The 72,089-nt window shown below is 36.8% G+C and overlaps 1 protein-coding gene across 1 annotated transcript; it reads right to left on the reverse strand.

Moving 5' to 3' along the window:
• Nucleotides 1–15,741: 15,741 nt before the first annotated feature.
• SLC5A7 (solute carrier family 5 member 7) lies at nt 15,742–42,805 on the reverse strand. The gene is made up of 9 exons (XM_017665169.3): nt 42,258–42,805; nt 40,845–41,072; nt 36,575–36,688; nt 35,726–35,881; nt 31,719–31,867; nt 23,849–23,992; nt 23,011–23,164; nt 20,615–20,832; nt 15,742–19,663 (listed from the first exon to the last, which is right to left on the reverse strand). Exons 2-9 carry the CDS (start codon nt 41,020–41,022, stop codon nt 19,037–19,039), a joined length of 1,740 nt encoding a protein of 579 aa, XP_017520658.3. The 5' UTR covers nt 41,023–41,072; nt 42,258–42,805; the 3' UTR covers nt 15,742–19,036.
• Nucleotides 42,806–72,089: the final 29,284 nt, after the last annotated feature.

Raw genomic sequence — 72,089 nt, forward strand, 5'->3', positions numbered from 1 at the left:
TGAAAATGCTGAAGATCAGTGAATTCTAATGCCTGAGCTCCAGGGAGGAGGCTCTAATTTAACATGGTCTGGATGGATGCCTGGGCTTTGGATTTTTAAAAGTCTCTGCAGAAATTTTAATGGGCAGCCAAGGTAAGAACCAAGATATGAAACCCTTCAGATTAAATAACTAGAATATTCCTATATGAAACCAGAATTCTAGACAGAAGACAAGAAAAATTTATGTGTATGCACACAGTTCCAAGTTTCCAGTTTGTTCGTAGCCATATTATTACAGTCTTCCATTTTGAAAATCATTTTTATTGAGGAAAAAAATAGAAAATGAATTAAAGATCCTTGTCATATGTGTTTGTTTCTTTACAGTTCACAAAGCCCCTGAATTTAATACTACCCTAACTGATATTCACAGCATTCCATATTACAGATAGTAAAACTAAGAAGCCAGGATTTGATATTATTGAGGCAAAACTGAAAAAATAGAAATTTGGGAAGTTTTATTAAAAATTAAAAATTTAAACTCATAAGAAAATTTATTGATATTTTGATTTTATTTTTCATTTGTTTACCACATTCTATTTCATGTGGAAGAACAATATTTATCAATGAATAATTATGATCCATCACCCATATTAAGAAGCAAAGCATTATATGATTTCATTTATATGAAATGTACAGTAAGGAGACTGCACCTCTGAAAGTACATAAGTATCCGGGCCTGGAGATGGCCACGGGGAACTGCAGACAGGCAGCAAATGTCTGTGGAGTGTGGGAAATGTCTCACAATTAGATTATGATGTTGGCTGGACAATTCTGTAAGTATACCAAAAATCATTTGGTATATACATTGGAATTATACACTTTAAAGAAATGAATGAATTTTATAGTTTGTAAATTATATTTCAATGGCACTGTTATATAAAGAAATAAAGTTAATATCTTTAAGCCCCTTGTATGTCCCTCTTCAATGACATTGTGTTTCCCCCATCAGTTGTAACCACTATTCTGAAATTTGTGTTTAACATTCACTTGATTTTCTTCATATGTACTGTGTGCATGTACACACACATATATACATATATTCCTTCACATATAACATTTAAATTTAGATGTTTCTTTATCAATATTCATTTCATACCTTTATCTGCTGCCCTATCTCCATAATCTATCTATCTCTATATCTATCATCATCTGTCATCTCCCTAAATAACCTGTTGTTTAAATTTATATACCTGATATAAATTACATAAGTCTAAATAAATTCCTCTGCAAGATAATATATGCATGCAACACTATGTTTGTCTTCTCACTTCATAATGCTTGAAGCTTTTCATATTTTATTGCTGTGTATTATTTTGTTACCTGAAATGTCACAGTACATATATCATTTGCTTTCTTTGAGTATGTTTGGATTCTTTGTGTGTGATTATGCACACTTCCTTCATCATTCTTGTGCCATTGGCTTCTTGAGATAGCTCTTCCTCTTTTTTTCAACAAGGATTATTTCTGAGGAAAAATTTTTTGAACACTTAATGTATGCCAGGCTCTATACTGTAAACCCCAGTTTACAGGAAATATTTGGGTATTCTGACTATCTGCCCCATGCTAGTCAGTGGAGTTGTGATTCATACACTGCCTGATTTCAGGCGGATGTTCTTTATCATTATACTTAGAGATTCCAATTCTTTGCACTATGTATGCATCTCTTAATCATCATCGCTCTCCTTCTCCCCTCCTCTCGGCTTCCTTTCTCTTTTACATAGACAATGGGACAAACTATATTTTCACTTCCCAAACACTTTGGGATTTTAGCCCTTAACAGGTAGTCAATCATTACCCAGCAGAATTAAACACTTCCTAATAAATAGAGAATGCAACAATGTCCTTTCCTCCTTCCCTTGGCTTCAGTTATATTATAAGGGGAAAAACCTGTTTTCTGAGTTCACAAATAGTTTATATGAACTTGCAATGACCCAAGAGAGACACAAAGTGAGGACAAGGTAAGCACGTTCCCACTCTGATGAAGTGAGTTGCTGACAGCCTGTGAGTTCAGCTTTTCCTTCAAAACTGAACTTGATTCAGATTCAGAAGAAGACTGAATTATATAAATTACATGATTCTAAATAAATTCCTCTGCAACATGATATATGCATGCAACACTATGTTTGCTTACTTCATGATGTATGAACCTTTTCATTTTTTTATTGCTGTTTTTTATTTTGTTACCTGAAATGTCACAGTATATATATATCTTTTGCTTTCTTCGAGTATTTGTTTCCAAGAAACACAATGACTGAGGGACCCTACTGTAACCTTTCTCCTCACATTGCTTCCCTGATTAGCCAACCACTTAGACTGGAAACGATGACAAGGAAGGGATGAGAAAACTAGGGCACCCCAGAGTTCCTTTTCCTCTGGATCCTCCCTTCCTCAGCAGAGGACAAAAGTAGAGAGAATTGGTACAATTTGCACACATCAAGAAATGCAATGAAAGGACTTTTTTGTGAGCAGAATTTCCACTTTTCAGGTGAGAACACATTATACATGTAGGTACAACCTACAAAACATGAATTTAATTCCACATACAAGTTAAAGCTCTTATATTCACATTTAAAACTGGCATTGTACGGTACAAAGATAAACATTAAAAAATCCCACATTTCTTATATATGCCCCCAAATAAATCGTTACTTCAAAAGCGTTAGCACACAGACAAATGTCTGTTAAGATTACTTACCTATACAAGTTTAAAATCATTGGTGTTATTACAGCAAGAGAAATCATTTGAAAATATAAATTTAATATTCTTTGAGTAAGTGACAGATTAAACAACTTAAAGTTTCAAGAACGGATATTTATAAAACTTCCAACTCATATCTTCAAATGATGTTAGATACTAGTTATATAAGCAATAATTGTTTATAATTATTAACAAGTGTGTGTGTAAGAGTTGTAATCAAAATTGCAATCTTTTTCTTAATAGTTTCAGGCCTTTCTGTGCATCACAAAAATATTTAAAGAAAATAAACTAATCTCCTCAAAGTCTTATTTTAGTATAATATCTTGCTAAAACGTTTTTTCCTTTTTAAGGATGCAAACTGATTTGTTGGTGAAATGATACCTATCATTGTTTCTGAATGAATTAAGCTTAAGAAAAAATAACTATTTTTTTATTATAAATATGTATATGTATATGAAAAATCACCTAGAAGGAAACAAATTAGTTATAATATAATAGTAGAAGATATATAAAACCCATGAGGTGAGAACATAGAGAAACTATAGTCATTTTTTTGGAGGGTTTAAAAAATATTTTTTAAGTGTGTTCAGATTTTTTTTCTAGTTTTATGGAGATATAACTGACAGGTAGCATTGGATAAATTTAAGATGTACTATATGATGATATGATACAAGTTTATATTGCAAAATGTTTACCGCAATAAGGTGTTAGCACAATCCTTCACCTAACGTAATTGCCATTTTGTTGTGAATACTTGTTGTGGTGAGAACAGTAATGCTGTACTTCAAGTTTAGGATTTAGTATTGTTAACTATGGTCACCATGCTGTACCTTAGATCTCTGGAACTCTTCATCTTATAACTGAAAGCTGGTGTGCCATGACCAGCATCTCCCCATTTCCCCCACCTCTCAGCCCCTGACAACTGCCATTCCACTCTGTTTCTATAATTTCTATGTTTTTAGGCTTCACTTGGGCAAAATGCCCTGAAAGTCCGTCCATGTTTTGGCAAATAGCAGGATTTTCTTCTTCTCAAGGCTGAATGAAATTCCATTGTATGGAATTTTCTTTTTCATTCCTCATTCGTCATCACACCCCATTCATCCGTCAGTGGGCACTGGTTGTCTCAGTGCCTTGGCTGTTGTGAACAATGCTGAATATCTCCAATGAAAATGGGAGTCCGTTTATCCTTTCGAGTTATGTTTTGTTTTCTTTAGATAATTACCAGAAGTGGAATCGCTTGATCATATGGTAGTTCTATTTTTCATTTTTTTGGGGGAAACTTCAAACTGTTTCCCATACTAGCTGCAGTTTACACTCCCACCAAGAGTGCACAGGGGCTCCCCTTCCTCCACACTTGTTATTTCTTACTTTTTGAATCGGTAGATTGCTTTGGGTAGTAAGGACGTTCTGACAATATTAATTCTTTCAAACCATGAGCATGGAATATCTTTCCATTTATTTGTGTCATCTTTAAATTTTTTCATCAGTGTCTTACAGTTTTCAGTGTACAGGTCTTTTACCTCCATGGCTAAATTAATTCTTAGGTATTTTATTCTTTCTCATGCAATTTAAATGGGATTGTTTTCTTAATTTCTCTGATATTCTTTTGTGTGTGCATAAGATTTTTTACATTGATTTTGTATCCTGAAACTTTACTGAATTCATTGATTAGCTCTACTTGAGTGTGTGCACACACAGTTCTCAGGGTTCTGTATATATATCATATTGTCTGCAAATACTGGCAGTTTTAATTCTTCCTGTCTGATTTGGGTGCCTTTCATTTATTTTTTCTTGCCTAATCACTGGCTGTGACTTCTAATACTCAGGTTGAATAAAAATGGGCATCCTTGTCTTGTTCCTGATATTTGATGAGAATCATGTTACTTGTGGGCTTTTCATTTGTGGTCTTTATTATGCTGAGATGAATTTCCTTTACACCCATTTTGCTATGTTGAATTTTGCCACATGCCTTTTCTGCATCAACTGAGGTGATATGATTTTTACCCTTCATTTTTGTTAATGTGTATTAGTATGGTTGATTTTCAGATGTTGAATCATTTTTGTACCCTTGGAATAAATCCCATGTGATCACGGTATGCAATTCTTTTAATGTAATGTTGAATCCAGTTTGCTAACATTTTGTTGAGAAGTTTTGCATCTATATTAATCAGGGATATTGGCCTATAAGCTTCTTTTCTTGTGTTATCCTTGTATGCTTTTGATACCAAGGTAATGGTGGCTTTGTTTAATGTGTTTGGAAGTATTGCCATCTCTTCTATTTTCTGGAAGAGTTTGAGAAGGATTGGTATTAATTCTTCTTTAAATTTTTGGTTTAATTCACCACTACTCAGTCTGTTCCTGGACTTTTGTATTTAGGGAGGTTTTTGATTACTGATTTCATTTTCTTACTAATTATCAGTCAGTTTAGATTTTTCTCTTTTCTCATGATTTAGTCTTGGTAGGTTGTGTGTCTCTAGGATTTTACCCATTCCTTGGAGGTTGTCCAATTTGTTGGTATATAATTGTTCATAGTTGTCATTGTGGTCTTTCGTATTTCTTTGATAACAGTCATAATGTATCCACTTCCATTTCTGATTTGATTTACCAGAACAGAAGATATGTACAATTTTGTTTCTTCTGTACCTTCAGTTGGCTGAATAAATAGTATGGGAATTACAAAAGGAACAGGCAGAGAATCTTGTGCTTTGTTCCAACTCCCCATTCAGATCAATTTTTGATGTATTTATGAAGATCATAAATTAGGATACTTTCCCTGAATTATTTGAAGTCTTTTGTAAGATGCATCTGAAACCAACCACCTTTATCTGTAGGCAAGAAGCCAGACACATTAAATGGCCCCCATATAGATGAGGGATAAGTTTATGCTCTCATGAAAGCTGCTCCTTTAGTGGAGAGGGAGGGATTGGTACACAGAGTAGAGTATATTATAACCATGCATACGATGATAGTAGTATTGGATAAGTAATGCCTTTGCCTGTAAAATTAAAAACATTCTCATTTTTCCTGTTGTTTAAGTTTATTTTAGCTTTATATTTTTGTAAACACACCTAAATATGGTTTTAGAAATCATGAGAAAGTTGTGTTTTTAGAATATTGGCAGAGTTGGTATGATCAAATATTGGGAAATACATTTTTATAAAAATGGAAATGCACGTAGTGTCTCCTCTTCTCATGCTCTGAAAAGGGCTTTTGTCAGTTTTCCACCTTTTTTCAGCTGTTCCAGGTACAGAGTGGATATACAGGCCTGAGGAAGGCAGGAATGGCTGAATCTCTTTCTACATGAGGAAGAAAAAGCAACAGAGGGTCACAGAGAGATGCTGGCCAGAAATTTGGGGAGAGAAAGACAGATAAGGGAGATTGGGTAAGACCAGGCACTGGGTGGTTTTGTGAGCAGAAACTTATATGGATAAAGTCTTACTATGTGTTCAGTTGAATTTTTCCTTTGTCATTTCCTCAATATGGAAAATTATATAATTTTTAAAGTATTTTAAACTTGAATTTGTATTTCTACTGAATGGAACATTATTCAGTACTTGGAATATTCAACCTAAATAGAATATGACAAAGACTTTTCATTCTGAATTGGTATCTTATCGGTTAGCCACCTCTCTACCACATTAGCTACATTTTTTTTTAAATGAGGACAAAAGATGACTGAAATTACTATACTAGTCAGGTTTTTTGTTACTATCCATATAGTATCACACGTGGATATCATGGGACTCTTCTGTTACAAGTTTCAATCAAAATTATGGGAAAGGAAGGATAATTTTGCAGTTTGTTACATACATAAATTTTTTGTTTTAGGTTTAAGGAAATGCAGATTTTGCTCTGTAAAATGGATATGCGTTGAATAGTAAGACCTTTCGAATATTTCAGTGGGCTGACCGAGGAGTTGGTGAGTTTTCTTCACTGGTATGTTCCAGTGTGGACTGAGGGACCACTTGGAAGGGGGGAGTAGGACCAGTTAATTTTAAATCAGTCTATCATCTAATCCAATTTATGAGGGCTCCACCTGAGGGACAGGATTTAACACCCTGGCAGAGACTCCTGGACGTGGTGTGAACTCACCAGTGGGTGGCTCCTGGGAGCATGGAGAGCTATGGCCTAGCCCAGTGTGGTGGAAACACCAGAACCGCCTTGAGGACAGTGGACTATGGGGTTGGGGCATTCTGGGAAGTGGGCCAACTGGAGTGGACAACGAAATAGTGCTGAGAATTCAGTGGTGCCTTCCTCTGCAGGCCAAGGTGGGTGGCAGGCGGGGTTCACACATAGCAGCTGGCATGATAGGAGATAGGAACCCAGCACAGCAGAGTCCACATGGAGGTGCTCAACTGTCAGAATGCAGGAGACACATCTGTCATAAGTAACAAGATTGGGGGTCCCTGTGGGTGCTGGACTACAGAAAAGTATGGAGCTGGTTTATGGCACACAGTGCTCCTGGGCACCAGACACTCACTCCATCGATGAGAGGTGAGGGAAAATGATTTTTCTTTGCTGGTAGAGGTGAAGGAGAAAGATGTCCCCCTTACCTCCTGGATCTTCTTGGAAGGATAATGGGTATGCATCATAATTCCAACCCTCTCGGTATTTGAATAAAATCTCTCCAAAATTCAGATAGCACCATGTGCTTTGGCTTTTATGACCTAGAGACTCCTCCCTGTTCAGGGCTTCATTCCTGAAAAGTAAATGTGTAGTAAGAAAACACTCCAGTCTTCCTGACACCCTAGAGTGTAATCAGAGCTTACCCTGAGCTATAGTCATTTGGTATAAGACATTTTATTACCCTTTGGGATTAGCTAAATTAACTAGAAAAAATGGCTCCAGAGCTAATTCTCACAGTATTTAGAGTTTCAGAAAGCTTGGGCTCTCACAGGAATCCAGGGAAGTTTTGTTTCCATCGTTTTATGCAATTATATCAGATGTGTGGATTTGTATAGCCACTGCCAGTCAAGACCCAGAACAGAAAAGGAAAATTTTCTTGCCATTTCCAAAATGCTTCAGTTCACAGCAAACACTGATTATGAGACCTCAGAAACAGTAATTTGAATAGCTCTAGAATGAACAATGAACTTTGTTTGACTGATATGGCAGAGATGTAGACTCATGTAATTGCTGAATTCCAAGTCAGAGATATTCCCTAATGATCATCATTTACTGAAAATGACTTGGGACCAGGAAAGGTCAATTAGTTCACCCAAGGTCAAACAGGAGCAAACCAGGAATGAAGGGTAACATCTCCTAACTTCTGGCTCAGGCAGTGATGAAGATAAGACCATAGAATCCTTAATGGAGTGTTGAAAACTTGCTTTTACTGCAGACTTCACTGTCTAAAAGTCTAAATTTTTTCTTTAATTAGAAGGTAGAGTAAACTAAAGTTAATTTTAAAGTTTTTATTTTAGCCATCTTTCTAAATAACAGTGATCTCAGAATTTTTTTGTAGGTAATAGGTGTGAAAAGGATAGACAATTGTATCCAACATACATGTTCTCCTTTTATACTATGTTTTAAAAACTCTGGCATAAACTGGATTACTGGTGTTTTAGAGTTTTCTTTGAAAAATGAAATGTGGCAAATATTTACTAAACATAATATAGAAATTTTACTCTAAAAACTAAAATAAAATGACAAAGGAAGTTGTTATAAAATGGAAGCCTATGTAGGTTAGATTTTTTCCTGAAGGCTAAATTTTGACTTTGTGTTGATTAACAAAAAACAGATCCTGCGGCATTCATTGTACCAATTCAAGTTCTGTGAACACAAACAAATGTGGTTAGGACTGCTGGTCCTCTGCATGGGTTCACCCAGATTGCTCCCTGCACTTAAGTCATGGGGTATCTTTTATGCCCCTGGACATCTATGCTGGGGGCATCTTAACCTATATGAAGTAATGTGCTTTGCAATTCTTTCTTGACTGTGATGTTTTAAAATCTCATGTTGACTTTCACTCATCTCCATCAACATTTGTTTCCCAGCCCCATCCAACATGAACATCTAGGGGCTTTGAAGGCTGGCTTCAGGTGGTTTTCAAATAACATTTGCTTTTTTAATCTCCTATCATTTTCATTACCTTTTAAAGAATTGTTTGAATCATGTAATGCATTCTAATGGAATGATCAGAAATACACAAAGAACTGAAAAACATTTCCCCTACAAAGCTCCCACTTTCTTGTCCTTCCTCTCAGCACAAAGTGCTCTTGATAGGTGGTGTGGCCTGGACTCCAGTATGAGCGATGAGGCAAGCTTTTCCATAGACTCGGCTACTTCCAGGTGAGCCGTTTTCGCACTGGGCCACAATTTGGTTGCATGCAGAGCTGCACTACAATTCTGCTAGATTCAGTCCTTGAAAAGCCGGGTACAGCAAGGATGACCTGTAACTAACTGTACTGCAAAACACGACTCTTCTTCCTTCAGCCCTAATTTGGAATCCATGCTTGAAATTAGCTGACTACGACAAGATTCAAAGTCAAAATGATTTCCCAACTCCAGATATGTTTGCCACAGGGTTCCCAGTTGGAGAGCTCTATTTATAGTTCTATACCTTTACACTTTCTAAGTGTGTTCTACTATGTACACTTATATGTGTCATATTATTTCACCTTAACAGCAGGCAAATACAATCCCCATTTGGAAAACTGAGGTCCCAGAGGTTCAGTGATTTGCTAAGATGGCTATTGAGACCTTCAGTGTGAGGCAGAGTTGCCCTTTGAAGTCACATTAATCTTACTCTACATTCCACTCCACTGACTGTCTGTCCCTAAATAGGTTTCTGGTACCAGCAAAATTTAGAGATAAGACACCTTGAAAGTGATCTAAACCAGAAGTCTTACACAGATAAAACAGATCTAGAGAGTTTCAGTAATTCTCTCTGCCCCCTGCACTTTCAGGCTGGAAGCCAGTGAGGCTTGGTCCCCACAACCATGCTCATGCTAATGCCCACTGGGGCTGCCCTTTGTAGCACTATTGGGAGCTATTTTCAATTACTCCTCTAATTAGTACCCACTACTCCAAGTCTCTCTCTAAGTCTTTAATCCTATCTGGTTAAAGTTTCTAACTGCTTCTAGATAAAAAATTAATAAACCTACAACATTTTGGATTCAAAATGCATGATGCAGTACTTATTCTAAATAGGTAACTGTAGTTTTCCAACTAAAAGTCAAAACAGAACTACCATGTAGTCTTTGATTTTAGAGAATTTAAATCATTTGAGATGGATGTTTTCAGTGTTGGGGCTCTTTAGGTGATTACATAAAAAATGAAGACATAGTCACTTATCATCATCCCATAGCCCCTTGGATCTCTCAGAATATCTGTTTTAGGAGAATACTAGTGATGAGGTTAAAGTCTCCAAACACAGTGGATAAAAGGAAGACACAGCCTCTGATGTCATATTCTATACATACTCTCTTCTAGCTCCTGGTCCTTTCCCCCCTAGCATAGACTTGTGGGGAAGCAAAATGCATGCTCTCCCGAAGCATGTCCATAATAGACAAGCTGGTGTGGTACTTCCTGCTGTAGCTACTTACTCTTTCCTTCCTTCGTCTGTGACCTCATTCTAGCCTCCCTCCCTTGTGTACATCTAAAGGCACAAATACTTATGATGAAGGTGTTAAGAGGCCAAATTATTCTGGGTGTATATCCAGTTACACTTTTAAAGACACCTTGAAAGAGTTTGATATGAGATATGAAGTACATTTTTAGGGCATAATGACAACCAACTTGTGGCTTAGTAATTGCTTATACACCCTAAAGCAACAGCTATCAGATAGCTATTTGATCTTTAAGAGGCAGATCGCTTTGATATTACCGGAATAGATGTTACATCTTGATTTCTTTGATTCAAAGAAAGTCCTGTGTACAGTGGTAGAAGTTCTTTTTTTTAATTTTGGTATCATTAATATACAATCACATGAGCAACACTGTGGTTACTAGATTCCCCCCATTATCAAGTCCCCACCACATAACCCCATTACAGTCACTGTCCATCAGCATAGTAAGATGCTGTAGAATCACTACTTTTCTTCTCTGTGCTATACTGCCTTCCCCATGACCACCCTATGTTTGTGTACTTATTGTAATTCCCCTTATTACCATTCTCCTTCCCTTCCCATCCACCCCAGTCACTTTCCCTTTGGTAACTGTTAGTCCATTCTTGGATTGTGTCAGTCTGCTGCTGTTTTGTTCTTTCAGTTTTTGCTTTGTTCTTATACTCCACAGATGAGTGAAATCATTTGATACTTGTCTTTCTCTGCCTGGCTCATTTCACTGAGCATAATACTCTCTAGCTCCATACCTGTTGTTGCAAATGGAAGGATTTCTTTTCTTTTTACGGCTGAATAATATTCCATTGTGTATATGTACCACCTCTTCTTTATCCCTTCATCTACTGATGGACACATAGGTTGCTTCCATTTCTTGGCTATTGTAAATAGGGTTGTGATAAACATAGGGGTGCATATGTCTTTTTGAAACTGGGCTGCTGCATTCTTAGGGTAAATTCCTAGGAGTGGAATTCCTGGGTTAAGTGGTATTTCTATTTTTTGTTTTTTGAGGAACCTCCATACTGCTTTACACAATGGTTGAACATTCCCACCAGCAGTGTAGGAGGGTTTCCCTTTCTCTGCATCCTTTCCAGCATTTATTGTTTCTTGTCTTTTGGATGCTGGCCATCCTAACTGGTGTGAGGTGATATCTCACTGTGGTTTTAATTTGCATTTCTCAATGATTAGCAATGTGGAGCATCTTTCCATGTGCCTGTTGGTCATCTGAAATTCTTCTTTGGAGAAGTGTCTGTTTATATCCTCCACCTATTTCTTAATGGGGTTATTTGCTTTTTGGGTGTTGAGGCATGTGAGTTCATTATATATTTTGAATGTTAACCTCTTGTTGGATATGCCATTTACAAATACATTCTCCCATACTGTGGGATGCCTTATTGTTCTGCTGATGGTGTCCTTTGCTACACAGAAGCCTTTTAGCTTGATGTAGTCTCAGTTGTTCATTTTTTATTTTGTTTCCCTTACCTGAGGAGATACCTTCAGGAAAAAGTTGCTCATGTTTATATTCAAGAGAATTTGCTTACATTTTCTTCTAAGAGTTTATGGTTTCATGACTTACATTCAGGTCTTTGATCCATTGCAAGTTTTCTTTTGTGTACAGGGTTACACAATAATGCATGTAGCTGTCCAGTTTTGTCGACACCAGTTGTTGAAGAGGCTGTCATTTCTGCATTGTATATCCATGGCTCCTTTATCATATATTAATTGACTGTATATGCTTGGTTTATATCTGGGCTCTCTAGTCTGTTCTTTTGGTTTGTGGGTCTGTTCTTGCCCCAGTACCAAATAGTCTTGAACTGTGGCTTTGTAGCAGAGCTTGAAGACAGGGAGCATAATACCCCCCACTTTACTCTTCCTTCCCAGGATTTCTTTGGCTATTCGGGGTCCTCTGTGGTTCCACATGAATTTAGAACTACTTGCTCTAGTTTGCTGAAGAATGCTATTGGTACTTTGGTAGGGATTGCACTGAATCTGTAGATTGCTTTAGGCAGGATGGCCATTTTGACAATATTAATGCTTCCTATCCATGAGCACGGGATGTGTTTCCATTTACTGGTGTCTTCTTTAATTATCAGAGTGTCTTGTAATTATCAGAGTATAGGTCTTTCACTTCCTTGGTTAGGTTTGTTCCTAGGTATTTTATTCCTTTTGATGCATTTGTGAATGGAATTGCTTTCCTGATTTCTCTTTCTGCTAGTTCATTGTTAGTGTATAGGAATGCCTCAGATTTCTGTGTATTAATTTTGTATCCATCAGCTTTGCTGAATTCAGGTATTAGATCCATTACTTTTGGAGTAGATTCTTTAGGGTTGTTTATGTACAATATCATGTCATCTCCAAACAGGGACAGTTTAACTTCTTCCTTGCCAATCTGGATGCCTTTTATTTCTTTGTGTTGTCTGATTCCCATGGCTAGAACTTCCAGAACTGGGTTGAATAAAAGTGGGGAGAGTGGGTATCTCTGTCTTGTTCCCAATCTTAAAGGAAAAGGCTTTCAGCTTTTTGCTGTTAAGTATAATGTTGGCTGTGGGTTTGTCATATATGGCCTTTATCATGTTGAGGTACTTGCCCTCTATGCCCATTTTGTTGAGAATTTTTATCATGAATGGAGGTTGAACTTTGTTGAATGCTTTTTCAGCATCTATGGAGATAATCATGTGGTTTTTGTCCTTCTTTTTGTTGATGTGGTGGATGATGTCGATGGATTTCTGAATTCTGTACCATTCTTACATCCCTGTAATAAATCCTACTTGACCATAATGGATGATCTTTTTGACGTATTTTTAATTTAGTTTGCTAATATTCTGTTGAGTATTTTTGCATCTATGTTCATCAGGGATATTGGTCTGTAATTTTCTTTTTTTGTGGTATCTTTGCCTGGTTTTGGTATTAGAGTGATGCTGGCCTCATAGAATGAGTTTGGGAGTACTCTCTCCTCTTCTACTCTTTGGAAACCTTTAAGACAGGTGGGTATTAGGTCTTCACTAAATGTTTAATAAAATTCAGCAGTGAAACCATCTGATCCGGGGTTTTGGTTCTTGGGTAGTTTTTTGATTACTAATTCAATTTCCTTGCTGGTAATTGGTCTCTTCAGATTTTCTATTTCTTCCAGGGTCAGCCTTGAAAGGTTGTATTTTTCTAGAAAGTTGTCCATATCTTCAAGGTTATCTAGTTTGTTAGCATATAGTTTTTCATAGTATTCTCTCATAATTCTTTGTATTTCTGTGGTGTCTGTAGTGATTTTTCCTGTCTCATTTCTGAGTCTGTTTATGTGTATAGACTCTCTTTTTTTCTTGATAAGTCTGGCTAGGGGTTTACCTATTTTGTTTATTTTCTCAAAGACCACTTTCATTGATTCTTTCTATTTTTTATTCTTCTTGATTTAATTTTTTTCTGCTCTAATTGTGTGTCCCTTCTTCTACTGACTTAGGGCCTAATTTGTTTTTCTTTTTCTAGTTTCATTAATTGTGAATTTAGACTGTTCATTTGGGATTTTTCTTCTTTCCTGAGGTAGGCCTGTATTGTAATATACTTCCTTCATAGCATGTCCTTTGCTGCATCCCACAGATTTTTGTGGTGTTGAATTATTACTGTCATTTATCTCCATATATTGATTTTTCTGTTTTTGTTTGTTCATTTATCCATTGATTATTTAGGAGCATGTTATTAAGCCTCCATGTGTTTATGGTCTTTCTCATTTTCTCTGTGTAATTTATTTCTAGTTTTATACCTTTGTTTTCTGAGAAGCTGGTTTGTACAATTTCAATATTTTTGAATTTACTAAGGCTCTTTTTATGGCCTAGTATATGATCTATTCTGGAAAATGTTCCATGTGCACTTGAGACCAATGTGTATCCTGTTGCTTTTGGATGGGGTGTTCTGTAGATGTCTGTTAGGTCCATCTTTTCTAATACGTTGTTCAGTACCTCTATCTCCTTACTTATTTTCTGTCTAGTTGATCTGTCCTTTGGAGTGAGTGGTGTGTTGACGTTTCCTAAAATGAATGCTTAGCATTCTATTTTCCCTTGAATTCTGTTAGTATTTGTTTCACATATGTAGGTGATTCTGTCTTGGGTGCATAGATATTTATAATAGTTATATCCTCTTGTTGGACTGACCCCTTTATCATTATGAGATATCCTTTATCTCGTTACTTTCTTTGTTTTGAAGTCTATTTTGTCTTATACAAGTACTGCAACTCCTGCTTTTTTCTCTCTATTATTTGCATGAAATATCTTTTTCCATCCCTTTACTTTTAGTCTGTGTATGTCTTTGGGTTTGAGGTGAGGCTCTTGTAGGCAGCATATAAATGGGTCTTGTGTTTTTATCCATTCATTGACTCTATGTCTTTTGATTGGTGCATTCAGACCATTTATATTTGAGGTGGTTATCAATAGGTATGTGCTTATTGCCATTGCAGGCTTTAGATTCATGGTTACCAAATGTTCAAGGGTAATTCCATTACTATATCACAGTCTAATTTAACTCACTTACTATGCTATTACAAACATAACCTAAAGGTTCTTTTTTACCCTCCTTTTTCTTCCTCCTCCATTCTTTATATATTAGGTAACATATTCTGTACTCTTTGTCTGTCCCTTGATTGACTTTGGAGGTAGTTGATTTGATTTTTCATATGCTTAGTCACTAATTGTTCTACTTTCTTTACTGTGGTTTTATTACCCCTGATGACAGCTATTTAGCCTTAGGAACACTTCCATCTATTGCAGTCCCTCCAAAATACACTGTAGAGATGGTCTGTGGGAGGTAATTTCTCTCAGCTTTTGCTTATCTGGAAATTGTTTAATCCCTCCTCCAAATTTAAATGATAATCTTGCTAGGTAGAGTATTCTTGGTTCAAGGCCCTTCTGTTTCATTGCATTGAATGTATCATGCCATTCCTTTCTGGCCTGTAAGGTTTCTGCTGAGAAGTCTGATGATAGTCTTATGGGTTTTCCTTTGTATGTGATCTTTTTTCTCTAACTACTTTTAAAAGTCTGTCCTTATCCTTGATCTTTGCCATTTTAATTATATGTCTTGGTGGTGTCTTCCTTAGGTCACTTCTGTTGGGAAATCTGTGTACCTCCATGGTCTGAGAGACTATCTCCTTCCCCAGATGTGGGAAATTTTCAGCAATTACCTCCTCAAAGACAGTTTCTATACCTTTTTCTCTCTCTTCTTCTAGTAGCCCTATAATGAGAATATTGTTCCATTTGGATTGGTCAAACTATTTGCTCAATATTTTTTCATTCTTAGAGATCTTTTTTCTTCTCTGTGCCTCAGCTTCTTTGTATTGCTCTTCTCTAATCTCTTATCCTTAGTGGTTGAAGTTCTTATCCAAGACAAATAACACATATTTATCATGTATTGCCCCAAGGTTAATGCAAGGTGCAACATTTCCATTTGGCACTTTTGTGTGTTCCAGTAATGCAACTGTTTATTTCAATTCCATTGCATAATCATCTTAAGCACCATTTATATTTGTTTTACTAGAGGGCCCCAAAAAGCCAACCCTAGACAATGATATCCTGAATTGCACCAGCATCATTTAATACAACACCATTACACTTGAAGCATTGACATGTATAATTGCAAATCTACTTATTTTGAGCATAATTTATAGAATATTTTGACAGGCAAAAATATATGTTTAGGACCATTATACATATCTCTCTGTTTAGTAACAAACTTACAATTAATTTTACATTATACCAGAGTACATTTTCTTGAAGACTAAAAAGTCACAATTTATGTTTAAATACAATGTTAATTCATTGTTTCCACAAAAAAAGCTAACTGCCATTACAAGCTACATTCACGTAATATTCACATAAAATTCACTACTTAGAAGTATAGCAATGAAATTGGGATTTTAGTGCTGAGTGCAAGCTTGTCATTGACATTTCAGTGTAGTTACAAGCTTGATGTTTTGAAAAATATGGGTGAAAAAAGAAATATTAAAATTACCCAAAAGACATGTTATGTTATTGTAAAAGTAGGAAAATAAAGTGTTTTATTCTGATGCTTTATCCACAAGTATTCCCTCTAAAGGTTAATACAGCTAAAATGTTTCTATTGTTTTATTTTCATTAAGAATAGCTTTTTAAAATTTCACTGAGTGCAGCTGGAAGAACACGAAGCCATCTGCATTGCCCATAATGTCAGAACAGAGCTAGTGATGATCCTAAACAACTTCCTTGGATGTTTCATACCTTTTTTCTTTCTTTAGAAATTGGGGAGAAATTTGAGGGTGAAATGTGCTTAAATAAACAGCTGGCAATCACTGGTTCATTCCTTTTATCTTTTTAAAAAATAATCTTGCTAATATTTAAACATTTTTTAGTAAATTTTATACTAGTTTTTTACATACCTAATTGGAGAGTAGGTATGGAATAACAGATTAAATAAAAACAGAATATGATTAGCTTAAATTATTTAAGTTATCTAGTTTTTAGTATTTTGGAAAAGTTGAACTTTTTCCCCCCTTTTATCTTTCTATTACTACAAAATGAATGGAATGGAAGAAATTTTCACTATTAACATTTACTCTTTTTCACTGGATTTAAATGTGGTTATTTGTTTAGACAATTTTTGTCCTCCCCAAACTGTAAAATGCCTTTAAAGAGACTATGTTTCCCAGCTGTATTATGATATGGGTAATGAGCTTCTACTGAATGAAGCATGTGCTTAAATGAGTTGTAACACAAACTCATGAGTGGTTAAAAGTAGGTACATGGGTAGCATGCTGAAGTATCATGTTTGCCAGGAACTGTGGTTTCTTTCAATTAATTGCATTTACATGTCAAATGTTTCCATTTCTGTGGTTTTTCTTTAATGTGTTTCCTGCCTCTGGCTTTCTTTTTCCTCCAAAAAAAAATTTCTCAATCCATGTCAAAAATCTTGGATGACCCACACTTACTGTTTACAAAAATGTGCTCCTCCCAAGTACTCCATAGACAGATTCTGAGTAAATAGATGGATAAAAAGAATCTTTTCATTTAGATGTAGACAATGGACTGTAAGAATTATGAGTGCAATATTTATCAAGTTTTGATAAAGCATTGAAAATGTGGGACATTACAACATGGAAAATTATTTTTCATATTTTAAAAATGACCCTGTAAATTTAATTCATGCTTAATAACAATGAAATACATTATTTGACGCTTTTAGATAATTATAATTAATTTAAAAAAGAATTCTAGCTTCCGTAAAACAACTTTTACATTTAATTCGAACACTGAATTAACTTCACTCTATGAATCACAAAAAAGAAATACTTTTGGAAAAAACTGTTTCAGTTTGAATAATCCAGGCTGCCTTTTTTATTGGACTGAATGCTCAGGTAAGTGTTCAGCTCATTGGTTCACTCTGCTGTTGTAGACACTGCTCCAATTATTTCTATAATGTGATTGATGGAAAAGCATCTGAAATTCTAAAATGGATACAAACCATTAAATACATGTATGTGAGATTATATATATTATATGACTATATATGATACATATTTTTAACTCCAGAAAAGGAGCAAAATAATATTTAATGACCAACCTCACAAAAGTTATGTGGACACCAAATGGTAAAATTGGTGGCTTCTTCCCTTTAGGACTTATTTTTACTTTTGCTTTCTTCTGCACTTTAAAATTCACTATACATGTTTTGTAATGACTTGTCCAGTACCTAGGACTTGTTTATGTGAAAATGTGCCACAGAATTCTCTTGGCACATTGATGAGTATCTGAAATTGAGTGGGTTTTGCTTTTCCAGTTGGCCAATATCAGGAAGCGCAGTTTCCCCTCATTAACCTTAATTGCTGCCTTGTAGCTACTTCACCTTGTATATGGCTCAATTTCACTTCCAATGCTAACTTAGACAGGAAGCCAAGATGTTACTTCTTTTATCATGAAGAAACAGTTTATAAACTTCAGAGGCAGGTAAAAATCTACTATTGCTCCTGTCACTTTCTGCTTAATGGCCTTCTTGATTTATTGCTTTAAGGTTGCCTGCTAATTATGCCTTCTGTGCTCAGAACTCCTCTCAATGCACATGGTATCTGCAGACACACTCAAAGGAGCCCAGTGCTTCCCTACAAGGATGGGTTCTATTTTCCTATCACCCTGCCCATGAAGAAGTGCCACTACACAATATTTTTTGTTTGCTTTGCCAGTGTTGAGAATAACCTATGCTACTACGAAAAGAAAAACAAATTGCATATTCAGCAAATGCTATACTTAAGAGCATGAAAGAAGGGGTTAATTATCACATCAAGAAGATCAGTGGGCCCACTTGCTGCTCCATTTACTGGAGAAATGGCAAGTTATTTCCTAACTTCAGGGCAATAATTAAACGAGCCTCACCAGTCCACCTGCACACAAGGGCTAAGACTCTCCAGTCTCCTTGGCCTTTTTTGTATCTACTTTCCTTTTCATAAGAAAGATACATATCTTGTTTGGCCCTTTATTCATTTTTGAGTACTTAACAAAATTATCTGAAGACAAAATTAGGGGAGGATGAGGCACATCGAGGAGAAAGCTGCGGCTCTCACAGGGGCTTCCCTCCCGCTTGGCTTGTGTTGTGCAATTGCACCTTTATATGGATTTTTGTCCTCTTAAGCATGTTTATTTTTTAAATATATTTTCATATGCTTCAAACCATCATTCCAGGACTAGCCTGCTGTAGTCCTCTGCTGTGCAAGCAGAGTTTTATCTAAAGAGGGTCATTACAGACTGTCTTCAGTCCCAGACCCTTCTGGACTGGAATCCATGTCTAGGAAGGCCTCTCTGTTGGTGAAAGTGGAGCTGAGCGTTATGCTCTGTCGAGGCTTCACAGGTGCCAGTTCATCTAATTTGATGTTTTCATTTCTGACCAGAATCGTCTTATCCATGTTTTCTTCGCTGTGCTTTGCAACGACAGCATCAAATACATCTAGTTTTGGTGTCAAGGTTCCTCTTTCAAACAGGTACTTGGCTAGATAGGAGATGCAGATGTTGGATAAGAATGAGGTGACCATGGCCAGGGTCTTGAACGGGAACCTCTGATTATATATGCCGTTCCTATCTGAGTAATACCCAGGGTAAAAGATCAGGGGCTGCAGGTGCAGGTACGGCTCCCCACCAGTTATTCTCAGGAAGAGGCCAGAAGCATAGCCAGCCACTGCCCCATAAGTGTTGGTCCCCTTGACAAAGAGCACGCAGAGCAGCTGTGGGAAGATGATGATGTAGACGAGGTCGGAGCTGAGGTACCAGAGCCCGTACACCGTCTTCGTTAGCAAGGCCATGGCTGTTGCAGAAGCTCCAAACACAAATATCGTGATTCGCATGACCCAAAGGATTTCCTTGTCTGAGGCCTGCAAGAAATTGCCAGTGTCAGCTTTTCACACATGCTGGCTCATTTTGGTGAAGAACGGGATATGTTTCTGGCTTCAAGGCTGGCCTAAGGAATTGCCCTGGTTTGAATGGCTCAACCTGTAAGCAAAACCAGCTTGACTCACAGCATTGGAAGCAAGCAATCTAGGTGGCCTCCCTCAGTGGATGGGGGTGGTTTCTGTGTCCATATGCAGGAAATACAGACCACCTGAACCTTGCCCTGAATGGGAAGGGAGAGAGGTGAGATGGGCTAATGTGCTGTCATACAGCAGTAAGAATGCAGGGGAGGGTTTCACTTTCTTTGTATACTATGGAATAGTTCTTACGTGGCAGTGAGGAGGCATGGCCCATCATTGCTTCCTCTCTGTAGGGCCCCGCCCTCTCTAAGGCTAACAACCTTAACAAACAAGTGGGACCATATTGTTAACCATGACCTAGAAAGCCTAGAGAAAGGTAAAGGCTTAGTCAAGCAGGAAGGTGAAGAAGGAATATTGGTCCCTCAGTGACCACAGCCATATGCTGCTCTGCAGCCACTCGATTCAACAAGGAGAACTAAACTGAGAGGCTGTTTTCCGGCAAACATGGGCCAGGAAGTCCAAGTGAAGAGCAGGACAGGTGTGATGCAAATGTCCCTGAAATACTGTACTCTTCCGTTCTGCTTCCACTAGAGTTTCCAAGGTTTTGCCACATTTAATTAAGCTCAAAGGTTTTCTAAGATATTTTGTTTCATTACTCTTTCATTAGAACGACAACAAACTTAAATTAGAGCAATATTTATATTCAGCATAAATGAAATTCATCATTATTTAACCTTGTGTGCCCAAAGTAGGGTCAGATTTTGATGTAGAGTAGTAATAAGTATCTGATACTACTTAAACAGTAAACACAATGAGGGCAACATAATGCTATATTTTTAAAAAACCTGTTCTCACATTTTGTCTGAATGAAAGCTGATAGATGTTCCGAGCAAACATCGAACTTGCTGACAAGATAGAAGAATCTGCTGATGACATAACAGCAGCAGAAACCGCACCAAGACCGAAGAGAGAAATGTACACGGGGCAGAGGTACTTCAGAACGATAGGCAAAATCATGTCTGCTTCCTCTTTAGCCTTGGGATCCTCAGTGCCATACGTAGTCTGGTTCCAGGCTATTGAACAGAAACAACGAACATAACAACCAAAAAGCATGTGTTCTTCATCATCTAGGGTAACCCTGTTTACTAGGTCACTTTTGAAACAGATCCACAGTATATTAATTCATCTAATTAGGTCTAATTAGTCCAATTAGACATGTTAGTCTAATGATGTTGGAAGTCCACGCAGTGGTCAAGTGAAGGTGTCTTACATGTCCTGGTTTATAATAAGTTTTGCTTACACTTAGTCTTATTCAAAGACCTGCACAAAATTTATTTCTCTCTCTATACATCTCTCTGTCTCTTCTGCAGTGGTGGCCATTACATTGTGCAGAATTGAGAAAACAAATGTTATAAAACTGAAGCACAGAGTATTTCTCGAACCATTTGGAAATCTGAGAGGACACTTATCGGTTCACTCCTGTCATACATGCATAAACAGAGAGAATAGTGAGACTATTCTCACTCATCTTCCTGTATATAAACATGGTTTTGGAGCTTCCTCAGCATTATTTTTCTCCCAACTAAATTCCTTCTTGCATTGAACTCCTCTTATTGGAAATAGGATGTGGTGATAGATAAAAGGCAGTGATAGATAAAGGGCAATCCCTTTTTGATGAATAAAATGTGTAGGTATGAGGTTGAAAATTTTCATGAGGTTTCTGGATTGTGGTAAAAGGACTTGAAACATAAGTTTATCTTTGAATATGTAGCTTCTTTACTGTTCAGCTATACTAATGTGCTGGAAATGCAATGGGACCTTTAAATGTGCATTAGTGTAACTCCTTTTTTATCAGTTGAACTTTAGTGTCATAATTATAGGACCAAATAAGAGTGATTTCCCTTAGATCCTATCATTTTTTTCTTCCTTCATTTTCCATTACAATTGTTCAAAACCATGCTTTGATGAAGCCAGTTTTATAGCATTAACTGAGATGTTATGGCACCAGGTATAACAACCAAGAACGGGTACCTAATCCTAGAAAACAGGCTTTACATTGTTTTCTTTTCAGTGTGCTGTCTTACCTCCCCCCGCACACACTAATGCCCAGATCTGTTTTCAGATTGTGACTTTAATGTTATCTTTTACTAAAAGATACACAATCACTTTGTCAGACATCTTTTCAAATGTCTATTTATATCATAATGAACGACTGGAATAGAATGTACACTGTGGATCATGATTGTTCTTTTAAAAATTAGACAATCCCATAAACTGCTTTACTAACTGAGAGTCAAAGTAGCCATGCTTGGTCATCCTTACAGAACCCAACAGGGCGAAAGTGAAACTTTAGTCCGTGTTGAATACCTCCACCTACAGGACTCCTTTGATTTTAGCTTAATGTAGTGTATTTTCATGAAATGTTCTTGAAAGCTATACAGCACAGGAACAAAAGGGTCAGGTGTAATTAACAAAAATTAAATTAAGGTTGAGATTTAAAATATGTTCTAGGTAGAGGCTAACCAGGAGAAAAAAGCATTTCATAATGCGCAGTCTGTACCAGTTTTGAGTAACTTATTCTCTAAGAGACTTAGTGTCTTAGATTATCTTTACCCACACACTTGTTGACTGACTTTTCCAAGAAAGAAAACTTTTAATCAACAACTATTGAAAATATGAAGCAGGAATCTTACGTTGCACACTTGAATTCAGTGTAATATTGTATATCATATATGCTTCAGTTAAAAAAAGTGGCTGTTAGGTGGTTGTGACAATGGCAGGTAAGCTTCTAAGCTAGTGGCTTTCATTTCCAGCTGTATTTGACTCATCACAGGCACTTTGGAAAACACTGGTTTCCAGCTCTATCTCAGATTATTAAAATAAAATCCCTGTTGGGTAGGCTAGAAATAGGTATTATTGAAAAGTCCTTCTGCTTCCCCAGATCAGATGTCAAGTGCCCATTGGCTGAGAACCACTGTTGGGAGGATTACATATACACACTTGATCAGTACACTGCCATGGGCAGCAGTGCACTCACAAATGTTTTATTGGTGGGGGAGCAATCACAGAATGTTTGGAGGCCACTGAGATACCATACAACTTGTTGAATGCTAACAAAGGTATGTATAGAAATATGAGAAACAATTCACTGTCTGGGTGTGAGAGGGCAAGTGGGGGAGGAAGGCAGCTGGGTGGGAATCGGTAACTCTGGGGAAGACTGTGTGGGTCAGTCCATAAAGCCACATGCGTACCTGTGGATGCTCCGATGGCCCCGATGAGGATGGCTGGTAGGGCCATCACCAGGCACCCAAAAGCTGCCAGGAAGGACAGCACTTGAGCATAGGTGGCTGAGGACGAGGAGAGGACCCTCTGGAAGTAGGCTTGCCATGGGATTCCACCCAGCATCTGCACAGGGACCACAGGGGCTCAGAGTGAGTTGGAGGCAAACAGCATCTATTAGGTACTTTTATACGTAACCCCTCCATTAACAAACCACAAAATCTGGTAGGCTTTTCGGGTTTTCCCCTCTTCCCTCAACCTGTGATCTGCCTTCATTTCTTCTGCAGCCTCACGGCCAACACCTTCACCCAAAGTTCTTCATGCTCCTAAGCTGCCTCTCACCTCCCAGGGTGCTTTCCTGACATCTTTCTGGAGGGACACCTCCCTTTCCAACTTATCTCAAGCACTAAAGGCATCACTAATTCACATACCAGTAATTAGAGACTGAAGGAGTTACTTAAGTGGCTTTCAATGCCTTAATCTAAAAGACAAATTAAAACTTTGAGATGGCTTGGCTCTCTGACTGGGGGAGGTATTGGGAGGCTGAGCATGGTGTTCATTGTGTCACAACAGAAATGTGGACCACTTCATAAAACCCCATGGACATTCTCCCTTTAAGACCTCCTTTGCTCTCCACTTTAACACTAGTCAGCCAGCACAGTCAGTCAGAAGCTCAGTCCTTCCAACAGGAGGAAGTCAATTCAGAAATGGACATGGAACTGTAGGTGAAATTTACCTACAAAAGACTTAAAGATGCATTTGATTTTAGGACAAATTAGACTGCATTCCTCAGATAAGAGCATTACTTACCAACAACAGAAAACTATCAAGCCAAGTGTAGACTTCAAATGATTCAATGGTGCCCAGCCAAGGCTTTTGGTATTTGGTGTGCACAGCAGTGAACCTGATGTCAGTAACTGCAGGGTTTGACAGGGCAAAAGGGACGCTGATCCACTGGAACCAAAGGGTGACACAAGAGCATTTAGGCTCTGACTTTTAACTATCCAATATATGCAAGATTTAGCCACCAATTTTTTTATCATAGCAACTGCTTAGCTTAGTATTTTCTCTTGTTCAGACAGAAGAACCTGAAATTATGTTCTCTGTGGGACACGATCAAATACTGATTTAGAAAAGTTAAAGTGACATATTGTCCATTTCTGTGCTTAATTATACCTTATCTTACCAACTATTAGAGCAGTCATGAGAAACTTTTGGGAATAAAACATTAAATCTGACAACACTATATATATTTATACATATACGGTTTTCTTTGAATTAGAGAACAGTATCCATTCATTAGAGTGACTAGGAAAGGTTTGATTGAGAATTTGGTGGGTGAAAACAGATCTTCAAGGGTGAACTCAGTTCTAATAGAAGAAGAAGGAAATGAAAGGAGACAGTCTAGATGGAGCAAGACTGAGAGCAGAAGAATATACATGCATGTCTGTGTGTATGCACACATCTGCTGGGTGATAAGGTGTCTGGCATGGTGGTGACTTAGGGAAATGTGAGAGATAAAGACAGATAATGTGGAAAGAACTTTGAATTTCAAGCTAAGTGATCTGTATTTTGCACACAACCAGAAGATAAAGGAATTTCTTCTGAGTTTTAAACAGATTTTAGTAGAGGCTGAAAAAATATGGTGGCGGCATGAGAAGTAAGGCAGAAATCTCCCAAAACAACATATAATATGAAAATACAGCAAATGCAACTAATCCTAAAAGAGTGAACAGAAATAAGACTGCAACAGCCAGCCTATATCTGGGAAAAGAGAACATCTCACAGAAAATGGTAAAGTAACAAAGCCATGACCTGGCAGGATCTGAGCCCTCCCCACTCCCCAACTCACTGGTGGTAGGAAGAGAAACAGAGTAGGGAGGGAGTAGAAGCCCAGGACTGCTAAACACCCAGCCTTGGAGATCTACTCCAGGAGCACAAACCCACATTGCATGGTGCTTTGGAGATTAGAGGGTTTGGAAAGCAAAGTCAGGTGGGAGATGGAGAGAGACAGCTGCAAAGATCAAGGATAAGGACAGAGTATTAAAAGCAGCCAAAGAGAGAAAAAAGATCACATACAAAGGAAAACCCATCAGACTATTATCAGACTTCTCAGCAGAAACCTTACAGGCCAGAAAGGAGTGGCATGATATATTCAGTGCAATGAAACAGAAGGACCTCGAACCCAGAATACTCCACCTGGCAAGATTATCATTTAAATTTGAAGGGGAGAGTAAACAGTGTCCAGATAAGCAACAGTTGAGGGAATTTACCTTCCACAAACCATCTCTACAGTGTATTTTAGGGACTTCTCTAGATGGAAGTACTCTTAAGGCTAAATAGCTATCACCAGAGAAAATAAAGCGACAGTAAAGGAAGTAAACCAATTAATTACTAACTAAAAGCAAAATCAAATCAGCTACACACAGTCAGTCTAGGGATACACAAAGAATGTAGAATATGACTCCTAACATATAAAGAGTGGAGGAGGAAGAAAAAGAAGGGAGAAAAACTTTAGATTGTGTTTATAATAGTGTAACAAGCAAGTTAAGTTAGACTGATAGACAGTAAAGAAAATGTCCTTGAACCTTTGGTAACCACGAATCCAAAGCCTGCAATGGAAATAAGTACATGTCTATCAATAGTCACCCTGAATCTAAATGGACTGAATGCACCAATCAAAAGACTTACAGTTACAAAGCAGATCTGCCTATGCTGCCTACAAGAGATGCACTTCAAATCCAAAGATATATACAGACTAAAAGTGGAGGTATGGAAAAAGCTATTTCATGCAAACAATAGGGAGAAAAAAGTAGGAGCTGCAATACTGTGTTAGATAAAATAGACTTCAAAACAAAGAAAGTAGCAAGAGACAAGGAAGGATATTATACAATGATAAAGGGGACAGTCCAACAAGAGGATATAACCATTATAAATATCTATGTACCCACAATAGGAGTGCCCAAATATGTACAATAAATACTAACAGAATTAAAGGGGGAAAAGGAATGCAATGCATTTTTTTAGGAGACTTCAACATGGCACTCACTCCAAAGAAAAGATCAACCAGTCAGAAAATAAATAAGGAGACAGAGGCACAGAACAACACATTAGAACAGATGGACCTAACAGACATCTACAGCACAGTCCACACAAAAGCACCAGGATACACATTCTTCTCAAGTGTGCATGGAACATTTTCCAGAATATATCACATATTAGGTCACAAAAAGAGCCTCAATAAATTCAAAAGATTGAAATTGTACCAACCAACTTCTCAGATAACAAAGGTATGAAACTAGAAATAAATTGTGCAAAGAAAATAAAAAAGCCCACAGACACATGGAGACTTAACAACATGCTCCTAAACATTCAATGGATCAATGATCAAATTAAAACAGAGATCAAGCAATATATGGAGACAAATGGAAACAACAGCTCAGTGACCCAACTTCTGTGGGATGCAGCAAAGACAGTTCTAAGAAGAAAGTATATAGCAATTAAAGCCTATCTCAAGAAAGAACAATCTAAAATGAACAGTCTAAATTCAGTGAAACTGGAAACAGAACAAATGAGGCCCAAAATCAGTAGATGAGGAACATAATAAATATTAGAGCAGAAATACATAATATGAGAATAATAAAACAATAGTAAGAATTAATGAAGCTAAGAGTTGGTTCTTTGAGAAAATAAACAAAACAAATCCCTAGCCAGACTTATCAAGGAAAAAAGGGAGTCTACACACATAAACAGAATCAGAAATGCAAAAGGAAAACTCATTAAGGACACAACTGAAATACAAAGAATTATTAGAGAATACTATGAAAAATTATATGCTTATAAATTGGATAATTTTGAAGAAATGGACAACTTTCTAGAAAAACACAACCTTCCAAGACTGACCCAGAAAGAAACAGAAAATTTGAACAACCAATTACTAGCAATGAAATTGAATTGTAATCAAAAAACTACCCAAGAACAAAACCCCTGTCCAGATGGCTTCGTGACTGAATTTCATCAAACATTTAGAGAAGACCGAATACCCATCCTCCTTAAAGTTCCGAAAAGTAGAAGAGGAGAGAATACTTTCAAACTCATTCTATGTGGCATGCATCACTCTAATACAAAAACCAGGCAAAGACACCACAAAAAAGAAAATTATAGACCAATATCCCTGATAAACATAGATGCAAAAATACTCAAAAAAATATTAGTAAGCTACATTCAAAAATACATTAAAAAGATCATACATCATGATCAAGTGGGATTTATTCCAGGGATGCAAGGATGATACAATATTAAACAATCCATCAACATCATACACATCAACAAAAAGAAGGACAAAAATCACATGATCATCTTCTAGATGCTGAAAAGCATTCAACAAAATTCAACATCCATTCATGATAAAAATTATCAACAATATGGGTATAGAGGGCAAGTACCTACACATAATGAAGGCCATGTATGACAAACACACAGCAAACATCATATTTAACAGTGAAAAGCTGAAAGCTTTTCCTCTAAAATCAGGAACAAGACAAGGATGTCCACTCTCCCCACTATTATTCAAAATAGTACTGGAGGTCCTAGCCATGGCAATCACAAAGAAATAAAAGGCATCCAAATTAGCAAGGAACAAGTTAAACTGTCATTGTTTGCAGATGGCATGATATTGTACACAAAAATCCTTAAAGAATCCACTTCAAAACTACTAGAACTAAGATCTGAATTCAGCAAAGTTGCAGGATACAGAATTAATACACCAAAATCTGTTGCTTGTTATTGTTAGTATATATAGGATATATACCAACAATGAACTAGCAGAAAGAGAAATCAGGAAAACAGTTCCATTTACAACTGCATCAAAAAGAATAAAATACCTAGGAATAATTCTAACCAAGGAAGTGAATGATCTATACCCTGAAAACTGCAAGACACTGTTACGAGAAATTAAAGAAGACACCAGTAAATGGAAATACATCCTGTACTCATAGGTAGGAAGAATAAATATTGTCAAAATGGCCATTCTGCCTAAAGCAATTTACAGATTCAAAGCAATCTCTATCAAAATACCAATGGCATTCTTCAATGAACTAGAACAAATAGCTTTAAAATTCACATGGAACCACAAAAGACACTGAATAGTTGAAACAATCCTTAGAAGGAGGAATATAGTGGGGGAATATATGCTCCCTAACTATAAGCTCTACTACAAAGCCACAGTAATCAAGTCAATTTGGTACTGGCACAAGAACAGACCCATAGATCAGTGGAATAGAATAGACAGTCCAGATATAAACCCACACATATATGGCTATTTAATATATGATAAAGGAGCCATGGATATACAATGAGGAAATGACAGCCTCTTCAACAACTGGTGTTGGCAAAACTGGACAGCTACATGTAAGAGAATGAAACTGGATTACTGTCTAACTCCATACATAAAAGTAAACTAGAAATGGATCAAAGACCTGAATGTAAGTCATGAAACCATAAAACTCTAAGAAGAAAACATAGGCAAAACTCTCTTGAATATAAACACAAGCAACTTTTCATGAATATATCTCCTTGGGCAAGTGAAACAAAAGTAAAAATGAACAAATGGGACTACATCATGCTAAGAAGCTTCTGTACAGCAAAGGACACCATCAGTAGAACAAAAAGGCATCCTACAGTATAGGAGAATATATTCACAAATGACATATCTGCTAAAGGGTTAACATCCAAAATATATAAAGAGCTCACACGCCTCAACAACCAAAAAGCAAATAACCAGATTAAAAAATGGGCAGAGGATCTGAACAGACACTTTTTCAAAGAAGAAATTCAGATGGTCAACAGGCACATGAAAAGATGCTCCACATCATTAATCATCGGGAAATGCAAATTAAAACCACAATGAGATATCACCTCACACCAGTTAGGATGGCCAATGTTGGTGTTGGTGAGGATGTGGAGAAAGGGGAACCCTCCTACACTGCTGGTGGGAATGTAAAATAGTTCAACCACTGTGGAAAGCAGTATAGAGATTCAAAAAGACATATGTACCTGTATGTTTATTGCAGCACTACTTTACAATAATCATGACATGGAAGAAACCTAGTGTCCATCAGCAGATGAATGGATAAAGAAAAGGTGGTACATATACACAATTGAATATCGTTCAGCCATAAGAAGAAAACAAATCCTACCATTTGCAACAACATGGATGGAGCTAGAGGGTATTATGCTTAGTGAAATAAGCCAGGCATACTTGAAATAAGACAAGTACCAAATGATTTCACTCATTTGTGGAGTATAAAAACAAAGCAAAAACTGAAGGAACAAAATAGCAGCAGACTCACAGTCTCCAAAAGGGACTATAGTTACCAATGGGAAAGGGGTGAAGGAGAGTTAGTGAGAAGGGAGAGGGAGGGGAATTAAGGGGCATTATGATAAGTTCACATCATGTAGGGGGGTTACAGGGAAGGCAGTATAACACAGAGAAGACAAGTTGTGACTTTATAATGACTTTATAGCATCTTACTATGCTGATGGACAGTTACTGTAATGGAGTGTGTGGTGGGGACTTGGTGATGGGGGGGATGTAGTAACTGCAATGTTGCTCATGTGAAACCTTCATAAGATTGTATGTCAATGATACTTTAACTGAAAAAAAAAGATTTTAGCAGAAATTCTTCCAAAATTTAATATCATAGATGTGAAGAGTAAGTTTAGAAAAAGGGAGAGGTCAGGAGGAGCAGCAGTAAGGTAGCACAGATATAACCCAGATACAGGCCTGAAGTCAAGCAGTGATATTGGAAATGGAAATAGACTTGTACTAAAAAGGATTATGGAAAAGATTCAGCAGGTGTGATTTCAGTAGGGAGAAAGAGGTCAAACAGAGAAAACTTAGAGGTGAACCTCAGATTTACTGTCATAGAGCTCCAAGGCTGATGACAAAATGAACAGAATTGGAGAATTTGAGAAGAGGATATAGTTTAAGGTGTATGTTGATTAATTATGTACACATGTATAGCACTTTGAAACTTGAAAACAAACTATATTGGCCTTTTATTCGGTCATCTCATTGGGGCCTTAATTAGTAATCAACAGGATTGGATTCCTTATCTACTTAGTTATAGTTTGTAGCAGAAAATCACTCTAACATTTATCCCTATATATATTTTCCCTATCATCTTTATAACAGAGCCCGTGATTTATGCATCTATGTATTTTAAGTTCTAGTCTGCATGCAAAGCAGTGAGAAATTATATGCCATTAATAAATAGTTTCAGTCCCTGGGGTTGTGCTTCTTAAGTACCTAGTGCATCAGCTATGAGAGCTGTCATTGCCAAATTGAAGTTGCCTCCAATGTTCTGAATATTTATTTATTTCTGGAAGTTTATGATAATGCTAAGTAAAATTCAGAATTTCAGCACTGTCCCCTTGCTGTTGGCAATTTCAAAATAAAAAGTGGGAATCCTTGAGCAAATTAAATATTCTGGAATTTAAATTATGGATGAACGAAATTCCATGAAATGCAATAAAACATCAAGAGGAAAGGAAGTATTATAATCCCTAGTAGCATATGTAAATTTATGGCTAAACTATAAATTGCAGTCAGTCCTTTTAAGTTTTCCTCCTGTATGTTATTAAAGATGGTAGAAAGTAAAAACAAACAAATAAAAAACGGGTTTGAGATCCAGTCTTTTTTCACTTCTGAGTATGTAGTATAAACACGGAAATAGAGTGAAAAGCTTTTCATTAGGAGAAAGAGGAAGAAAAACAAGGTGAATCAAGGTGCTGAATCATCTACTGGGAAATGAGTCATGATCTGCAGTCTTAGCTCGCCATGCCCATGGCCTTTGACAAGGCAGAGCCCCTACAGGATACACGCTCGAGATGATGTGCCTCGGCACAAACCCACGACAGCCCCTAGCACAGAGTGGGCACACCATTTTCTTTTTATGTCCTTTGATATGTCTTAGCTGTTGGATATTATTACATGTATAATTAAAATCTTCACATTTTAAGATGTGAGTTTGCAAAGGCTCAACACTGACTTAAGTGTATTCATGGCATACAAAAGTGCTTTTAATGTAATATGGCAATACTCATGTCTCATAACTATACAGTGCTTTTTACTTAACAAAACACACATGTATTACTTAATTTAATCTAGAATTATAAGCAATACATAATAAATCTCTATAGTGCCTTATGCAATAAGAATTTTCTTTGTTTTTAGATCTCAAATAATGATGATTAATATTAAAACCCACGGCTTTTCCAAAGGGATAATTCTTATGCTCTATGAGGGGTCTTACGGATTAACCAAAACTAATACAAGGGAAGGATAAGAGACTATGTGGGCTTGAAGCAAAGGAAGAGCTAGACTTTCCTAAGATCTAAACTGAGGGTGTGCTTTTCTGCTGTGACCTAACAAGTGACTAGAGTTTTTATCCAGTTAATTCATAGAGAAATTTCAAATGTCAAATAGTATAGAACTTACTATGCATTACTAGTGATGAAAAATAACATATATATTAATTTCTGCTTAGTATAAAATACATTATCTTTTATAAAAGAAGAAAAGGAAGGAAGGAAAGAAAGAGAGGAAGAGATGAAGAGAGGAAGGGAGGAAGGGAGTTAAAAAGAGAGAGAAAGAAAATCTGTGAATGGCCCCATTTACCAGTCCTATGAAAATGCAAAAAAGCTGAACAACATCTGTGTAGGCCACAGAGTAGAGGCCGCCTGCCAGTGTGTACAGGGTGGCGATGAGTGCAGAGACAATGACGGAGGCTTGCACGTTGACGTTAATGATCACGCTGATGGTGGCTCCTGGAAGAAAGTGAACAGGACACTGTGGTCAGTGTACTCAAATGGACTCGGTTCCCGTGCAAGGGTATAGTGAATGTCCAGAGACAGCTGACACTGTCCTCTGTGCCATCTGAAATGTATTGGATGATAACAGCTAAAGTGAATTTTCATATTGAAACATTTAAATATCAGCATATTGATTATGTGTATACACGTATATATATATATTCTTTCTGGAATTAGTATTTTGCTAACTTATTTAGGTGGAGACACCTGAAATTCATGATATGATTATAGAAATCTATGAAGTATACTAAATTTGTTTCTGCCACAAGAATTTGCAATAACTCTACCAACTACCTGAAACTCTGACTTAACTAAACATATGTAACATATTTACTCACATTCATGAGAAAAGCAAGACTTTATGATAAGCATAATCATCCATTTCCACATTTTGCAATTAATATTCATTTGTTATTTTGCATTAACTCTGACTCCTGATACCTTTATTAAATAACAGATGATATAAAGTACCAAGGTTTGAGACAAATTTGTCACAGAGAATAATAAGTAAACTGCATCCATGAACTTTTTCTCTCTTAATTTTGTGAAAGATCACTTTAATTTTATTTAATTGGTGGGGCACTCCACTCCTGCTTCTAGGATGCCAGTGTATTGACTAGCTCTAGATTTCAACATCATATTTTTATCATCAAAATTTAAAACCTGCCTTGGAAATCAAATGTATGTGTTTCTTACTTGATGACTTTGTTTACTGTGTTTCTTGGTGTCTGAAATTCCAATGAGGACACCAGATGTAGACAGCTGGACTACTGTGGTCCTTGGACTGCCAGTTCAGAATTCCCTTGTTTTACAAACCCTTTCCCAGTATTCTCAAAAGCTGTGCTTATATTTCAAAATATTATGTGCAGCAATGACAGAAATACTAACATACATGGAAAAGATCTGTGAGTTTTTGTATCATTAATTATAACATTACATTCTAATACCAACACTCAATTGCATGCTAATAGTGCAGGCAAGCAACCCTCCAGAGATGAAGACCCATTATGTCAAAGAGCAGTATAAGATATTCTGATTGAAGATATTACAAAATATTTTTCAAGGAATTTTTTCTTCATGCTTTGGTAACAAAATTAAATTACTATCTCAAGTAAAAAACAATTTAAAAAGAGAAAAGCCTGGTAAGTAATTGGAGTATGAAGATAAGGGAAAGAGGTCCATTATTTCAAGTGACTTTGGATAGTTGGCTGTTATTGTCATATAGATATTTAACAAACTATTTTTTTCCTTAGATTAGTTACTTCATGTTGAATCTTCAGTTGCAATTCTTTGCCATTTTTCTGATTAGTTCTCTATGTTAACAGCAACATTCTAAGTTGTATCTCATGAATTATGAAAAGTCCAATTATTATTCTACCTCTTTTGAGTTTGTTTAATTTTCCAAACATTAGTGAAATTTCTATTAATCCTACACCCCTAAAAGGTAGGAATTTGGGTGTTATGGAAGGAAGATTCCCAGACTCGCACCTTAAAGGTCTGAGAGCCTAATAAACATTGCCTTCTGGTTGTAATTCAGTGGTTTTAAAGAAGTCACCTATTTTTATTGTTATTAATATTGGGATGAACTTTTTTCCAAAATTAAAAAAAATAATTCCATTATTTGTAGTGGGTAAGATCAGTTATACCTCCAGATCTGCTGTGAAGTATTAGTTTACCCACACAGCCATAAAAATTATGCTATAAATAGTTCTAAAAAATTCACTGAACTTGAGCTGTTAGTATTGTAAATATGCATTAAAAAAAAGTTGTAAGGGGGTTGTCCACTTATATACCATGAAGTTAGTTTAAGATTCTTCTCAGTTTCAGTTGTGAACTATGTGCATCCACAGAGGGGTGGCAATAGAGCTTGTGTCCTCTGTTCTTAAGTAGCCCAATCTATTTCTAATAAACACCAACTTGGAATTATCTTTTTTTAATTGTTATTAATTTAAAAATACACACGTCCTCTTTACCAGAGCATATATTTCAAGCAACAGCACTAATGTTTTCATAAGTGTTGTTTGATATGTTGTGTGTGTGTAGAAAAAGAGAATGAACATATCTTACAGATACATTGACCTACACAGGCATAGACACACATGTATATATGCAAAAATAACTAACTGCTGCAAAATTCAGAGCTTAGCTATCTGTCATGCTTTATATTTCCAAAATACTTTAGAAATATTAGTTATGGACTGTATTTGCTCTGTTACATAAATTAATCTTTGTTCAATGAGAGGGAACATTTTGTACTCTGCTAGATATTCAGCTCACTCCTTGACATCTCAGCAGGCAGTTTTCTGCTAAAACCAAAATTTCCTGGTGTTGAAGCCAATGACAAATAAACTCCATTGTGTCTTAGCTAATGAGAGCATGGTGGGAAGGGAGGTGTACACTCACCTATACTTTCATTAGGATGTAAGTGAAGGGGTAGTTGTGGAGTATTAATTAGCATCAGGAATGTGCAACATATTTTACTGAGTTATTATGGCACTTTATAACTATCAAATTCTCTTCTTTCCTACAAGCCATTCCGACATTTTACAGCTGGAGACCAACCAAATAAGAAATACAAAAGTCTGACAGGGAAGGGAGTGAAAGGTACTTTAAATTAATATCTGATATTGGCCAGATCTGATGGTAATATGGAAACCAGACAGAAGTTTGTGTTTGAGGATATATAACATAGAAGGCAATTCATCCTGTCTTACTTTTTTTGACCATCTAAAGTCTGGCTGTAGCGTTAAACGCTTTATTTCCATCTGAGACTAACTACATGAATGCCCAGATATCAAACTGACATGGCTACTGAGGAAGGTCATGGAGCTTCTAGCTCTGCTGGTCTTCAAGAAGGACAGAGAAACCAGTAGGATGGTTTCAACTTCACATTGATCAAAAGGGAGAGTATTGAGCCTGGCTGAAGGCCTCTCACCATCCCCCTGAAGTCTCCTGCTTTCTGAATCTCACAAAGTGGGCTGAGAACCCAGGGGCCAAGATCAGGTTATCCTTACCATTTATTGATCTTGGTGGTAAATTAGACCCCAAAGTGTCTAAATTCACTTTCTAGATGCCTAATGATGTCCACAACCCAGTACTGTAGGATGTAATGGGATCACACTGAGAAAGGAAGTAACATTGTTTTTTTCTCTTTTGAAAGCATACCTATAAATGATTCATTCATGATAGGATTACAATAGTTAACAAGACACATGTGCTGCCTGCAACAAATTTATAATCTCTTTTGTGAGGTTGGAAATTGGTCATGAAATAGATAATCATACAAAGTGGTAAACCCAATGAAAACAAAATTCCAGGTGCCTAAGGAAGCCTATGGGAAGGGCATCCAACAGCTCAGGATGACTGCTCTAAGGAAGCAGCATCGATGGGAAGATCTGAAGGACACTTCCTGGCTAGTCAGGCAGATGTGATGGAGGAAAGAGTGAGAGGTCCAAGCAGAAGCACCCAGGCTTGCAAGGTCAGAGGTGAGAGAGGAGGGCTCTGCTTCTGCAGGAATGGAGGTACAGGGAGTTGAGGAGAGGAGAGTGCCCAAGTCATATAACCCTGGTGAGCCCCATTACACAGTTTGGTTTTAGGCATGAAAGGGACGTGCTCAGATTTGCATGTTTAGCAGGATGGATCTGACTACCACGTGGTGGCTGCAGAAGATGGGGAGAACTGTAAGCCGGGACGGAGGCATTAATCCAGGTGAGGGGCTAGGGTGGCCTGGCCCAGGGCCAAAGAAGGTGCAGCTGTGGATCTGATGCTGCGTCAACCAGAGAGACGCAGCTAGAACATTTAATGGGTCCTTACCTAAGGCAGAGAAAATGGCTGCAGCCCAGAACATTTCTCCCATTAGCGCAGGAATAAACAGGAGTCCACCCATGCGTTTTCCATAGATCTGCTGAAATGGGTCTAACATGGTCACATAGCCCTTGGAACGCATAGGCTTTGCAAAGAACAGACCACCTGAAAGAGGTTAAACAAGGGTTTGTGAGAAAATAAAAAAATTCTAATAGTTTTTACTGAACTTCTACTATGCTATAATTTCTCAAAGGAAATAAAATTTTTTAGAACACTTATAGGAGTGGACAAACTGGTCTGAAATATCCTGCGAGTACAGCACCTAGAGATATTTAGCAGACAAATGTAAACTTCATAATACAATTTTATTGCATGCCAATGTTCTCTGTATCCAAAGGGCAACTGAATGGTCTGTCTGAGGCATGTGGATTGAACACCATGGGCCGACAGCAAAATACCTTCATGCATTTGTATAACTCAACATAGCATTTAAGTACAAAAAGAAAATTAGGAAATCTGTTTCACATAACATTTTTGACCTTTTATTAGTTTGATTTACAAAAAGAAATTCAGGTACAACTCAAGTTGAGTCATTTTTAATGATATACACATTATTCCTGAAAGAAGAAAGCATTGTATGTTAAGAAAGCCATTATTCTGATAGCCATGAAATCAAAGGCTTTTGTTTTTACATATTCCATATTCAAGAGACCAAACAACATAGGCATAAGCGCCATCAATTTTTGGTAACAGCTTTGCAGGGATTTCTGGTACCATTTCTCCAGTCTGATTTGCTATTTATGGGACTGTGCTCTGCACTTTACAGGGTGAGTCTCTGAGGACTGAACTTCTCCTTACCTAGAATGAGGCTAAGAGAATATCCAATGGGTGCCTGAGCCCATGCTAGACCGTAGCCTGGTACGTACACTGCTTCTGCTGTCCCGTTGATGTAGCCTCCTCCAACCCAGGTGGCTGAAAGAGAAGGAAAGGTGAGAGAGACACTGTTGTGCCCATCACTCCCTAGACCTGCTTAAGCTTTCATGTGGTTGTTAGCTTCAAATGGGGATTGAGGACCTGAAACCTGCCTGATCTGAACTGAAGTGTTCTAGGTGTCTAACATACACATTGGGTTTTGCAGACAGTATAGAAAAGTACATGTAAGATGGCTCCACAATTTTTTTGTCTTAATTAGTGATGGAATAAAAACATTTTCCACATATTAAGTTAAATGCATACTATTATTTACATCAATTCACCTATTTTTTGTTTTTAAAAGTGGTTTGTAGACACTTTAGCATCACATTTGTGGCTCATTATATAATATATCTATATGATATCTATATAATAAATGAGACATGTTGCCTCAGATGTTTTGTAAATCCATTTAGTCAACAACATTGGCCTTTTATTACTTTGGTTCACAAAAAGAAATTCAGGTGCAATTCAAGTTGATTCAATTTTAATTATATATATAAGATCAAAGGTTTCTTTTTTTTTACATAGTCCATAATCAAGAGATTAAAGAGATAAAAAAAATCTAAGCATTAGTGTCATCAATTTCTGGCAGCAACTACTAAGAGCTACTGAGTCACTTGTTAAACACCCTGTATAGAAGATTTTGGCAAGTCTGCTTTTCATCATAAACAAGTTGTACTTACTGCCTTAAATTTTAAGGGTGAAGGAAGGAGAGAGATGACACTTTTACTCCAAGGTGTCTGAAAGTGAGCTTAAAGTATTTCTTAAGATATTTTAAAAGATACTTAAAGTATCTTTTCCTCTCTATTCCCAAGTATCTTATATACACTTAGAGCCTAGACTAGAATTCAGAAGAATTTAAAATGTTGCCTGTATACTCACTTGCAATTTTTTGTCCTAATCTGGGTCTTTTAGTCAGATACTTGATACTTTATAGAAAATAATAGGAATATTATTATTATAATAAATGTATAATATAATAATAAGGAACATTCTTCAGATGTTATTTAATAAGATTTCTGTAGCAAATAAAGCTGAAGGAAGGAGGTCAAGGAACCAAAGAAAACACATTTTGGTTAAATAAGTTTGGGCCAGGAATGGTCTATAAACTCCTGAGAAGACAATATAATATTTGATTCTTGCTGAAAAACTAAAATTAAGGGAACACTTTAAATCTTTGCAGTTTATGTCCTTTTAAGAGGATAGTCAAAATATTTAAAATAATCCCTATGTAGAATCTGTGTAAAATTATGAGTAACACAGTCTTACAAGAAGCTTCTCAGCTGTGAGACTGAATTCTAGACTGTATCATTCACTTGGGGATAAAATTTGACTCTGAAAAATTCTCTAGAATCTTACAGCTAGAATGCAAACAAAATAAACAATATGTATATGAAACCATCAGAGACAAGTATTTCTGTTGGGTTCATGCCAAAATTTATCTGGCCTTTAATCCAAATACAAAGCAAAGAAGAGAATGCCTTGGGGTTAATACTATTTTTAAAAGGCTAGGAAGAAAAGACCTTCATGCACAGGAATTCTAAGTACATTTAAATGGCAAGTTTACGAAATCCCAAAGTGGACAAGCACAAGGTTGCCGTCTTTACAGCAGCCTTCACATGGGTGTTACGGAGTAATGAATGCCATCACTGGTTTTTGTCCTTCGAAGCCTTGCTCTGAAGTTTTTTGTTTTTCTTAAAATTTTGTTCCACTGAGTATGTAATAAGACCTGAAGAAATGAATTCTCTCAGCACAGCATCTGGGACTTTACCTGCCTGCCAGGCAACTGCAGCTGCGAACACACCAGGAGTGTCTCACTGCATAAAGGAAATGGTCTGATGGCCTTACAAGCACAAAGCTTACTGGTGAGCATTCTTGTCCATGTAGGTCCCTCTCCCGCATTCAAAAGAAAACTGGTGCCCAAATGATTGCAAATATTATAACAGAGAAGGGAAGTCTCAGCTGCTATGATCACATTCCCTCATTTTCATCAGTCCAGTTCCCTGCTACTGGAATTACCCTGCATATTTGTACATGGTGTGTCAGACTCATGATTGACAACAAGAACTCTGTAAAAGTATATATATTTTTATTTTCAAATTTTATTCTCTATCAATACAGGCAATCAATGAACCTGATGAGGTTTAATAATATGGTTGAGATTGTAAATGAACCATGATATGGACCAAGGTTATTTTCAGTTCTGAATTTTAAAAAAATCTTTAAAAACAGCTAGACCATGAACTTTATAAGAAATGCCATAATTCAAAATTTTTCTATATACTTTAAAGGCCTATTAGATTGAAAAATCATTCTAAATGATAAAAGAACAAATTCTGAAATATCTTTATGGGCATAATAAATACAACATTAAACTAGAGTAATAACATTATAGTCATTTATAATGAACAAAACAGTTTGATATCCAATAGCTCACTTATTCTTTTCAAGAGTCTTTTGAGTGAAATCACCAATTTTTACTGTTTTCTTTTCTTTTCTTCTCATTTTCTTTGTAAAAGGACAAATATCACAATTTTTAAATCCATTTCAGATACCAGCAGCATATCTGGTCTTTAGGGGACAGGAGAAATGTTTGTGTTATAAGGAAAAGTGAGAATGAAGATAATAAGGTTGTGCATATTGTTCAACAATAGGTGGTAATAAGGGAAAAAACAGAAATTTACATCAACATTTCCTAAGTTTATCTGCAGGTGGTAAGTTTTTGGATGATTTTCTTTATGTGTTTACATGTATCTAATTCTCCCTGTTAGACATCATAAAAAATATTTTGCACAATACAATTTGTTATATATGTATGTGTACATAGAAAAAAATAAGAGGGCAAAAGAAGACCTCTTTACAGACTGTACTTTCATAAAGAAATAAAGAAAGAAAGTGCAAATGCCACACTGAAGAGGGCCCCAGGCAGGCTGCCAGACCTGCCCTGACTCTGGTCTTTGTTAACCAGTAAGTCTTTGTCTTCACTTAACCCCAAGGACCTTTCATAGTCCTCAAATATGAAATGAGGATCTTCATAAGGATCAAAGTTGGCAGAGAGTTAACCAAACATAAAATGTGGATATCTCAAGGATAGATTGTGCAGTTCCTAAATTATTCTAGAGTGTTGTATGCTTCAGGTCGGGCCGAATGGGGGTGCTGCCCTCAAAGACTGGTTAGGTTAACTAGTTTATATAAAAAGCGAATAATTTTTAAGTAGCATTTCAGGACTGGAATTGGCACCATTTGGATATGACTTCAATGGGATATTTTCCAGTGCGCACTTGGAGTCCCTGTCAGTATGGATTATGTTGCTCATGTTTCAAGAAGCCTGATAGGACTCTAAAGTGAAATGTGTATTGTTAATGAATATATATAAAATATTAAAGATATAACTCTAAATTTTTTTTCAGAAATATTTTCAAGACCAAGAAGAATACGAAAGAAACCAGTCACCACATAAACAGGAGCATGTCTGGGACAGGAGGAGAGCACAAGGGCCCCCAAAGCACAGAGGAGGGGTGAATGCTAGAGCTGGGGATGGTGGTGGGATTCCGGCTAGGGCACACCCTAGCTTTTTTCCTTTTATATAGAGGTTCCTGGAAATTTTTTTTGCAGGGCTGTGGATTCCTGACATGTGATTGTCTTCCTGTGAGGAAATTGTTAAATGGGAGAATTAGGAGAATCAAGTTTCAAAACAGGACATCAATCAATTTGAAATTGTGTTGTCCCCAAAGTGATTTATTCCATTTAGAACCATCACTAGTTAGTGTTCACCGATAGTCATCATTGTCATCATTTAAGACAAAGTCCTAACTTCACACCTTGCTAAAGAATGTAAGAGACTGACTAACTGCATTAACAGGCACATGTAACACTGAGACACTTTTGCATTTTTCTCCACCTCTTAGTTTTTTCTTTTTCAACCCACTGAACAGCCCAGATAACCCAGATTTGCTTCACTGGCATTTGTCCAGTGATTTACTATAAAATCATTTTGTTCAAACACTACTGAGTTGAAACCATTTTATTTTTGTTTTAAATAAATATAAAATTATTAAAAGAAATATGTAAGCAGTGAACATAAAGACCCCCCAAAGGAAAACATAACATTTGCTTTGTCCCTCAGAGAAGCAAGGAGGGGCATCTGACCTACCTGTCATGGTGAATCCACCCACCAACAGGCCAATGTCTCGGCCACCAACTATGATGGCCTCGCTGGGCTCTTCCGAGCTGCCGCTGTGTTTGGTTTTCCAGGCAGCCCATATTCCAACCAGCAGTATCAGCAGGTAGAACACGATGATAGCTATCAGTCCTTCCACATGGAAAGCCATTTTTTTCTAAGGGTCCAGATTCTTCTGCAGCTAGCTACTTCATTAACAGTCTGAAGAAAATACAGTAATGCATTACAAACCAGCCAAGCATACATAGGCAGCCAGGAATGAACCAGCTGGCTCACGAGATCCTCTGCCACTTAAAGAAGAAGTACGCTGAAATTGCACATTAGCTAACAGTTACCAACAAGTGTCCTTTATGCTATTCTATTTCTATTTAACAATTTAACATTATTTTGAGCTTTCAGGAAAAAACAACAAAAAAATGCTGTTTAACAGATGTGATCATAAGCATTTTGTGTTTGATAAATTATTTCAACTTAAAATTACCCTGGTTTTATACCTTAACTCAGTAACTCACTAAGACATCTCTTACAAAGAGCATCTGTTTGCTTTTTGGAGCTAACCCACTGTTCTATCATAATGCAGTATTTTGAATCATAAAAGACTACTCAGAATTCTAACATATTCTTTCATTCATTCATTCGTTAATTCTTCTATCCCTCCTTTCAAACAATTTCAGAGAATGTTTCCAAAAGTAATGTGCCATGCAAATACCTAGGAAAAATTTAGGAAAATCCATTAAAAAACACATCAACTCCAATTTTCAACAAGTGCCTGTAATTTAACTTAGTGCAGCAACTGAAGATGTTGCTATTTAAAGGGTCTGCGCTCATGGTCAGATTCTTCCCCACCCATTGTCCTTCGTTCTTTTCATCATCCCCCCCTTAATGGTATCTACAAGTGAATGATTTAAAATATAGAATTGCCTAAAAATATAACAGAATGCCGAAGGTATGAAAAACAAGACTTAGAAGACAGTTGCCAAGTTCTAACGCCTTAAGCTCTCTGGAATTCATGTTCTTACTTCTTCTCCCCTGGTGACCACAGCTGTTTCGTGCACCCCAGTTCGCACAAACGTGTTTCCGGGGAAAACCTAGATTTCGCGCATGCAGGTGGGCAAAGAGACCTCGGGCGAAAGGACTAGGCTCCCTGGATTTGGGGTAAGCCAGCGAAGCGCTGGCTGGCGGGGTGGGCTCTGCCTTTGTGAGCAGCCAGCCGGGAAGTTCCACCTCCGGCTGAGCGCGAGTCCCTGCGGGTCCCCTCTGCCCCCATCCTGCGCCCGGCTTCCCACCGCGCGCACCCGGGCGCCCCGAGTGCCGCTCGGCGGGCGCCCGCGCATCCCCGTCCTGACGGTCCGAGGGAGCGGCTCCCGGCGTGCGCTCTGCTCCTACCTGCGTGGTCGCCGCGCGGGGAGGCGTCCTGCTGCCGGTCGAATCCGGCTCCTCTCGGACCGCGCCGGGGAAGAGTGGCGAGGGGCGCAAGGGTGCGGGGGGCTGGTCGGCGGCCGGCTGGGGACCTGGGCCGCCCCTCGCGCCGCTCCTCCCCAGCCTGGCTGCGCGCGGAGTCTACAGGTGTGGGCGCCGGCGGAGGGCGCGTGGCGCGGGCGGCGGCGGTCGGTCCCCTTGGCAAAAGTCCCCTTTATAAGGGCGGCCGGCGGGGGCGATCGTCAGAGCGGGAGGCGGACGTCAGAGGGCCGTGGTGCTGGGCGGGTGCGGGGACCGAGCCCTCGAGCCCGCAGCGCGCGGGGCGCCCGGGAGCTGCAGGCTTGGGCGGGCTTCGCCGCGATCCTCTTGCCCAGACGGCTCGCAGCCGCCCACCACTTCCCTCGCAGGAAGGAGGGCGGGGTCCCCTGGGGTCGCTTCCAGTTCCAGCTCTCCCAGACCGGCTGGAAGCAGGCAATGGGGAGACTGCGGGGGTCTCTGAGAATTATGTTTCCAGAGGGAGCAGCTGTAAGGCCAACGGAGAGGAGGGTCGAGGGCGCTTGTGTTCCCAGGCTTTGAACCAACGGTGTCCTGAGGCGTCTCTCGCCAGAGCCGAGGGGCTGCTCCTGCGCCCTCACGAGGGCCTCTGGTGGAGGCCGATCTGGCTTCCCTGGTAACCTGAAGGAGATGGTGCAGGAGGGTCTCGAAAGTCTAAATTCATACCCCTTCCACTTAAAATACAGGATCAAAAAATACTCTAGAAATTGTTCAAAACAATAATGAAGTTACTAAGTAAACAACACAAGATAGTTTTCCTTGTAGAGCTGTTTGCTTGCCCACCAAAATGACCTATTTTAGTGTTAAAACACGTTTACTGTATAAGTTTTAAGTATCTATCTACACCTAGATATCTATATTTAATACCTAGATTATAAATCCACGGATATAGTTACATATCTGTAGCTCTATTTGCATATAGACATCTATATCAATAGGTAGGCAGGCATAGCTGGTGTGTGCTTGTACACCTCTGCGTGGGTGTGTGGAGAGGGTCAGGCGGAGCACCGCAAGCTACGAGACAAGCCGCAAGACCCGCTGGCCATGTTCTCTCTTCCTTCCACATTCCACCACGCCAGTGTATTACACAGTGAAATAGGAAATCTAGTAACTAACAGAATGAGTAAGAGTGTCTCCTAACTACTGTTCATCTCTCTTTAGGCAAAATTTAAAACCATGTCCCATTTTTTAATACTGGATTTGGAAATGAATCTTCAAGCTAATATCATTACTTCTTTTCTTTTTGTATGAGCAATAACCACATCCAACTGCCTTGTTAGAGATGCGAAAGCCTATGTAGTTTGAACAGAAATTAAGACAGTTATTCCTCTGGATTCTATGACTAGCTTACTGCTTTCCTTCAAAAGTCTTAGATAGCCTTTCAATATAACTCCATTTACAGGTAACTCCATGCTATGGATTTAAGCAATTTTGAGGAACTAACAGAGGGAAAACAGATGGAATTCCATATAATTACTCAAGTGTTTTTAAGTGAAAATTCATTCATTCATTCATTCATCTATTCATTCATCTTGTTTTTGACAGTTATAAGTCAGCTTCTTATTCTGGACATTGGCCACAAGGTAATTTATGTCTTTCCTACAAGAATATACTTAAGGTGATGAGGACAGAAAGCATTTGGCTGCAGCACAGCAGGCATGGCAATGACAGTGTATGAAACAGTGCTCGAGACCAGGTCAGGTGGCTAGACTCAAATCCAGACAGCGTGAAGAGATGACTGTCCTCTGGGAAGTCTCACGAGGGCTTTAGGTATAAGGTTCAGGAGTCCAGCCAGGACACGAGGCTCTTAGTGGGGCCCACTTAATCCACTTTAGGAAGCCAGACTTGCCAGCTGCTAGATTCAGAGCCAAATCAGGGAAGGGACAGTGACCTTGAAGGTGGTCAAAATAATTCTGGCCTGGCAGAGCAGTGGACTTTCATGACAAAAAGCATCAGTTGAAAATAACAAGCGCTGATGTATTGAGTCTGCTTCTGTGGAGACATTTCCTCATTTGCTAAGACCTGTGAGCTCCTGAGTCTCATCTAAGGATGCTGCTGCTTGTGCATATCTGCTCTGGGCCGACCTCCCAGACACCCATTCTCTTTGCCTTCAACATGCACCTCCTCTCCCACCTTCCTGAGAATGCATGATCATGCTCAGAGTTAGAGCACAGTGCCAGTAGGAGATCAACTGCAGTTTTGGAAGATAGAAAGCAGAGTTTGCCTTTCCAGATCATTTGTTTATTTAACAGACATTTCCTCAGTGCCTTTTATATTCCAGGCACTGAAAGTACTGAGAAAGCATGTAGAAAATTATACAGCCCCTGCCTTTAAGCAAGCTCTCACCAATGAGAGGAAAGAAAGAACAAACAAGAAAAAGCTTTACTTCAGTATTCTCGTATAAGTGCTGGGACAGATGTATTGTATCCTACAGATTTGGTAAAACACAAACAAAAGACCTTAATTGGACTGGGGTGTTCTTCCTGGAGGAAGGGGAGATTTATTCATTCAAGAAACACATTGGGAGCATCTACTATGTGCCAGGAATTGTGATAGGTGGTTGGTATATAGTCAAGTGACTTGAAACAGAAAAAACCCTGTCTTCAATGAGCTTACAGTCTACAGTTTTGGTACCTTGCTTTATCTGTTTAATAACACTGGTAATTTGAGAAGGACATCACTGGCATACACATATTGAACATGACTCAGATATGAATGACTATGCAGAGTGAAATTTTTGGAAATCTATTTTTTTCCCCTTAAATCATTATCCTTCAGAATGTCCCTGTTTGCACATACAGTTTTTACTTGAACCTTTCATAAATTTTAATTGATTGCATTCAGCTTCAGTTACAAATTTGGCCTGTCATTTGTAAACCAGGTGATGGTTAGAATCACAGTCTTTAAAAATCACAGCTCCTACCTAAGCCCTCACAGAAGAATTTTGATTCAGAAAATCTTGGGAAAGATGTCAGAAATCTTTTTTAAAAATAGACTTTAGTTTTTCAAGAGAAGTTTTAGGTCCACAGTAAAATTGAGGAGAAAGTATTTCCCAAATACTCCCCGTCCCCACCCAAACCTAACTGCCACATGAGTGGTACAGTTGTTATGGCAGAACCTGTGTTGACATGTCGTCATCACTCAGAGTCCATAGCTTACATTAGGGTTCACTCTTGGTGTTCTTTCTGTGGGTTTGGACAAATGTATAACAACATGTATAAATCATCATAGAGTCATACAGAGTAGTTACATCACTCTAAAAAACATCTGTGCTCCACTGATTCACTCTGTCTTCCCCATTAACCTGTGACAACCACTGATCTTTTTACTGTCTCAATAGTTTTGCCTTTTCCAGAATGTCATATAGTGGGAATTAAATACTATGTAGCCTTTTCAGATCGGCTTTAACTTAGTAATATGCATTCAAGTTTCCTCCATATCTTTTCATGACTTAACAGCTCATTTCTTTTTATAGCTGGATAATGTTCCATTCTTTGGATGTACCACAGTTTAATTATTCATTCACCTACTAAAGAATATGTTGGTTGCTTCCACATTTGGACAATTGTGAATAAAGCTGATATAAACATCTGGGTGCAGGATTTTGTGTGGACGTGAGTTACAAGATCAAACACACAATTTATTTGTCAAATATCAGTTCACTGTAATTGTGTGGATTAATTTCTGGGCTCTCCAGTTCTTTTCCATTGGTCTGTTTCTCTGTTCTTATACTAATACCACACTGTCTTGATTACTGTAACTTTATTATAACACTTGAAGTTGAGTCCTCCACCTTTGTCCTTCTCCCTCAGTATTGTGTTGGCTCTTCTGGGTCTTTTGCCTTTCTGTATAAACTTTAGAGTGAATTTATCAATGTTCACAAAAATAACTTCTAGGATTTTTAATTAGAATTTTATTAAATTTCTAGATCAAGTTGGAAAGAATATACGTCTTGACAATATTCAGTCTTCCTGTCATATCCATGAACATGAAATATCTCTCCATTTATTTAATTCTCTGATTTCCCTCATTAGTGTTATGTAGTTTTCTTCATATAGACTTTGTAAATATTTTGTTAGATTTACACCTATTTATTTTGGGGGGTACTAAAATAAATGGTATTGTAGTTTTAATTTCAGATTTCACTTGCTCATTGTAGGTAGATAAGAAAGCAGAATTTTCCGACTTTCCTTGATGACTGTGATGATCAGCCAGGTTGGAGAATACTGCTGCATTTCAGGGTGAGAGAGTCTTGACATCAAAGCAGACAAACTCATATTTGCTAGTTATGGGATCCTCAGCAAATTATTTTGCCTTCTTTGAATTTTAACTTTTTCCTGTGAAGTGAAAGTGAAAACAAAAAAATGTGCAAGGTTAGTGTTGACCTCATAGGAATGTGAAGGTTAATGCAGGCAGTATATTTTAAAAGATTATTTGCAACACATTTTCCTACTGATGCTCAACATACAGTAAGTTGGGGCCACAGCAGCAACTTCTCTAATTGCTGTTAGTTCATTGGTGAAACCTGCTGATGTTCCAACCTCTCATGGCAGTTAATTACACAACTAGTGTGGTGGATAAATGTCCCTGTCCACTTCCTTACCTAATGGTGAGGAAATGTTTTGCTAATAGCCTCAGGGGACGTCAGGAGTTCATATTCTATGAAACACGTCAGAGACTACTTGCCCAATTTTTACCTCAATCCAATGCGTGCCTTTGTTGGTAGGGCTGGAGGATTGGAAGGACTAATAATTCACTTTCATAGAGATATGTATAGAAGAGACATCAGCTTCTTCTTCCTCTGAATGTCAGTTTTCTCCCACATTCCCCAGCAACATTTTGGTGGCACCCTCTCTACTTTGGCCACTTTGTGCTAGGCTAATCCCTTTTACTTCTTTTAGACTCAGCTCAGACATGGGCCTAGAGAACTTTCCATTTATTATAGTACACTTGAAGTTGAGTCCTCCACGTTTGTCCCTCTCTCTCAGTATTGTGTTGGCTGTGTACACCCAGACTGAGTAATGTGTCCCCTTCTAGGTGCTCACCCATGGCACTTACTAATGCATATTATTTATCTACAGATCATATGTCTATTTCTCTTTCAGCTTGTGAACTTTGTGAAGGGGAAGATAACATTCCATTCATCTTTATATACTCAGCTCTTAGCATTATTTCTGGAATTCTACTAGTCAATAACTTAGTTGAACTGAACTGCCTTATTATTTTACAGAAGAATATTGAGACTCAAAATGAATAAAGACCTGAGCACATTAGAATAGACCTCCATTTGCTGGCACTAACAGTAACACTAGAATTAATCACTCAAATACAAATCAATTCTTTTCCAAGGCAATTGCCCAGCAAATGCCAAATTTTTTTCTTTTGTCCTTGTGATAAATGGCATATGAAGACTAAATATTCATATTTTTAAAGCAAGACATTACATAAGGAATTATACATGTTGGAACATGTATCAAAGTTAATACTTGCATAATCACCATTTAGATTCTGTTATTAACATTTCTTTATTTCATATCTGTATATCTTCTATCCATTCATAATTTATCTTATTTATCTGATGCACTTCAAAGTAAATGGAATAGTACAATTCCCCCTGAGCAAGCATATCATAACTAGAGTTCAATAATTGTTCACATGATTTTTTCTCTTGTTCAAATTTACATGCAATAAATGTGTGAGTCTTCAGAGTATATTAGCTGAATTTTGGTATGCAAAAACCAGAGCAACCCAAACCCTGATCAAGACATAAAACATTAGTTTTGCCACTAGAAATTCACTTACACCCCTTCTGAGTCAATCCTACTGTTGTCCCTAAAAAGCAAGTGATGTTCTGGTTATTCTTCCTCTATAGGTTAATTTTGCCTATTTTAGAACTTTATGTAAATGGAATCATACAATATATACTTCTGCTCAGAATACTATGTTTGAGATCATCCATGTTGCTAAATGGATAAGTAATTTGTTCTATTTTTGTTCTCATTTTCTATTGTGTAAATATACCACAGTTGGTTTTCTATGCTTTTATTGAAAGGCATTTGGGGGTGTCCAATTTTTAACTATTATATATAAAGCTGCTATGAACAAGTATTTTTGTGGGCAAAGATTTTTACTTGTATTGGATAAATACCTAAAAGTGGTATTTCTGGGTCATAGAAAAGCATATGTTTAGATTTTTTTAAAATGCCAGATCTTTTCCCAAAGTAGTGGTACCATTGGTACCATGTTAGATTTTGCTTCGTATGTTTGCCAGCATTGGTGTTACGAGTCTTGTTTTAAAATGATTTTTATATTTCTTTTAATTGTGGTTATTCTTGTCATTACACAGAGATATGTTTAGTTTGCATTTTCTTGATGGTTAATGATGCTGAGCATTTTTCATGTGCTTAATGGTTAATAGTATGTATTCTTTAGTAAAAGTGTATTCAAATTTTTTTCTTATTTGTGATGGGTTACTTTTCATTATTTAGTTATAGACATTTTTAATATACTTTATTAATGAGGATCAGAAGATTTCGATTTTTGATCAACTCTAATTATTTTCTTTACTTTCGGTGTCCTGAGTCTTTGCTTATCCCTAGTCAAAAAGTTCTCTAATATTTTGTTTGAAAAGCTTCATAATTTAAGCTTTTACATTTAGTTCTATGATCTATCAAATTAAATTTTGTGTATGTATAAAGAAATTTTAAATCATTCTATAAAAAATATTTTCTGCCCCATTATCTTTTCCTCCTCCTCTGTGTCTCAAAGTATACAAGTACTTGTTTCTATTTATATATTCAGCTTTTTTTCCCTTAGTTTTTCAGATTGAACAATTTTTATTGATATGCCTTTGAGTTCACTGACCTTTTGTATTTTTTTTGGCATCTTCATTCTGCTGTTACCGTATTCAGTGCTTTTAGAAATTCACATTTTATATTTTATAGTTCTGGATTTCTATCTGTTCTTTTAAAATTGTTATCTCAAGCTGAATTTCCTATATTTTTAGTCAGTGTGATATGTTTTCCTTATGTAGTCAAGTACAGTTAGAATAGATGTGTTAGTATCCTGGTATGCTAATGCTACCACCCAGGTCATCTAGGATTTCTTTCCCGTTACTATCTTTCCTACTGGGAATTGGTCACATTTTTTCCATTGCTTCATATGTTGAGTAATTTGTTTTGTATCCTAGACAATGTGAATGATAGATTATAAATTTTGATGTAATCTCCCAAAGACTTTTACTTTATTTACGTAAGTTTTTCAGATTCAAATACTGGGCTTGTCTCTCTTTTTAACAGTAATTTATTGAGGTAAAATTCACATAACAAAATTAACCACTTTATAGTGAAAAATTCAGTGGTATTTAGTATATTCCCAGTGTTGTGCAACATGGCTTCTATCTAGTATCAAAATCCTTCCATCACTCCAAAGTAAAACCTTTACCCATTAGGCAGTTTTCCTCCACTTACCTCACTCTTCCCAGCCCTTGGACACCACCAGTCTGTCTCTGTGGATTTGTCTATTCTGAATATTTCATGTAAATGGGATCATATAAAATGTGGCCTCTTGGTTCTAGCTTCTTTCATCTATCATAATGTTTTAGAGGTTCATCCACACTGTAGTATGTACTGGTAGTTCATTCCTTTTTATGGCTACATAATATTCTGTTGTAGTTGTATGCATATACTCTGACTTGTTTTTCCACTCATCTCTTGATGGACATTTGGGTTATTTCCATCTTTTGGCTATTGTGAATTGTGCAGCACATATGTGTACATATATATGTTTTAATCTCTGTTTTCAAATCTGTTGGTATATATCTAGGACTGGAATAACATGGTTGTATGGTAATTATATGCTGAACTTTCTGAGATATCACAAAACTGTTCTACACAATAACTGAACCATTTTATATTCCTGTCAGTAGTAGACAGGGTTTCAATTTGTCCACAACTCATCAATACCTTTTTGTTTTTACTTATGACACAGCAGTGGGTCTGTAAAGTGGTACTTCCATGTGGTTTGATTTGCATTTCCTTAATGGCTAATGATTTTGACCATCTCTTCATGATTTTTGTCTATTTGTCTATCTTCTTAGGAGATATATCTTTTCAAGTCCCTAGTTGATTTTTTGATTGGATGGCTTGTCTGTTTTTGACATCCAAGAGGTTTTAGGTTTTAAAAAAATGTGTTCTGGATACTAGAACCTAATTAGATACATGATTTGCAAATAACCCTTCCCATCTGTAGGATGTTTTTCTTGATAATACCCTTTGAAGCACAGAAGTTTTAAATTTTGATGAAATCTAATTTATCTTTTTCTTTGTTGCTCATGATTTTAGTGTCATATCTAAGAATCTATTACCAAATTCAAGATCATGAAGATTTACTTATGTTTCTTCTGAAAGATTTATAGTTTTAGCAATTTTTGAGTTAATATTCTATATAGTGTGAGGTTGGGGTGCAATTTGATTTTTATATATGGCTATCTAATTATCTCAGAGCCATTTGTTGAAGAGATTATTCCTGCTTTGAGTGATGTTGATACAACTTTTCAAAAATCAGTTGATAGGTGTGAGTTTATCTCTTGACCCTCAATTCTATTCTATTTCTGTTATATGTCTATTCTATTTTTATCGAAGTGTCACTGATATACAATATTGTTGGTTTCAAATGTATAACACAGTAGTTCAACAGCTACCGACATCATCAAATCCTCACCTCCTCTAGTGTTGTTACTATCTATCAATGTAGAAAGATGTTACAGAATAATTGACTAATTATATGTCTGTTCTTATGCTAGTAGCATGGCATTTGGATAACTGTAGCTTTGTAGTAAATTTTGAAATTGAGACGTATTAGTTCTCCAGCTTTGTTCTTCTTTTCCAGGATTCTTTTGACTATTCAGAGCCCTTTGTAATTCCATTAGAATTTGGAAATTGATTTTCCATTTCTGTAAGAAAAGGCCATTGGAATTTTTATACTGCATAGTATCTGTAGATTACTTTATGTAATACTGACGTGGTAATAATATTGTCTTCCAGCTCATGAACATGGGATATCTTCTCATTTACTTAGACTGTGCAAGTCATTTGGACCTTGGTTAAATTTATTTCTAGGTATTTTATTATTATTTTATTGACTTAACCTATTTTATTCTTTTAGATGCTATTATAAATTTTATTTTCAGATTATTTATTGCTGGTATATAGACTCACAACTGAATTTTGTATGTTGATCTTCTATTTCATTTTATTCTTGTATTTCAGTAGTAGATGCCTCCACTTTCATTTATGATTTTAGTAATTTTAGTCTTATTTTTTTCATAGCAAATATAGCTAAATTTTGTCTCATTTGTTGATGTTTTCAAAGAACCAACTTTAGGTTTCACTGATTTTCTCTATTCTCTTCTACTTTCTATCTTATGTGTATCTATGCTAACTTTTATTATTTCTTTCCATTTGCTTTCTTTAGGCTTATTTTCCTGTTTTTCTAGTTCTTTCAGGGATACAGCTAGGTTATTGATGTGAGGTTTTTTTTTACTTTTTAAAGAAGGCTTTTAGAGCTATAAAATTCCCTCTGAACACTGCTTTCACTGTATCTCACAAGTTCATGTTATCCTTCATGTTCACTCATATAATCTTTTGATTTTTATTCTGGGACCTATTGCATTTTTAATAGGGTATTGTTTTATTTCTAAATATTTCTGAATTTTCCAGTTTTTATTCTATTTTTGGTTCCTAGTTTCTTCCCTTTCTGATTGCAAAAAATACCTTATATGATTTAAATATTTTCAACCTTATTAAGACATATGTATGTGACCTAACATATGTCCTATCCTGGAGAATATTCCATGTTTATTTGAGAAAAATATATCTTTTGCTGTTGCTGAGTGGAGTGTTTTGTATATTTCTGTTAGGTTCAATTGGTTTACAGTATCATTCAATACCTCCATTTCTTTATTGATCTTCTGTATGATTATTCTATCAATTATTGAAAGTAGGATATTCAAGTCTTCAAATATTATTTTAGACCTGTCCACTTATTTCACTATTTGTTTTTTGCGTATCTTACAGCTTTTGTCCTTCATTTCTTTTCTTATTGTTTAATTTCTTATTGTTAATTAATTAATTAATTAATTATTGTTTAATTGTCCTCTCATTGTTTAATGCATTTTTGTAGTGACATGTTTGATTCCCTTTTGTTATGGACTGAATTGTGTCCCTCTAAAATTCTTATGTTGAAGATTTAGCCCCCTGTGACTTGGAGAGAGAGCCTGTCAGGAGATAATTAAGGTTAAATTTGATCACAAGGGTGGGGCCTATTGAAAACAAATAGCAAAGTGACAAACATAAATTCTGTGTTATTGGTAATTACCTTGACTATAAAGGGATGAGCACCCCAAACAAATGCAGAGGTTGGGAAAAAAAAGGATAAAACAAAAAGAACAACCCATAATCCAGCTGTATGGTGGATCTACAAGAAATACACATGAAACCCAAAGACACAAATAGGTTGAAAGTAGAAGTGTGCTAAAGGGTATTATCAAGTAAATAGTAATCCAAGAGAACTAGAGTGTATATAGTAACTTCATATAACTTAGATTTAGAAACCAAAAATTTTACTAGATACGAAAAAGACACTTTGTTGTGATAAGTGTCAATCTGTCAAGAATATGTAACAAGTTAAAATATACATGTACCTAAATAGAACCCCAGAGCACATGAATCAAAAACTGACACAATTTTAGCAAGAACTTGACAATTCAAGTATAATAATGGAAGGCTTCAATATTTGGCTTTCAATAATGAGTAGAACAAGTAGACACAAGATCTGCAAGGAAATTTAGGAAGCTAGAAAATGCTATATGCCAACTTGACCTCGTGAATATCCATGGAAACAGTCTTACTGGCAGCAGAACATAAATTCTTCTCTAGTATATGCACCAATTTTCAGAATACATAACATGCTAGATATTAAAGAAGTCCAAGTAAATTAAAAAAATCGTACAAATTAAATTCTGTGAACACAATAGATGAAATTAGAAATCAATAACAAAGAGAAATTTTGGAGACTAACAAATATGTGGAAGTTAAACACAATTGATTACAGAAGAAATCACAAGATAAATTAAAATATACTTGACAGTAGGAAAACAAAAACATGACATACCAAAACTCATAGGATGCTACAATTGTAATGATTAGAGGGAAACTTCTAGTGGTAAGTGTTTATATGAAAAAGAAAAATATCTCAAATCAATAAACTAACTTTCTACTTTTAGAAACTTAAAAAAAGAATAGCAACTTGATAAAGAACATCTACCAAAAAATGTGCAGCTGACATCATACCTAATAGAGAAACTATATACTTTTCTACTAAGATAAAGACAAGGCAAAAGCAGAAATCAGAGAAGATGATGCACCATAGTGCTAGAAGTTCTAACCATTGCAATAAAGTGAGAAAATAAATAAAAATATATGTATAAGAAAGAATAAAATTATACCTAATTGCAGATAACATGTTTTTCTAAGCAGAAAATCCGAAGGATTCTACCTAAACACTCTGAAACGAATGAGTTCAGCAAGGTAGCACAATACAAGATCAACACTAAACAATCAATTACATTTCATATGTGCATAATATATATGAGGAAACAAATTTAAGCAAACTATCATTTACAGTCATCCCAAACAAAATGAAATAGTTAGGTATAACTTAACATGTACAGAATTTACATGCTGAAAAATTACAAAATACTGATGAAAAAAATCCAGAAGGCCTAATGGAGAGATGTACCATGTTTATAGATTGGAAGAAGACTCAGTAGAGTAAATATGTTAACTCTTCCCAAACTCATCTATGATTTTCAAAATCATAGAAAAGCTTGTTATAGGTATATACAAACTTTTCCTAAAATTCGTATGGAAAGACAAAGGCCATAGAACATTTAAAACAATCTTGACAAAGAAAAAAGCAGGCTAAATTACTCTACCTGATACTAAGACTTAATATAGAGTTGCTGTAATCAAGATTATGTGGTATTGATGACTATAGCTAACACTTAAGAGTTCTCATCACAAAGAGAACTTTTTCTTTTCTTTCTTTTCTTTACTTCTTCTTGTATCCATATTGAAAAGATGGATGTTAGCTGAACCAACTGTAATCATGTCACATTATATGTAAATCAAACCATCATGCTGTATGCCTTAAACCTATACAGTGATGTATGTCAATTCCTTTTCAACAACACTTGAAAAAAAGAAAGTTTATAAGCACTAATTTAAAAAAAGACATGAAAAATAAAAATTAAAATATCCAATTTTCAGGCTAAAAAAATATGTCATATTGGCAAGGCACAGACACAGACCAATGATACTGAGTAGAGAACCCAGAAATAGAACCACACAGATACGCTTAACTGACTGTTGACAAAGTTGCAAAAACAATTCAATCGTGGAATGACAGCCTTTTCAATAAATGTCCAGGGACACCTGGCCAGCCATTGGCAAAATCCTAAAACAGCACCAAAAATATTGACCAAGACTCACATATTACAAATTAACTAAAAATGGGCCACAGAACTACATTGAAAACATAAAACTATAATTTTTTTGAAAAACTATAGGAGAAAATCTTCATGATATATCACTTGACTGAGTTCTTAGCTTTGACACTGAAAGCATGATCCATAAAATAATAGTTGGTAAATTGGACCTATTCAAAATTTTTTTAAAAAAAACACTTCTGTGTGAAAGACTCTGTAAAAAGGATGAAAAGCAAATCTACAGACTGGAAAAAATATTTGCAACCCTAACATCAAAGGACATATATCTAGAACATATTAAGAACTCTCAAAACTCAATGATAAAAACACAAACCATTCCATTAGAAAGTGGACAAAACATATTAAAAACAATTTCCCTGAAGAGGATATGTAGAAAGAAAAAAAAAGAGGATATATAGACAGGAAATGAGCACATGAATAGATGCTCAATATCATTTCCCATGAGGATGATGCAAATTAAAGCCACATGAGAGATCATCACACATCCAATAGAATGGCTAAAATATATTGTGACAACACAAAATGCTGCCAGGTTGTGGAGAAACTGGACCTCCAACATTGCCATAAAATGGTACAATTGTAAATGTAAAATTCACACATTGGTAGTACCACTAAATACTAGGCCACATTGGAAAACAGTTTGGCAGTTTCTTATAAAATTAACATGTAATTACCATGTATCCCAACATTTGCACTCTTGGGCATACATCCCAGAAAAATGAAAATGTAAGTACACACAAAAACCTGCACAAGAATTTTCATAGTTTCTTCATTTGTAATAGCCCAAAATGGGGAAAAAAAAATCTCAGATTTTTCTCAATAGACAAATACACCAACAAACTTTGATATATTAATACCATAGGATTGTACTCAACCACAGAAAGGAATCCCTTAGAATTTTGTGAAGTGAACACAGCCAATCCTTAAAGTAACATATGATATAACTCATTATCTGGACATGTTGCAGTGACAAAATTTTAGAAATAGAGAATAGATTAGAGGTTTTCCAACCCCTAGGTTGCTAGGGGTAGGAATGGGGAGGCTTGTTGGTGCGGGAACAAAGGTGGGCATTGATAAAGGGCGGTATGAGGGCTCCTTGGTGTGATGGAGCTGTTTCTCCTCTTAGCTCCGTTGGTGTTGGGTATGGCGGGCTTGGCTCCTGACCACCACAGCGCAGTGAGTTACTGCAAAGCGAGCCAAGGGAACGCATTGGTTTCCCAGTGCATATGAAGGTCATGTTTACACTAGACTGTAGTCTAGAAAGTATGCAATAGCATTACAGCCAAAAAACAATGTGCATACCTTAACTTAAAGATATTTTATTGCTGAAAAATTCTAGCCATCCTCTGAGCTTTCAGTGAGCTGTACGAAGTCTTTTGCGGGTGGAGGTCCTGCCTTGTTGCTGGTGGCAGCTGACTTATCAGGGTGGTGTGGCTAAAATTTGGGGTGATGTGGCAATGTCTTAAAATAAGACGACAATGAAGTTCCCCTCATCAACTGATTCTTTCTTTCATGAATGATTTCTCTGTAGTATATAATGCTTGATAAAATTTTACCTAAGGTAGAACTTGTTTCAAAGTGGGAGCCAATCTTTTCAAACACTGTCACTACTTTAGCAACTAATGTAATAATAATATTACATTTATAATAGGATAGTGTGTAATATTCTTAGAGTAATGTAATATTTGTGTAATATCTAAACCTTTTGTTTTCATTTCAACATTCTTCACAGCATCTTCACCAAGAGTAGATACCATCTCAAGAAGCCTCTTTCTTTGCTCACCCATAAGAAGCAATTTCTCATTCAAGTTTGATCATGAGATGCAGCAATTCAGCCCCATCTTTAGGCATTACTTCTAATTTCTAATTTTCTTGCTGTTTCCACTACTTCTGTAGTTATTTCCACCACTAAAGTCCTGAACCCTTCAAGGTCATCCAAGAGGGTTGAAATTAATGTCTTCTAAACATCCTGTTAATGTTGATATGTTGACCTCTTTCCATGCATCACAAATGTTCTTAATGGCATCTAGGATGATGAATCCTTTCCTGAAGGTTTTCAATTTACTTTGCCTAGATCCTTCAGAGGAATCACTGTCTATGGCAGCTATAGCTTTGTGAAATATATTTCTTAAATAATAAGACTTGAAAATCAAAACTACTCTTTGATCCATGGATTGCAGAATGGATTTTGTGTTAGCAGGCATGAAACAACATCAATCTCATTGTCTGTCTCCATCAGAGCTCTAGGCTGACTGGGTACATTGTCAGTAAGCAGTCAGATTTTGAAATGAATCTTTTTTTCTGAGCAGTAGGTCTCAAGTGTGGGATTAAAATATTCAGTATAACATGTTGTAAACAGATGTGCTGCCATCCAGGCTTTGTTGTTGCATTTCTAGAGCATAGGCAGAGTAGATATAGCATAATTCTTAAAGCACAAGGATTTTCAGAATGGTAAATGAGCAGTGGTCTCAACATGAAGTCACCAGCTGCGTTAGTTCCTAACAAGAAAGTTATCTTGTGCTTTGAAGTTCTGAAGCCAGGCTTTGATTTCTCCTATCTAGCTTTGGAAGTCCTAGATGGTATCTTCTTCTAATAGAAGGCTGTTTCGTCTACATCGAAAATCTGTTGTTTTGTGTAGGCAACTTCATTAATTGTCTTAGCTGGGTCTTCTGGATAACTTGCTTCAGCTTCTCTGTCAGTATTTGCTGCTTCACCCACACTTTGATGTTAGCGAGGTGGCTTCTTTCCTTAAACCTCATGAGCTAATCTCAGCTAGCTGCAAACTTTTCTTCTGCAGCTTCCTCCCTTCTCTCAGCCTCCATAAAACAAAGAGAGTTAGGGTCTTGCTCTGGCTTAGGCTCTGGCTTAAGGGAATGTTGTGGCTGGTTTGATCTTCTATTCAGGTCATTAAAACCCTATCCAAATCTGTAATATGGCTGTTTTGCTTTCTTGTCATTTTTGTGTTCACTGGAGCTGCACTTTTAATTTCCTTCAAGAACTTTCCCTTTGTACTACTTGGCCAACTGTTTGGTTCAAGAGGCCTAGATTTTGTCTTATCTTGGCTTTGACATGCCTTTCTTACTAAGCTTAATCATTTCTAGCTTTTGGTATAAAGTTAGAGATGTGGGACTTCTCCTTTCACTTGAACATTTAGAGGCCACTGTAGGATTATTAACTGGCCTAATTTCAATATTTCTGTGTCTCAGGAATGGGGATGCCCAAGGAGAGGGAGCAAGATGGGATACAGCTGGTCAGTGGAACAGTCAGAACATATCCAATATTTATTAAGTTTGCTGTTTTACATGAGCATGATTCATAGCACTCAACATCAATTGTAGTAGTAACATCAAAGATCACTGATCACAGAGCACCATCACAAACATAAAAATAATGAAAAAATTTTATGGGGTATTATTCAGCCATAAAAATGAAAAATATTTAAAAATTTGAAAATTATGAAAATGTTACAGGAAGTGTGCGAATACCGTTGGGAAAATGGTGCCAGTAGGCTTGTTTGATGCAGGGCTACCACAAACCTCCAATCTGTAAGATAATTCAAGGAGGTGAAGTACAATACAACAAGGTGTGCCTGTGCATGACCCCACACATGTGAACACACACATGCACAAATAAGTACAAGTGAAAGTGGGGAAATTGAATAATTTAGTGGACTGTGTTAATGTTAATATCCTGGTTTAGATATTGTACTACTGCAGTATACTGTAGTTTTGAAAGATGTTGTCATTGAGATAACTGGGAAAATGCTACCTGGATCTCTGTGTATTATTTCATACAACTGCCTCTGAATCTACAGGTATCTCATACAAATTTCAATTAAAAAATTACCTTGTTAAGGGAAAGAAAAGACAGGCCAGATACCAAAGGTAATATTTCCAAACCATATATCTGATTAAAGACATGTATCCAGAGTATATAAAGAACCCTATTTATTAATCAGAGTTCTCCAGAGAGAAACAGAACCAACAGGAGAACACACACACGCACACACACACATTTTATTTATTCATTTGTTTATTATAAGATATTGGCTTGTATCACCATGGAGGCTGGGAAGTCCCACCTTCTACTTCTTGCTGGCTGGAAAGCAAGGAGAGTCGGTGGTGCAGCGCAGAGGCCCGATGGCTGCTGTTGGCGGCATGGATCCCGGTCTGCATCTGAAGGCCTGAGACCCAGGAACGCTGAGGGCAGGACAAGGTTAAGAACCAGCTCATGCAGTCACGCAGAAAGCAAATTCAACCCTCCCCTGCCTTTTTGTTCTACTCAGGCCTTCAGTGGATTGCATGATGCCCACCTGCCCCGGGGAGGGCTATCTGCTTTACTTAGAGCACATTTCAGTGCTGATCTCTTCTGGAAATGCCTTCACAGACACACCCATAAAGATAAGGGCATGCTGTGACTCAGTCAAATTGACACATACAGCTGTCACACCTCATACCTCAATAATAAAAGGGCATCCCAATTTTTAGGATGACAAAGTATCTGAAGAGACTTTCACCAAAGAATATTCAGGAGTGGCCAATGAGAACATAAGAAGCTGCTCTGCATAACTAGTCACTAGAGAAATATATACTAAATACAATTAAAACCTTCATGAGATACGCTCTTACTATATTGACAGTAATTAAAAAAGGTACACAATAACAAGTGCCGGAAAGGGTGTGCAGAAACTGTTACCTCATATATTACTGGCAGGAACATAAAATGATGCAGCCATGTTGGAAAATAGTTTTGCAGTTTCTTAAAACTTTAAACATAATCACAACATACAACCCAGTGATCCCAAGAGAACTAAAAACAGGTATCCACACAAAGATGTATATGTAAATGTTCATAGAGACAATATTCATAATAGTTTAAAAGTAAATATTCCAAATTTCCATAAACCAGTGAATGAATAAACAATATATGGTATAAACAATGGAATACTATTTAATAATAAAAAAAACAAATTACTGATATATTGTACAAACATAAGAACCTTGGAAACATGATATGAAGTGTAAGAAAGCCAGACTCACTCAACTTCCTGTTGTATGATTCCATACGAAGTAAATCTATAGTAACAGAAAGGAGATCATTATTTACCTGTGGCTGGAGATTTGGAGTGGGGATTAAATGCATACTGGCATGAGGGAAGTTTTTGGACTAAAGAAAATATTCTAAAACTGGATTGCAGTATTGTTGCCAGCTCTATAAATTTACTAAAAACTCGTTGAATTTTACTCTGAAAGTAGATGAGTTTTATGACAAGTAAATTATACCTCAATAAGTTGTTATAAAATTACTGATATATTAGAAAATGGATGAATAAAATTATTTGTGCATGTAATATGCTTTTCGCAAAAGAGTACAGACTCTGTGCATGCAATTATATGACATTCTAGAAACTAAAATGACTTACGCTGAAAAAATCATAATAGTATTTACCTTTGTTGGGGTGGAGTGGGTAGTGGCTGGAAAGGAATATTCTGGTGCAATGTTTAATATTTGATATCTCACAGTAGTTTAAGTATACAGATTTCCTGAAATTCTGCAGATTTACACTTGAGATTTATATATTTCACTTTGTAAATTCTATATCAGAAAACATAAAAATATTTTTGTTTACAATGAAATGTGTATGGGTGAAATATGTCTGTAACTTTTTTTGAGATACAGAAACAATAACAGAATGATGGATGGAAGGAAGAATAGATGTGTGAATTAGCAAATACGAGATGAATCTGGGTGATATGTGTTCACTGTGTAGTTCTTTCACTTTAACTGTATATTTGCACATTCTCATTATAAAATATTGGGGAAAAAGAAACCAGCAGGTATTACCTCCAGAAATATTATTTTGTAAAATTTGTAAGCCGATTATGCTTAAGACCAACTTACCCCTTAATGTATTTGGTCAGTGTAGGAATCATCCCATTTTTATTGAGAAAGTGACTTCTAATTTGCTCAAAGCCCTTGGTATTGCCCAGACATTTGCGCAGCGCTATTAACGAAGTCTTTGAGAAGAATTCCAATTCCAGTGGGGATTCCAAATAAACTGTGGGGAGGAAGGTGGCTGTGGTGGCAGCAATGGCTTGGAGGTTCACAGCATAAATTTTCAAAATCTAATTAATCCTAGTTTTCTGCTTGAGGGCCTCTGGCTTACAGAATTGAAGTGAAGATAAATGTAATATCTGGAATAAACATTTTTGAGGTAGTTATTTAATGCTTTTTTTTCTTAAGTCAGCCCAGTGCAATAAAATCTAATAAGGTAATTGGATGTAATGTGAAGAAAAACATGTGAGTTAGCTAAAATTGTATGCTTGTATTTCATAATATTTAAGCTAAATACCTGACACTGTTTTCTTTTATATACCTTTTCTAGTTTTCTTACCAAAAATGTAATTTTAGTAAGTTTCAATGCTTCTTACTGTTGGCAAGTTGTAATTACATTTCATTCCATTTATTTTTGCTTAATTCTTTGATATAAAAGACTGTGCTTTTTTCCTCAAACTATCAAACAGAAAATAAAGACATATCATACTTAATAACATTGATTTATTTCTCTTTTTATGTATGAAACTATTTTTATTGTAATGTGTATTACCTTAAAAGTATAAGGCCTTTAATTTTCAAAACTAAAGTATCATTTTTCTTGAATCCTTTTGAGAACTTTCTCCATTAAATTTAAATTATGTACTTTGTTGAGAGAATAGCTTTACACATACCTTTTTATTGATTGCAAAAGCTTCCATTTACAGAGAATGTGGGAACATGATATATAATGGATGGGCTGTCAAATGAATTACATAAACTGCTACTAAAGGAATTTCAAAATGAATCAGTGAGAGACCTGAGCACATTGGCCTTGACGGGTTGATGGCAGTAGTAATACTGAATTGTGACATTGATAAATACCATATTTCTTATTATTGCTAGTATAATTTAAAATATAATACACATTCACTTTCTATACTTCCACTATCATCAGTAAGGATTTGGGGAATGGCTGGCAGTGTCAGTCAGTTTATAGCACTGAAGTCAGTAAGGGATTATAAAGGCCAAGAACAGGGAGAGGAAGCAAGTTCTAACATCAGAGAAAACCATACAGATCAAAAATCTACAATTACCATTATTCTAGTAGGATAAAAATCAACATCATGGCTTATTCAATGAATGTTTATTTTAGAATACTTTTAAATTTCATGAAAATTATGGATAAATAACAGCAAGCGTTCCCATACTCCCATACTCAGTCTCCCTAGCATTAATATCTTACAGTAGTATGTTACCTTTGTTACACTATACTAATATTGATACATCATTATTAGCTAAACCACCCTTTGTTCAGATTCCTCAGTTTTCACCTAAATGTCTCCTTCTGCCCCAGAATCCCATCCAGCGTACTATATAACATTGAGTCTTCGTGTGTCCTTAGATTCCCCTAGACTGAGAGAGTGGCTCTGACTTTCCTGGTTTTTTGATGACCTCAGCAGTTTTAAGGAGTACTGATCAGGTATTTTATAGAATGTACCTCAGCTGGGTCTGTTTGATGTTTTTCTCATGATTAGACTGTGGCTGTGGGTTTTGGGGAGGAAGACCACAGAGGTAAAATACCATTCCCGTCATATCACATCAAGGGGCCATTCTACCAGTCTTATCACTGCTGATGTCGTGACTCAGGTGGCATTTGTCATGTATCTCCACTGAGAAGTTACTCTCCCTCCCCTCCTCCTTTATACTATACTCTCTGGATGGAAATCACTATGGGCAGCCCAAATTTAAGGAGTGTGGAGTTACATTCCACTTCCTTGAGGGGTTCATGTCTACAAACATTACTGAGAATTCTTATGCATAGCAGTTTTATGTTTCCTTCCTTTGTCCCTTCCTTCCTCCCTCCCTCCCCCTTCCCTTCCTTCCTTCCTTCCTCCCTCCCTTCTCCCCTTTTTCCTTTCCTTCCCTCCTTGCTTTCTTTTTTTCTTCTGATTGTCTCATGGATACTTCATGCTTTGGGTTATAATAGTACACTAAATTATTTATTTTGCTCCTTCCTTATTGGTCCAGCTTTGGAATTAGGAGCATTTATAGTTGGTTACTGTTTCCCCTTGATGTACTATCATCGGTGTGTGTGTTTGTGTGTTTTAACAGTTTTTACCTTCTATCAATACAAGATGCTCCAAGTTCATATTTTATATTCCCTGCCCAAATTGTAGAATAAGCCTTTTTGCCAAAGGACTCTAGCTCCTTTTATAGAAAATGATATTGGAAAACAAGGTATGGACTCTGGGTGTGCTCATTGTTTCTGGAATATCATTGCTTCTAATTCCTCTCAGATAAAAAGGTTTGGGAGTATGTTTGAATACTGACCACTTTTTATATGCATATCTATAAATATCCTATATCCATCCATCTTTACCTGTCATCTACCTATCTGTCTACTTATCTATCATCTATCATCATATCATCTATCTCCTTATTATATGTATTAAAACATGAGTTCACTGTTGTCTCCACCTCTAACCCTGTACCACGTGGATCATTCCAGTCTTCTCCCCCTGCTCTTCTGTAACTTCCTACTCCAACCGTGAGAAACTTGGCTTCCACTATCCTCCATCTAGTTACCTAAGTGTTCAATTCCAATGTAGTTTCAGGATTTCAACATCACATTTTAATAACAAAACAGAATGGTGTTAGCCAAGGCTGTTCTTGAATTCTGTAAGTGCCCACAAGAAATATTTTATGCATTTGAGGAGCTTAAAATCCAGTTAAAATGAATAATTGAAAGTGAGCCTTAGTTTTACTTCTCATTTACATGAATTATTTTCAATATTTGCTATTTAAAGTGAAGAGGTAATTAGAGGAACGTAGATAAGCAAATTCCTCTTCCATCACTCTTGTGGCCAGGAAGAACTAATGCTCTTATGTTACTGTTATGAGAAATTTAATATTGCAATGAAGAAACTGCCTAGCTTTATTCCACTGAACATGAAGGCCTACTCCTTAACCATGAAAGAAACTTTCTTTTATTCCCAGCATCCTTGAGCAGTCCTGAGGTCATCTAAGATATTTAGGCTATTTTTTTGGGACTACTGTGTTACAGAATCCTAGGCTTTTAGAGACTAAATATTATAAAACTAAGGGTATAACTCAGGGTCTGTTTATTTTTTTCTAATTATTGTCTTGATATTTTAAGGACTAATAACTTTATGAAGATTAACACTACATTCAATTCAATTTTAGGAAAAGTCTGTGAATGTGAATTGAATGGACCACTTGGTAAGTCTTGTCTGATTCATAGAAGTAAGGGACATTAATCATTCCCAGTCACACTGAGAATCATCTGGATCGGACATCATGTTCTGCATATTGTAATTGATGATTGTGATCTGTTTACTCTGCTCATGTTCAGTGTAAATACATTCTGTTAGTAAATGTTTCTGACATTAAGCACTGCTGCTCAGTAAGGAAGAACATGAAAATGAAAATTATTTTTGCCACTATTCAACCAATGTTTCAAAAACTAATAGGTATGGATGCTCAGAAAATATTTGATAAAAATTAACAGAAATTAACAGTGAAATCATTTATATTACTGATTAACTCAAAATTAATGAACATATAAAAGATTTTCAGATTTTATTAAGGATAATCACTCTACCTCTATTCTTAATGCAAAAGAGTTTTATTTTTAATTTTTGGGGTCAAACTTTATTGATTGTAAAGTGACCCCAGCCCCTTTTGGAGTGGTTACGTCACTTGCTTTATTCACATCCTCATTGCCGACTTTTTCTTCAAGGTATCTTCCTTCGATACTTGTTTCTTTCTCCTCAACTTCAGCATCAGATGACGCATTCGATTGTTTAGTTGACTTGAAAATTTCACTTTTGGATTGTTATCTATCTCCCATAAACCTTCATTAAAGCCTTTTCGTTTATTTGGTTTGCCATACTTTTACTTATTTTTTGAGTAAGGAAATATATCCTTTGGGCCTATAAAAGCAGTTTCATGAGCTCCAAAAAAGAAAATGGGTAGTTTGTTTGTGGGTGGTTTTACAGCTCCATCGGGAACTTGATCTACTCGGCCGGCCAACGAGGATGACCTTTCATCTCGGCGAAGATGAGGTCTCCAGGTTTGAAATCGCGAGTCATGTTTTGGGGGCGAGGCAGGGGTTGGAAGGGCAGGGAGGAGGCGCGGCGGTGCAGATGGCCAGGGGATGCGGGAGGGAGGATGGAAGCCCGAAGTCCCGGGACGGCGGGAGGAGGAGGATGCCTCGGGGTGCCTTGACGCCCCTGCCTGGGTGCAGGCGCTGGGGCCACAGCGGTGGGCGGGCCGCCTCTGCAAAATAGTTCTAGAGAGAAAAGATTTATTCTGTGTGCAAAGTATTTAACTTTAGTCAAAACAATATTAAAAGCGATTTGACCTATAATTTCCAAGTATTTCTTTACTCAAGATATGTTTATGTTACTACTTAGATTGAATTTTACTAGCTGTGATAAGTCTATAATTCATGACTTTTAGATAGTTATATAAGCAGATCCAATTGTATGTTTCTGTTAATTTTAGTTATAGATGTTTTAGTCACATGCATACTGTTTTGCTGAGCATGGTAAAATAATATATTCATTCTTTCAACAGATAATATATTGATCCCTACCATGTGTCAAGCCTGTGTGCCTAATAGCTTTTTAAATTTTTTACGTTTGCTCTATTTATCTATAATAATGCTATATTACATTTATCTATAATAATGTCACACTTATTTTAATTTTTCAACTTATAAAAGAAGTTCAAATAGAAATAAATGTGGTATTATAGAAAGAATGGTCTTTTATTTAAGAAAATAATTCAGCAACTTGATTCTTTCACTTATTAGAGGCTGTTGGGCTTGGCAGGCAGTGAGGGCCTCGGTGGCCCTTCCTCCGTCCTTGACCTGCTCATGGCATGCCATTGTATCTGGGGAATGAAATCCTGAGCAGTTGGATAGGATTTTCTATCTCCTTCTGCTAATTTAGACTAGTTGTATGAATATAAATCTCGACTACAAGTGGAAATAAGTAAAGTGTATTGTTATTGTTGTATGAATATAAATCTTTACTGTCATTGTTGGGACTGGTGATATATTTTCACAGACCTTCAACTCCTACTTACTCAGCTCTCTGGCATTACTCAATCATGAGATGGCTCTCCTGGCAGCAAAGTGCTCATTCGGTGAGCTGGATTCAGTCTGCAGATCTGTTTTGCTTGAGTCACAGAGTTTTGACATGTATGAACATCTTAAAGCCGTGTCTCACACAAAAGTTCAGGGAAGTTGAAAAGCTGTGTTGGTTTCCACAGCAGAATGATGGGCTGGGTTGAATAATCACTGTTTCCTTTAAATGTGGTGCTGTGGGCCCCACTGAACTTTTTGCTTTTCCTGAGACTGAGTTAAAAGCATCACTTTGCATTTGCTTCTCATTTTTACCTTAAGTTTTAACAGAGTAAGGGTTAAGAGAAAAAGGAAATATTTATTGAATTAATATCAACAGTGGAAAGTAGAAGACAGAATGATCAAGGGTTAAGAGAAAAAGGAAATATTTATTGAATTAATATCAATGGTGGAAAATAAAAGACAGAATGATCAATTACTTTGCCATTTCCATCTCATTTAATGTATGTGTGCCTGGAACCCACACATTTTAAGTTTGTGAACACTGGTGTACTTGTATACTTGAACACCATTTTGAATAAATATGCACTTGTATATATATATTTTACAAGTATTTTAATAGCTAAATTCAATGTAGTGGCCATTAAATTCATGAGGTATCATATGCTGTGTTAGAAACTGAGGATAAAGAAATGAATTATATGTGATATTATTATAAAAGAGTGCATGGGCTAGGCAGCTATAGTGGAAGTCCATAATAACTGTCTCCTAATTCATTTTAGATTCTTTAACATGTACTTCCTTTTATTGTGTGTTGCATGGTAATTCCCTGAGCCAGAGTTAAATTCCTCATGTCATTACGTGTTAGTACAAATATAACTAGTCTTTAGACGGCAGCCAAAACCAAAACACATATTCAAAGATTCTCTCCATTTAAGTCTGGACAAAATTTCCAAAGCTTATTAATAGTGTACAGTGCAAAAAAAATTGAGAACTGTTGAGGGAGACAAGATTATTTCTATTGAGGAGATAGTAATTACTGGCAAGATTTATAGGTAATATCTGAAGAAAGGGAAGATTTCCATCAGAGGGAAATAGATCAATATCATCCATCATTACTTGAGCATCAGTCAAACCTAAAAATGGATTTCTAATATTGTTTGGGAGAGAAAGGGAAAGCATGTAAACATCTATAATTTCAGGCAGGCCTTCCCATCACTAACTTTCAACAGTTTCATTATACACTCTGGGGAGTCACAAAATGATGTGTTTCTATTTCCTAATCCTCAGTCTGAAAGAGCCCACAGGAGAGAAGTCGGTTCATCAGTTCCAGCGGCATGGCTTCAGCTGAGGCTGTCACAGCCTCATGCCGTAGGACTGCTCTGTTGGGAGTCTGGTAATCCTCGAGGTGCCTCTAGATTGGTCGATGAGGCCTGAGCTTCTCCATTATGAAGAGACAGAGTTGAGCTAAAGAAAAATCCTATGGCTTGATTTAGAGACTTGCTGTAAGGTAGCAATGGTGGAAGTTACATAAAGAAATTGTTAGGGAAGCCATCAGAAATGTGTCTTCCCTACAACACAGCTGCATTCTTATTTCTTTTTTTTCTCTTAAAACTATTCCTGTTTGAAAATAATATAAGCAAAAATAGTTGTAATTGTTTAGGATAGTGTGAGAAAAAGCCCACATCTAATCTGATGTCCTTTCTGCCTTAGGAAGGAAACCAGTGCTGTGATTGGCTGCTGCTTACTGCTGACAGCCTTCTTGTCTTTAGAACACAGATCACATTAATAATTTAAAAAATAATATGACTGAAAGTATAATTTCTCATCTCCAAAGTTGGCAAATATAAACAATTTTTCAGAGCTTTCCTAATTTATTGTGTAAAATCTTTTTTCCCAACTGCTTCTAACCACACTGGGAAATGGTTTCTTTGCACTTTTTTTTAAGCAAATGATCTTTGCAAGTAATTTTCCCTTCTACTCTGTCTCAGCTATAAATTAGCTTTATTTCATAGTAACATTAATTAAGTTTTTATTAGACTTTAGGGTAATGAGCTAAAAGTACCACCTGAATAAAATGTTGTATTAAAGGCTAAGGGATTAACCAGTACTCAAAGACAATAATAGATTTATTCTTTCCTCTCTGCATATTACAAGGCCCAATTAAGGCTCAATATCTTATTGAATAGCCATGCATCCATGCATTCCATTTTATAACCTCTGCTACTGGACTGGACAATGGCCTAATTGCCCAAGTGATATAAGCCAGCATATGCACTGGAATCAAGGTTCTACATGCTTAGGACAAGAGGGGAGAATGCATGAGAAGGCAAGAATTTACTGTATATTAGTTGCCTCATATTTATTAATCCTTTTAACCTCCCCAAAGAAAAATGAGGTAGTTTCATTAATCTCAGTCTCAGGTGAGGCAACCAGGGCCCTCTTGAGAGTAAATAATTTACCTGAAATCAAACAGCTGGTGAGTGAAAGATGGAACCAGGATTTAGTTGCAATTCACCATCCTCCCAAAGTCCATGCTCTCTCTCCCTATAATGTCTTTGAATACACAGGACGGAGTCTTTCCTCTGCACTCACTAGAATGTTCTGTGATACTTGACTCCTGAGCAGCTACCACTCCAGCTGTCTGACCACTCAGTGAATCAAGTGCAGGCCTTTATCACACCAAAGGATGGAAGCTTCTAGATAACCTCACAGGAGAATACCACATACATGTTCACCTACCGTAAGTACATCACGTAGAATCTAATTATATTAGAGACTTTTATAGTCCAATGATTAATAAATAATAAATGTAAGTACAGTAAAAAGAAATATTAACAGATTTCCATAGATGTCATTTGTTGAAGCTTGAGAATCAGAAGGAAAGTGTAGACTTATGCCAGTTTTCCTCAAATTGATGTGTATTATGAGAAAAATAAAACATCATCAGGGCTATGTAAGTTTGGAATTATTGGTCCAAAGAGGTCTGAATAGGTTCCTTTAAGGAAGGGTATCTATGAGGCCTTGGTATGGCTAATGTGATTGTGAGAAGGCTGTTCTTAAACATATTTGACTACGTAACCTTATGTTTTAATACTTTTTTGAGAACATTTTAAGATACTCCCTGCTTCCCAGCCATTCTGGGAAACACTGGTTTAGGCTAACAGAGACAAACCATAGCTGCTGTCCATTTTTCATCTGGTACACCATAATGTGGCTACTCAAAGTTACAAACTCTCTCAACTATCTCCCATGTGTTTCCTGTGCAATTTATGAGCTTGTTCTGAAACTTGCTCATCATTTTTAGAAGAAAGAAACTGGTGAGTTTCAAGAGAAGTCTTCCTTAATGAACTGCCTTTAGACTACTTTCAGAAGTCTCCATTTTATTGCAAAGGCACCCAGTGAAGATGAGAAGCTGCCCCTTTCATAGACTCATTGTGGACACCTTCCCTCTAATGACTGCTCTGGTCTTCTGTGGATTAACAGTGATCCCAACTTACTGACTGGCGATAAAATACTTTTGTTGAAGAATTGTCAGTAGGATGATGGCATTGAAATTAAGCAATTGAGTAAGCCACGAAGCCTTCTCAGCATCATCTCACTCTTTCCCATAGATTTTTTTTTTTGGGATAATGGATGGGTGCATTTTTCTACTGGTAAGAACAGTGTCTAGAAGAAGCTTGTTTAGTATTAGGGACCATCAGTAATAGACTTCAATACAAATGTTTAAACTTTACCTTTTACTGAAAAGCTACATTTTCTAGATTGCAGGATTTATCAGCATATTCTGAGTTATTGCTTAGAAAAGAGACATTTTCTTTGTTTCTGCAAATTAAAAAAATGCTGTAGCATTAAATGAATCATAACTCTGGCATCTGAATTTTTGTATTGTAATGTTATAAATGAGGTAGATTTTCTGGTAAAGGTTTTAGTTATATATATTCAACAAAGGTCACCAACAATCATCCATCTTTGAATAAGTAAATATCTTGGAAATGACTGTCAATAATTTCTTCACATTATTATCTGAAGAGTGTTTCATATCAGAAATGCAGGAGAAAAATCTTTTAATGGGTGGAGACTAAATTTGTGAAATATCCACTTTGAATTAGAAATCAAAGAGCTTCTGTTTTCCCCTACACACTTATGTTAGGGGTGGTAGGAGTGTAATATAGTGTTATTCTCTGCACTGGTCCTGGTTGACCTCAAAACAGTGAAGACATATGCAAGGCATCCAGGGACTGGAAGGATATTTCTGAACAGGCCCCAGGCTTCTCTGTAAGATTAGGTTTTCCAGTCTGTTCTTGCTTACTGCCAGGTCTATATCTAAACACTCAAAATATCTAAGCCCACTGAAGAGTAACAGGTCGTCCTGCTCTTTAAGAACAACAGTGAATTCTGAGATCTCTAGATAGGGGGGTGAACCTACACAGGGGTCTTCACATTCTCATCTGCATCTCAAGGGAACTGTCAATTCAGGTTCTGGAAATGGCTATTTTTTTCATTGTACAAAAATATTTAATAAGTGACACATTGGCACAGAAAAACACATAGCCTTTAAAAGTCAGTATACAGTCTTAATTTTACTTAAATAAAATAAAATGTGCATATTGGGAATTAAACTATTACGTTTTTTATTCTTTCTGGAGATGTGACTTACATGTTTCCTTTCAGTGTGTTCTACCAAGCATTGTACTAAACCAGAGCAGAAAGATGTCCAGCAAAGCAATTTGCTGTGTCCTGTTCAGCTGAGGCAGACCAGTAGAACACCATCTTGCTTGGAGGAGGGGTTTTGACAGGAAGAAGGAATTGCAGAGCCCCTACTTCAGCAGAAAACTGACAATCTGATTTACACAGAAAGGATTTTAAGCAGACCTGCACGAACACATCACATGCCATCAGAAAGGGTACCTTTTCATCTTCTTCCAGTGTCAGCAACCTTCGCTGGTGCCGATGTGGAGGGCACTTTTGCCTTCACAGCACTAACAACTAACACTCAGCACTAGCCCTTTAGTCTTTAAGAGGGTAACCAAGGAAATTCCAAGATTGTATTTACTAGGTTAGCCTGACTATTCATCTATAGAAAATTTTTTTCAAAATGTTTCAAAATGCTTAATAGAGACTTCTAGAAACAGGGGACAGCATCAGGGCCAGGTGAAGACATAGTAATACAAAGGCTGTAAATGTAAGACCAGTTATTGATCTTCACCTATAGCTTTTAGGTAAAGGACCTCTCTCTCAGGTGTTCTGACAGACTAACTGTGATCATAGGAGCTTCAGAAATCTCAAGACTGGTAACTGGCTTGAGTCACACCCTAGATAAGAATATAACAAAGAGTCAAAACTCCATTAAGGCTGAAGGACTGAGAATTTGATGTATGTTAAGAGCTGTGAGTGCACAAAAGGATTCATGCAAAACCTGCTGGGACAGAGAGGGTTAGCAGTGTAGGTTGTTCCAGAGCACAGGTACACCATGTATGCAGAGAAAGGGAACCCCCAGGGAGAATGCTTGACAGGGGCTGGGCAGCTGACTCTTTCAAGTGTCTACTTGAGGAAGAGCATGAGGGTCACTTCAAACAACAGGATGTGTCAGGAGAAATGTCACAGGAACACCAGGTAATTTAACTTTTGACCTACCAATAGTTAACATGAATGAGTTACAGAACAGAGTCAGTCTTTCCCAAAAGATCCTTTCCTGTCACCATTTGCCAAAGCATCTTCCAGTCTGTGGGGCCAGTGATGCCCTGAATGATACCAGTGCTTGGAGCTGGGACCAAGGGTCACACATAGTTCTAGGGAGCTGGCAGAGGAGATGATTAACACAAGAAAGTCACCACTAAACCACTGCTTAGGTCCAGTCCCTAGACTTCTTCTTCTAATCTGTGGTCCAGAGGCACTTCTTTAAAGCCAGAACATCATAAACATGGGCTGCATGTCAGATATTATACAGACATTTCATCTTCCTGGTGCTTTGATGCTGTGAAAGCCGCCATATTAAATTCAGGAGGTTGCTCAAGCAACTCTTCTTCAA

Source organism: Manis javanica, chromosome 1, assembly GCF_040802235.1.
Source record: "Manis javanica isolate MJ-LG chromosome 1, MJ_LKY, whole genome shotgun sequence".
In the NCBI taxonomy this organism is placed as follows: Eukaryota; Metazoa; Chordata; class Mammalia; order Pholidota; family Manidae; genus Manis; species Manis javanica.

Coding starts and splice junctions, on each gene's coding strand:
- SLC5A7 (XM_017665169.3), bottom strand. CDS start 41,022: ATGGCTTTCCATGTGGAAGGACTGATAGCTATCATCGTGTTCTACCTG. Junction 35,882..36,574: donor TTCTCTTAGCCTCATTCTAG/GTAAGGAGAAGT, acceptor AACCTCTTTCAG/GTGGTCTGTTCTTTGCAAAG. Junction 31,868..35,725: donor AGCCATTTTCTCTGCCTTAG/GTAAGGACCCAT, acceptor ACTTTCTTCCAG/GAGCCACCATCAGCGTGATC.